At 44.7% G+C, this 54,546-nt stretch overlaps 1 long non-coding RNA gene across 6 annotated transcripts; it reads left to right on the top strand.

The window, feature by feature from the left end:
- The first annotated feature begins 6,676 nt into the window (after positions 1–6,676).
- LOC132487041 (uncharacterized) lies at positions 6,677–49,940 on the top strand. 6 transcript variants are annotated; one of them, XR_009531509.1, is made up of 9 exons: positions 6,677–6,820; positions 23,456–23,709; positions 26,542–26,624; positions 38,626–38,690; positions 42,267–42,415; positions 42,772–42,962; positions 47,044–47,234; positions 47,403–47,583; positions 47,988–49,940. It is a non-coding gene; the product is annotated as an uncharacterized LOC132487041 (long non-coding RNA). The 6 variants fall into 6 exon arrangements; XR_009531505.1 differs by lacking the exon at positions 23,456–23,709; XR_009531507.1 differs by lacking the exon at positions 23,456–23,709 and having other exon boundaries at positions 47,375–47,583.
- The last annotated feature ends 4,606 nt before the right edge of the window (positions 49,941–54,546 follow it).

The raw sequence follows: 54,546 nt of genomic DNA, 5'->3' as shown, positions 1-54,546 counted from the left end.
AATCTCTTGGTCCACCCATGTTGCTGCAAATGGCACTATTTCATTCTTTTTTATGGCTGAGTAATATTCCACTGAATATATGTACCACAACTTCTTTATCCATTCCTCTGTTGACAGACATTTAGGTTGCTTCCATGTTTTGGCTATTGTAAATAGTGCTGCAATGAACATTGGGGTGCATGTATCTTCTCTAATTATGGTTTTCTCAGGACATATGCCCAGGAGTGGGATTGCTGGAAGCCCCACTTTTTTTTTTTTTTTTTTTTTTTTTTTTTGCGGTACGCGGGCCTCTTGCTGTTGTGGCCTCTCCTGTTGCAGAGCACAGGCTCTGGACACGCAGGCTCAGCAGCCATGGCTCACTGGCCTAGCTGCTCCGCGGCATGTGGGATCTTCCCGGCCCGGGGCACGAACCCATGTCCCCTGCATTGGCAGGCAGACTCTCAACCACTGCGCCACCAGGGAAGCCCATGGAAGCCCCACATTTGAACTGTCCATGTAGCGATTTGGGCCATCCCATGGACCTAAGCTTAGAGGAAGGTGTGTCCATCCCAGAAGTGGATTTTTGGTCTCTGGGACCTGGAACTTCTGAAGAAATCCAGATGTATTAGTTAGCTACTGCTGCATAACAAAGTGCCCCCTAGTTTAGTGCCTTGAAATGAGAAACATCACCTCACACGAGTTCTAGTGGTCAGGAATCTGGAGGTGGCTTCACTGGTTCAATGCTGGGTCATTGGTGAACATTTATCCATGTTTCAGCCTTTCTTGTTTCCTTTTTTACAGGGATCATCTTCTGCCATCCAGAACTCAATTTAAAATCTCTTCTCAGTAAGGCTCCATCACTTTCTCTCTCTTGCTCCCCTAATCCTACTCACCACCCTGTGATTTTTTTGGTTTTATTTAATTCTTATTTTTCAATTTATTTTATTTTTGGCTGCGTCGGGTCTTAGTTGTGGCACTTGGGATCTTTTGTTGCGGCTCGCAGGCTCTTCGTCGCGGCACACAGGCTTCTCTTTAGTTGTGGCGCCCAGGCTCAGTAGTTGCAGAGCGCGGGCTTAGTTGCCTCATGGCATGTGGGATCTTAGTTCCCTGACCAGGGATCGAACCCGCATCCCCTGCATTGGAAGGCGGATTCTTAACCACTGGACCACCAGGGAAGTCCCTATTTAATTCTTTCTTGTCCGTCCTGGCCATGCATGGCTTAAAGGGTGGTTGGGTGGATGACTGTTGTGTTCATCCAAGTGCATTTTTGGGGGGCTTATTTCCCCCAGATGGCTGGGTCTCAGGTGGGGGTCCAAGATGGCCCCCCTCCCCAGGAAGCTCTGCGTCCTCTGACTCTTCCCCACCGGGGCTGGGCAGGGTGGTGGTATTGAGATTGTCTGTTTTTCTTTCTTTCTTTTTATTTGGCTGCGTTGGGTCTTAGTTGCGCATGAGGGATCTAGTTCCCTGACCAGGGATCAAACCCGTGCCCCCTGCACTGGGAGCGCAGAGTCTTAACAACTGGACCACCAGGGAAGTCCCCTGAGGTTGTCTTTTGATGGCCAAGCCCTGGCCCCCTTGTTACATCTGATATTGTCAGTTCATCCCAATTCATACTTTGCCCTGTAAAGACCCCTCCGCTGGGACTTGGTGAAGGGATGTGACCCAGGTGATGTCCCAACATCAACCCTCCCTGTCACGTGCTTAACTGACTTGCCCATCCAGCCCCCTGGTGTATATTTAGGGCTCAGCGGGACTACGGTTGGTTAAAACAGGCATTTTAGGCTGCTGAGGGCTTACGGGCAAACTCCCAGTTGGCCAGTTGTTTACTCCAATGGCATCATCTAAAGGAAGGTGGTGGCTTTAGCCCAGCGAGACCCCCACAGTGTAGAGAGGCTGCAGAACACCTTCCTGGGGGTCCAGCTCACTCCCTTTATGAGGTGGAAAGAGGGGAAGGTGGCTGTAGATCTCATACCCAAGGCATGTTCTGAGTTGAATTTGTGGTCTCTGGCGCCCTCTTCTGGGGGAACTTTATTACAGCTTCATTGACGTGTACAAAATGTGAGGTGACCTGTGTTTAAGCACAGGGTTCCATGATTTTTAGTAAATTTGTCCAGTTGTACAACAATCACCACAATCCAATTTGAGCAACTTTCCATCACCTCAGAAATGTCCCTTTTGTCCGTTTTGAGTGGATCCCTCCTTCCCTCGCATCCATAGCTTTCTGTCTCTCCGTTTCTAGAAACGTCATGTAAATGGAGTCATAAGATTGTAATCTTTTGTGTCTGGCTTCTTTCACTGAGCATATCTTCTTGAGGTTCATCTATGTTTTTGCATGTATCAGTACTTGCTTCCTTTTTATGGCCTAGTACTATTCTATCACCTGCTGATGGACATTTGGTTTGTTTCCAGTTTGGGGTGATCATGGGTAAAGCTGTTATGAATATCTGTGTACAGGTCTGTGCATTGGAATTTGCTTTCATCTCTCTCGGGTGGATGCCTATGAGATAGGTATGGTCTGATCAGGTGTCTTCTTAGCCTTTTCAGAAGCTGCCAGGCTGTTCCAAGGTAGCTGCCCCACCTTCCTTTGCCACCAGCTGTGCCTGAGGGCCCAGTTGCTTCACATCCTCCCAGTGGGAAAACTTTCACATTAGGGGATTCACGGTGGTAGGAACTTCTTCTTTCTCAGAAGGGATCTCCTAGTAGCCAGATGCCAGCTTGCCCTCATCAGCCTCTAGGCTGTCCACCTCCAGTCCTCATTTAGAGGCTCATTTCTGCCCATCCTCTGAGATGGGACGCCAGAATCAGAGTCAGATGGATCTGGGTCATTGTGGTGGGTGGAGCCCTGACCCTTCAGTTCCTCTGTTTATCCATCTTTCTATTATTTAACGTCTAGGATACTTTAAAATAACGTTCAACCAAAGAAGTACACGGACACGTTGCTTCTAAACATGAAATAAATCCATTCTTTGGTAATAACTTTTAATAGAGTGTAATCTGTAATAATACTGAATCACAATGCTGTACACCTGACGCTAATATATTGTAAAGCAACTAGATTTCAATGTAAAAAATATAAACACAAAATAAAATGAAGCAAATGGAACCCAAAGATCTCAAATGACAAGTGAACATCCCCTGCTGTGTCCTCGAGTGGGGTTCCTTGGAGTCTGCTGTTTGTTACTTTTCTTAGGTTATTTACCTTCATATTTTTGAGTCAATCATTAGTAACTTGTGTGTGAATAAGAACCCCTACTGGTGGGCGGGGCGAGCTTGAGAATTTGCATTTCTAGCCAGGCCCGGGGTGGGGGGTGGGGCGGTCGTGGGTAGCTGATGCAGTTGGTCTGGCCATCCCAGTGTGAGAACCTGTGCTCTCCCTGGACTTGCAGTGCTGGACGTGATGATTCCACGTGATGATGGAGAATTTCTCCTGTTACTGTCCCAATCTGTGTGTCTAGTTTATTATTTAAGGAAATACATGTGAGAATAAAATTCGGCATGAAAAACCAAAAAGAAAAAGCTTCCACGTGACTGAGGGAAGCAGCTTCATTTGGGACCCATTGTTTTCAACCACAAATAAGCTATTATAAAATTCCTTAAAAGGATGATCTTACCAGTTATATTCTTGGAAAACACAGCAATAAATCCAGGAAAAAGAATGAAAGCGAATGGTCGCGGACAATTAAAATAGATTACTCATGTTCTTTTATCACTGGTTGGCTATCTATATGCTTTCTAGTACAAACTAGGACATTACTTGGGGATAACTTTTTATTTTGATATAATTTCAAGCTTACAGAAAAGTTGCAAGATCAGACCAAGAACTCCTGCATATACCATTCATCCACTTTCCCCAATGTTAATGTATTGTCCCTTTTGCTTTTTCATTTTCTCTCTGTGTATATATACATACTTATATGTAAATTATTCATATTTCCCCCCTTAACTCTGGATGTAAATTGCATTCTGTGCCCCTGTAACCAAGCAGGACCCTTATGGGGCCTTTGCAGGACAAACCCGCCCACCATGTCCTCCACCTTCCTCTTGTCTGTAAAAAAACCTTTAGCTTCCTAGGCCTTCCTCGAGTTCCAAAGAATAAATTCAATCAGAGAAGGGAGAAAATGCAGAAAGAAAGTAAAACAGCCAAGCAAGACGAAATAGCAATGATTTAGCCATTAAAGTCAAGGACCTTCCGTTCCTCCTCAAGGGCTATAGATCATATTCTGAGCCGTGTCCTCTGAGCTGTTTTGCAGATACTGAGACCCCCACTAGGTGGATGAAGTAAACTGCATGATGCCCACAAGCACGTAGACCCCAGACCAATTGGAACCAGAAGGTTTATGATGTTGACGCCTGATTACCTCACCACCAACCAATCAGGAGAACATCCACCAGCTGATCACGCACACACACCACCCCCTCCCTCACGCCGTCTTTAAAACCCTTTCCCTGAAAACTATTGGGGAGTGAGTCTGGGGCTTTTGGGCACTAGCTGCTTGGACTCCTGGCTTGGCGCCTGCGATAAACACTGCCGTTTCCTTCACCACAACCCGGGTCAGTAAACTGGCTTTACTGCCCGCAGGTGAGCAGACCCAGTTTGGTTCGGTAACATCCTCTTTATCCTGAAATACTTCAGGGGCTGTTCCGAAACAGCCAACTAGGAGGTTTTGCTAGTGAAAGGGCGCCCTCTTGTGGTCACTATTTTTCTCCACCGAACGCTTTCTTTGTATATTGTGGATACAATTACTTTGTCAGTGTCTATTTCACAAATATCTTCTTGTTGTGGCTTGCCTGCTTGCTTTCTTCATAGTGACTTTCAATGAGCAAATGTTTAAAAGTTTAATGACCAACTTGATCTTTTCATTGTGTGTATTTCCACACTTTGTATCCTAGCTGAGAATTCTTTGCCTAACCCAAGGTCACAAAGATTTTTTTATTTTATTTTTTTTATTTTTTTATTTTTTTTATTTTTTTTTGCGGTATGCGGGCCTCTCACCGTTGTGGCCTCCCCCGTTGCGGAGCACAGGCTCCGGACGCGCAGGCTCCGGACGCGCAGGCTCAGCGGCCATGGCTCACGGGCCCAGCCGCTCCGCGGCATATGGGATCCTCCCAGACCGGGGCACGAACCCGTATCCCCTGCATCGGCAGGCGGACTCCCAACCACTTGCGCCACCAGGGAGGCCCTACAAAGATTTTTTTAAAAATATTTATTTATTTATTTGGTTGTGCTGGGTCTTAGTTGCGGATGGGCTCCTTAGTTGTGGCATGTGAACTCTTAGTTGTGGCATGCATGTGGGATCTAGTTCCCTGACCAGGGATGGAACCTGGACCCCTGCATTGGGAGTGTGGAGTCCCAACCACTGCGCCACCAGGGAAGTCCCAAGATTTTTCTCCTGTGTTTCTTCCAGATGTTTTAGTGTTTTATCTCTTACATTCAGTTCCATGATTCATTCTGAACTGACTTGTGTACACTATATTATGATGAAGTTATCGTTTCTGAATCGACAGACATGCCCTTAAAAAAGGAGACCTATACGAATTTTCAATTCTCCCCAAATTGAGCCTGTTAATTTAATACAAATAAACCAGCTGCACCCCATCCTGGACACCATCCACTGCACATCTGAACTTCTCCAAACGCCTGAGATGACAGTTCACAGCCAGGAACTGCTCGCAGAGTCCCCAGGCCTGCCCCAGCCTAACCTCAGTCACCCTGGCAGCCCTCCCTGTACCAGAAGCATCCTGCCTAGAACCTGGAAAAAGGCTGGGGATGGGTCCCTAAAAGGGGAGAGGGGGCGGTTAGGGCAGGGTAGAGGCTTCTCTGTGTGTGATTGGAACGAAACATCTGTGCAGGTCCCTGGGGAGGCAGCAGAAGCAGCAGGTGCTCACAGCCACTCCCCTGTCCACATTGGGATACATCATATTATATATGCTCTTTATATGGTTAATTTTTGTCCCTCCCCACTGGAATCTAAGAAGGATGAGGGCAAGGATTTTTGTGTTCGTTTACTGCTGTCTTCCCCCGTGCAGACAATAGAGTCTGGAATACAGAGATGCTTATAGAGCATTTTTTTTGAGGAGTCCCCATGTATTTTTCCCATCACCCAATACAAATACATATATAGGTACAAAAGTGAAAACATGAGGTAGGTCGCCATCCAGTGGCCACTATGGGATATCACAAGGCATATATTATTAACAAAAGCAACACGTAGAGAAATGAATAAAATATGACCCCATTTCCCCAAGAAATAAAAGACTTTCAGGGGAGAAACATTCCAACAATGGGAATGTCTTTTTACACGGGTGTGTTAGCATGAGGAACGTGTTCGGAGAAATAAGCATTTATTGCTTATGCGAGCGGCAATTGCTTATCAGAGTAACCTGGGCGCTCAGGGATTAGCGGGAGGCCACACCCCCAGCAGCATCCCTGGGCCTCGTTAGGCGATAACCACGCCCACGTAGGCGGATCCCTGCTTAACCACGCCCACAACTTAATTTCGGTTTCAGGAATGACCTAGAGGGGAGAGGCCGGACATTGGGTCCAATCGCGTCCCGCAGGGGGGCGGGGGAAATCGCCTTTCTCTGCTTGGTGATTGGAGGATGCCGTTGGCCCGCCCATCCTCGGGGCTCCACCAGTCCCAAGCCGAAGGCTTGCCCCCTTTTCCGCTCCCAGCAGCCCTGGAGCCGGAAGCGGAAGCGGCGGTCGGGGAGCGGGCGCAGGGGGCTGCGGTTGTCTTCGTGTGCCAGCCTGCTTCTCCAGAGGGAGGTTTTTCCTGTGTCCACCGCAGGTCCTGGCCCCGCGTCTGCTCGTCGGCCGAGGCTGGAGGAGTGGCGGGCGGCGGTAGGAATGGGTCAGAGGGCGGGGCACAGTTCCAGGAGTAGGGGGCGGGGTCATTAAAAGCGCGAATTCCCGGGTCCCGCCCGAGTGAAGGCCGGTGGGATGGGACTGAGCCCCGCAGGTTTTGGTTGGCGCGGGACCTTCTGACCCCCTGGGCCTTAGGACCCGGGTCGGACTCACTGTAGGATTTTGGGGAAGGGTGGGTGTAGGTGAGATGTAAATGCAGCTGGTTTCCATTGGCTCAGAGCAAAACTGAGCTCCGTGCAGAGGGGTCAGCGTTGGGTCTGGACGGCGACGTGGACCCAGGCCCTGTTTCCTTGGGAACCTCGAAGATAAGATGCCTGTGCATTGTATGTCCGGAAACCCCTTATCTGAGCCCTGCACCTTGGTGGAGATGGAGACGGATTCTTGGTATCTAAGAGAATCAGGCCTGACAGGCAGGAGAGGGACGTTGTCTTCCTTCTGATAGGACTTCGGTCAGAAGCTGTGCTTTTAATGGACAGAGTATTCAGCGAGGTAGACGGGAATGGCTCAAAAGGGAGTTGTTTTGACACTTTATAGCTGTAGCGTGTTCTTGGAGGATACGTTTCCTGCTAATTTTGCAGCTGGCTTCATCCGCCCTCCCAGCATGATGAATGACAGGGCAGGTACTTTCTCAGCTGATTTTTACTATCTCAGTCGTGTCCCGTCAGACCTTCTGCTCAGCTGAGCTCCAGTCTTGGGCGCCAGTCGTGGCCCCAAGCCTTAATCAGATCTCCGGTGGTAGTAGGCAAGTTGCTAAGCCTCAGAGCCTGTTTCCAGCCTGTAAATCGAACGTACATAACAGTACGTGCATTTAGCAAGTGATGTTTGGGATGTAAAGTGTGGATTATTATTGGAATTCCCTGGCGGTCCAGTGGTTAGGACTCTGAGCTTTCACCGACGAGGGCCCGGGTTCAATACCTGATCGGGGAACTAAGATCCCGCATGCTAAGCGGTTTGGCCAAAATAAAATAAAATAAAATAAAAAGTTGATTATTGTTAGTGTCAGCTCATCATTGTGGTCGTCGTCCTCATATTAAAGTCTTAGACCCCTGAAATGCAGGCGGCAGAATGACAGCACTTACGACCTTGAACTTGGGAGAAAAGACTCTAGTATCAAATGAACGGTCTAGAGCAGTGATTTTTCAACCCTGGGATAGTTTTACCCCCAGGGACACTTGACAAGATCTGGAGACATTTTTGTACCACCTGCGGGGTGGAGGTGGGGTGCTACTGACATCTAGTGGGTGGAAGCCAGGGATGCTTCTCAACACCCTGCCCTGAATGGGGCCGAACTTACAACTAAGAATTATCCCCCAATGCTTAATAATGCAGATACGGAGAAACCCTGTTTACAGTGAGTGATGCATAATGTGGAGTAGACATTCATTAGCTACCATGATATCGTTATTATTCTGTTATTGGTGAGTTTTCACAGAGAAATGATTTTCTTCCAGATCCAAAGTAATTCCTTAATCTCAACGGAACACCATTTCCATATTTGCTTTTTAATGAAATAATTCAAAGAAATATACAGAAGTAATATACAAATTTTAACATTTAGCCATATTTGCTGCACACACTGGTAAAACAGTACAGATATTTGTCCACCTCCCTCCCCAGACGTAGCCATCTGTAATTTAACATATCACTTTCTAGTCTGTGTATGTAGGTTTTTTGTTTGTTTGCTTGTTTTTTAGAAGATGTTGGGGGTAGGAGTTTATTAATTAATTTATTTATTTTTCCTGTGTTGGGTCTTCGTTTCTGTGCGAGGGCTTTCTCTAGTTGTGGCAAGTGGGGGCCACTCTTCATCGCGGTGCGCGGGCCTATCACTATCGCGGCCTCTCGTTGCGGAGCACAGGCTCCAGACGCGCAGGCTCAGTAGCTGTGGCTCGGGGGCCTAGTTGCTCCGCGGCATGTGGTGTCCTCCCAGACCAGGGCTCGAACCCGTGTCTCCTGCATTAGCAGGCAGAGTCTCAACCACTGCGCTACCAGGGAAGCCCTGTTTGTTTGTTTGTTTGATTGGTTGGTTGGTTGTGTGTGTGTGTGTGTGTGTGTGTGTGTGTGTGTGTGTGTGTTTAAAAACTGCCATAATGGGGGCTTCCCTGGTGGCGCAGTGGTTGAGAATCCGCCTGCTAATGCAGGGGACATGGGTTCAAGCCCTGGTCTGGGAGGATCCCACATGCCGCAGAGAAACTAGGCCCGTGAGCCACAACTACTGAGCCTGCACGTCTGGAGCCTGTGCTCTGTAACCACAACTAGAGAAAGCCCTTGCACAGAAATGAAGACCCAACACAGCAAAAATAAATAAATAAATTAATAAACTCCTTAAAAAAAAAAAAAAAAAACCTGCCATAATGGAATACTACTGTGTGTAATCATTGCCTGCTTTCCCCGCCCCCCCTCACATTATTTTTGGCATTTAGTTTTTATACCCCAGGGTTTCTCAAATTTAGCACTGTTGACATTCAGTACCAGATAGTTCTTTTTTGGGGGGCTGTCCTGTGCACTGTAGGGTGTTGAGCAGCATCCCTGGCCTCCAGTCACCAGATGCCAGTGACAGCTCCTCCCCAATAAGTCGTGACGTTCAAAACTGTCTCCAGACACTGCCAAGGTCCCACCAGGGGGCAACATTGCCCCTGGTAGAGGACCAGTATATATGTTAAGGTGTAATTAGTTCCTGACATCTCCTTTGTATGTGGTATTTTTTTCCTCAGTGTTTTACTTTTGTTACCCACTTGGCTGCTTGGACTCTTTAATCAATAGAAATTGATAGGAAGCCAGATCAGGAATTCAGGCAGGGTTTTACTGGGACTCGTGCTGTGAGGGAGAGGAAACAAGTATCAGGGGCCCTTGCTCGCTCCCTGAGGCGGGGGAGCTGGTCCTTTAAATGGAATGGGGGGCAGGTCCATGGGTCCCCCCAGAGGGGTGGCGTAGGTGGCCTCACGCCCTTGGTGATGCTGTGTGTAGGTATCATGCGCAGTACCCTGCTTTTCCCCCAGCACCTCAGAAGTAGCAACTGGGGTTTTGGTCATTTTGTATCTTGTTCAGAATTCGCCACAACTGTGCTTGGATGCAGTTATTTTCAGTCCCTTATAGTTTCTTTGTATTCTCTTGCGGAGATTCTGGTGCTCCAGGAGATGTTCGTCCAGGTGCAAGTACTGCAGCAAAGGGTCCCAGGTCCCAGCCTATCTCAATTTGTGTAGTTAAGTGAACAAATTCTCCTTGTGAAAAACTGGGCAATGTATGGTACCAAATGGTATACTGTGAAAAAGAGGTCTCCCACGCCAGTCCTCATGTCACTTGGTTGAGCCCCTTGAAAGCCATCAACATTTCCAGTTGCTTTTGTGAGTTTTTAGATCTCTGCATGTACCGACGTGTGTTCGTTAAGCCCAAGAAGACAACTGATGGATACATTTTCGATTGTAATAGAAAATGCCACAGTGTCCTCGGAGTGGCTCCCCGGGGTGTGAAACGAGCTCCCCCCCTCCCCAAATTCTGGCCAGTACGTGAATGCACACAGCTCTCAAGTTCATGGTGAGGTGGAAGGGTTGAGTCAGCTCTCACTTGTGTGGCTGTGTTCACCTTACTCACCTAAGCTAGCTTTGCATCTCTTTGAAGTTTTGTTCTATGACAAGATTCCCTGGCCAGGTTTTGCAGAGCTTTCTTTTGCTAAGAAGATTTGATTCTTCTGTCAATTTTAGTCCACAGTTGTTTTTTTTTTTCTACCACGTCTGATTTCTCAGAGTAAATACTTGCAGTTTTCGGTGTCCTGCAAGCTCTTGATTTTTCTGGTGTTTTTCTTTCACGGAGGCATGTGCAGACCAGTACGATAGCCAGTAGCCACAAATCTTGTTTTTGTTTAAAGAGCTTAGTGTGTATTTTTTTTTCAAAAAGCTTCATTGAAATATAACTCACGTACCATACCATTCACCATTTGAAGTGTACACTTTAATGGCTTTTCGTATTCACAGAGTTGGACAACCATCATCACAGTCATTTTTTAAAATAAATTTATTTATTTATATTTATTTTTAGCTGCATTGGGTCTTCGTTGCTGGGTGTGGGCTTTCTCTAGTTGTGGTGAGCTCGGGCTTCTCATTATGGTGGCTTCTCGTTGCAGAACACGAGCTCTAGCTGCGCGGGCTCAGTAGTTGTGGCTCGTGGGCTCTAGAGCGCAGGCTCAGTAGTTGTGGCGCACAGTCTTAGTTGCTCCATGGCATGTGGGATCTTCCCGGACCAGGGATCGAACCCGTGTCCCCTGCATTGGTAGGCAGATTCTTAACCACTGCACCACCAGGGAACTCCCGTCACAGTCATTTTGAGAATATCTTCACTACCTCAAAAAGAAACCCTGTACCCTTTACCTGTCACCCCCTATCTCCCCAACCCCTACCCCAGCCCTAAGCAGCCACCAGTCTACTTCTGTCTTATTAGATTTCCCTCTTCGGGATATTTCATATAAATAGAATCATACAATATGTGGTCTTTTGTGATTGGCTTCATTTATAATGTTTTCATGGTTCATCCATGTTGTAGCATATGTCAGAATTTCCTTTTTAAGGCTGAATAATATTCCCGTGTAAGGATGGACCCCATGTTTATCCATTCATCTGCTGATGGACACTTGGGTGGCTAACACCTTTTGGCGTTGTGAACAAATGTTGTGAACATTTGTGTACAAGTATGTGTTTGAAGCTGTTCTCAACTCTTTTGCTAGATCCCTAGGAGTGGAATTGCTGGGTCATGTGGTAACTGTATGTTTACTCATTTGAGGAACTGCCAGACCTTCTTCCACAGCAGCTACACCATTTTACATTCCCACGAGCAGTGAATGAGGATTCTGATTTCTCCACATGTCACCAAGACTCGCTGTTATCTGACTTTTTGATCCCAGCTGCCCCAGTGCATGTGAGTGATGCCTCGTCGTGGTTTGCGTTTGCACTTGCTTGGTGGCTCATGCTGTTGAGCGTCTTTTCATGTGTTTATTGGCTCCTTGTGTATCTTTCTTGGAGAAATGTCTCTTTAGCTCCTTTGCCCACTTTTACTGGATAACTTATCTTTTTATTCTTGAGTTGTAGGAGTGTTTAAAAATCCATTCTAGATACAATTCCCTTATCACATATATGATTTCCAGTTATTTCCTCCTATTCTGTGGATTGGCTTTTCACTTACTAGATCATGTGAACACATCCCCAGCCTTGCCCCAACCCCTGTTCAGTCACCCTGGGTGAGCCCTCCAGCACCAGAAGCATTCCTTCTAGAACCTGGAAAAGGTTGGGGCTGGCTCTCTGGGGAGGTGGGGTGTGGGCGAGGTGGGGGTCAGGGCAGAGCAGAGGCTTCCCTGTGTGTGATAGGAATCAAACAGCTGTGCTGGGCCTGAGAGAGGCAGCAGAGGGACAGGTGCTCACAGACACTCCCCTGTTCCTTACCTGTGTACTGTGCCCTTAACATGTGCCCCCATACTAGGATATATTATATTTATTATATATGCTATTTGTTAATATGGTTATTTCTTTATTTTTAATTGAAGTATAGTTGATTTACAATATTGTGCCAGTCTCTGCTGTATAGCAGAGTGACTCAGTTATACAAATACGTACACATATATGTACATTCTTTTTTTATAATTCTTTTCCATTATGGTTTTTCAGGATATTGAATATAGTTCCCTGTGCTATACATTAGGACCTTGTTGCTTATCCATTCTAAATGTAATAGTTTGCATCTATCAACCCCAAAATCCCAGTCCATCCCTCCCCCCAACCCCCTCCCCCTTGGTAACCACAAGTCTGATCTCTATGTCTGTCAGTCTGTTTCTGTTTTGTAGATGGGTTCACTTATGCCATATTTTAGATTCCACATATAAGTGATATTATTTGGTATTTGTCTCTCTTTCTGACTTACTTAGTATGATAATCTCTAGTTGCCACCATTGTTTATTTTTTTATTTTTTTATTTTTTTGGCCTTGCCCAGAGGCTTGTGCGATCTTAGTTCCTCCACCCCCACCAAAGATTGAACCCGGGCCCCTGGCAGTGGAAGCATGGAGTCCTAACCACTGGATGGCCAGGGAATTCCCAATATGGTTATTTCTTGTCCCTCCTCACTGGAATCTAAGAAGGATAAGGGATTTTTGCGGTCATTTACCACCATATTGTCCAGTGCAGAGACAGGTCCGGGACATAGGAGATGCTTAATGAGTATTTATTAGAGGAATCAGCCGCATTTTTGTTTGTGCACACACAGAAAGTCTTTGAAACGTTACACAAAATGCTGGTGACAATGTTTGTCTTTGGGGAGAGCGCTGGGGGACAGGGTGTTGGGACTGAGAGGATCTTTTTATTGACAATGGATTGCCACAAAAAGTCCTTATCCTTCAAAGAGACCCTATGCTTTGGTTTGGGCAGATAATCATTGTATTAGTTTTTTTTTTTTTTAAACTAGTTGCATATAAATGTGTATGAAACGGTCCCATTTTTGTAAAGAAATTAAGAGAAAATCCTGAATATGGGCATATCGTTTGATAGCCTTATAAACATGCAGAAAAATAAAACTTCCTCGAGCACGCGGGGGTGGGGGAGAAAAACAAAAACAAAAACCACAGCGCAGAGGTGGAGACAAATAGAAACCACACCCCCGAGGAAGCGTCATCTGTTAGGTACGCCCCCAGAAGGGCGGGGACAGGTACAGCCACGCCCACGGGGCGGTCTCAGCCTCAAAACACGCCCTAGGTGCACGGTTTCTGTCCTAGAGCCCAATTGCGTTGCAGTGGGCGGGAACTCCAGTGCTTCCGCCCATGATCTGTGGATGCTGCTCGCCCCTCCCACCCCAGAGGTTCCGCCAATTCCAGGAACGTCCCATCTTTTCTGGCCTCGGAGTGGTGGTGGTAGCTGCCGCCACCGCTGGGCGCGGCCCCAGTTCTCCGAGGCCAGCGGGGCTCAGCGAGGGGTGGGGCGGTCACAGGCCGAGGCGGACCTCTATGGGCAGCGGTTAGGGTCGTTTGGACACATCTCCTGCCCCATGGAGGTAGCTCCGAAAGCCGGTGGACCTCGGGGACCTAGGTAGGGGCTTCCGACGTTTTCACCCCGGGAGTCCGGGACCCCCGATGGTCTCGCCGCCAGACTCCCCTGCCGGCGCCGGTCTGGGGTCCCACTGCCATGGTGGGCGAATTGCGCCCCCTCCCAGTGCCTCAGTTTCCCTACTTATTTATTTATTTGATTTTTGGCTGCGTTGGGTTTTCATTGTTGCACGCAGGCTTTCTCTAGTTGCGGTGAGCGGGGGCTACTCTTCGTTGTGGTGCGCGGGCTTCTCATTGCCCTGGCTTCTCTTTGTTGCAGAGCATGGGCTCTAGGCGTGTGGGCTTCAGTAGTTGTGGCACGCAGGCTCAGTTGTGGCTCGCGGGCTCTAGAACGCAGGCTCAGTAGTTGTGGTGCACGGGCTTAGTTGCTCCATGGCATGTGGGATCTTCCCGGACCAGGGCTCGAACTCGTGTGCCCTGCATTGGCAGGCGGATTCTTAACTACCGTGCCACCAGGGAAGCCCAAGCCTGGATCTCTTTAAGCCTTCCTCAATATCACCAAACCTAGTTTCTTGCTTTCTTTTTCTTTTTTTTTTTTGCCCCCCACCTCCGCTTGCGGGATCTTAGTTCCCCAACCAGGGATGGAACCTGTGCCCCCAGCAGTGAAAGCACCAAACCCTAACCACTGGCCGCCAGGGAATTCCCTCAGTATCACCGCATCTAAGCCAAATCACTGTCTAAGAGCAACACCATGATTCCTTATGCTGTGTGTTCTTCCTGGCTGCAGGGAGTGATAAACCCACTCTGTTCAACCACAGGCATGTGCCTGGTGGTCTTTGCCTGGGGAGGCCCTGATGGGCTAACACAGAAGCATTTCCAGCAGTGTCGGCACCTGGCAAGTATTGTATTAGTGCAGCTGAGATTTTTATCATCATCCATCACACATGCAAAAGGGTGCAGACCAATTTCTGACAAACGGCACATCCTCATTACTATTCAACTTCATCACAAATTACTTTCAAAAGTCAATTCTTGAATCTTGTGTTCGGGCATTTAAAACATTTCCTTCCATCTGCATTTTATTTCTTGTTGAGTGTGAAACAGTTCAAACAAAGGAAAGTTCAGAGACCAATAAAACAAATCCCTCGCATATTTGCCACCCAGGTTTAATAAAATTCAAGAGTGTGGCATTTTGACTGCATAAAAATATAAAACATGTATTTGAAGCTCCCTTTGAAGCCCCTTCCACTCTCCCCAGAGGTAAGCAGGATTTAGCATCTGTGAGTCTTTCTGTTTATGTTGTCACACTTTTACTACCTGAGTGAGCATCCTTGAACAGTGTGTGGAATTCTTCTGTGGCTTTGGAAAGTTTACATAAATGTAAATGGTATTGTATTTCTCATAGCTATTTTTTTTGAAAGACTATGAACCAGTCATTAAAATTGTATTTTATATTATCTGATGACAGAGGAGAGTGTTCAATATATATTACTAAATGAAAATTACAAAGCAGTATGTATAATATAATTTTTTAAAATTTTTGTTGAAATATAGTTGATTTACAATGTTGTGTAGTTTCAGGTGTATGGCAAAGCGATTCAGTTATACATATACATATATATCTATTCTTTTTAAGATTATTTTCCATTATAGATTATTACAAGATATTGAGTATAATTCCCTGTGCTCTACAGTAGGACCTTATTGGTTATCTATTTTTTTTTTTTTTTTTTCTTTTTGCGGTATGCGGGCCTCTCACTGTCGTGGCCTCTCCCGTTGCGGAGCACAGGCTCCGGACGCGCAGGCCCAGCGGCCATGGCTCACGGGCCCAGCCGCTCCGCGGCATGTGGGATCCTCCCAGACCGGGGCACGAACCCGTATCCCCTGCATCGGCAGGCGGACTCTTAACCACTGCGCCACCAGGGAGGCCCCTGGTTATCTATTTTATATACAGTACTGTGTATATTTTAATCACAAACTCCTAATTTATCCCTCCCCACCTTCCCCTTTGGTAACCGTAAGTTTGTTTTCTATGTCTGTGAGTCTGTTTTGTAAGTAAGTTCATTTGTATCTCTTTTTTCTCTTTAGATTCCACATATAAGCGATATCATATGATACTTGTCTTTCTCTGTCTGACTTCCTTCACTTAGCATGATAATCTCTAGGTCCATCCATGTTGCTGCAAATGCCAATATTTCATTCTTTTTTATGGCTGAGTAGTATTCCATTGTATATACGTACTGCATCTTCTTTATCCATTCATGTGTAGAGGGACGCTTAGGTTGCTTCCATGTCTTGGCTATTGTAAATAGTGCTGCTGTGAACATTGGGGTATGTGTATCTTTTCAAATTATGGTTTTGTCTGGATATATACCCAGGAGCAGGATTGCTGGATCACATGGTAACTCTATTTTTACTTTTTAAAGGACCCTCCATACTGTTTTCCATAGTGGCTGCACCAATTTATATTCCTACCAACAACGTAAGAGGGTTCCCTTTTCTCCACACCCTCTCTAGCATTTATTATTGGTAGACTTTTTGATGATGGCCATTCTGACTGGTGTGAAGTGATATCTCATTGTAGTTTTGATTTGCATTTCTCTAATAATTAGTGATGTTGAGCATCTTTTCATGTGCTTTTTGGCCATCTGTACATCTTCTTTGGAGAAATGTCTCTTTAGATCTTGTGCCCATTTTTTAATTTTTTTATATATAGAGCTGTATGAGCCATTTGGATATTTTGGAAATTAATCCCTTCTGGGTCACATCATTTGCAAATATTTTCTCCCATTCTGTAGGTTGTCTTTTCATTTTATTCATGATTTCCTTTGCTGAGCAAAAGCTTTTGAGTTTAATTAGGCCCCATTTGTTTGTTTTTATTTCTATTACTCAAGGACAGAGATCCAAAAAAATATTGTTGCGATTTATGTCAAAGAGTGTTCTGCCTGTTTTCCTCTAGGAGTTTTATAGTATCCGGTCTTACATTTAGGTCTTTAATCCATTTTGAGTTTATTTTGTACATGGTGTTAGAGAATGTTCTAATTCGATTCTTTTATGTGTAGATGTCCAGTTTTCCCAGCACCACTTGTTGAAGGGACTGTCTTTTCTCCATTGTATATTCTTGCCTCCTTTGTTGTAGATTAATTGACCATAGTGCATGGGTTTATTTCTGGGCTTTCTATCCTGTTCCATTGATTTAATGTTTCTGTCTTTGTGCCCTTGCCATACTGTTTTGATGACTGTAGCTTTGTAGTGTGGTCTGAAGTCAGGGAACCTGATTCCTCCAGCTCTGTTTTTCTTTTTCAAGATCGCTTTGGCTTTTTGGGATCCTTTGTGTTTCCATACAAATTTTAAAATTTTTGTTCTAGTTCTGTGAAAAATGTCATTGGTAATTTGATAGGGATTGCATTGAACCTATAGATTGCCTTGGGTAGTATGGTCATTCTAACAATATTGATTCTTCCAATCCAAGAACATGATATATCTCTCCATCTGTTTCTGTCCTCTTTGATTTCTTTCATCGGTATCTTATAGTTTTCAGAGTACAAATCTTTTGCTTCCTTAGGTAGGTTTATTCCTAGGTATTTTATTCTTTTTGATGCAGTGGTAAATGGGATTGTTTCCTTAATTTCTCTTTCTGCTATTTCATTGTTAGTGTATAGAAATGCAATTTCTATATATTAATTTTGTATCTCACAACTTTACCTAATTCATTAATGAGTTCTAGTAATTCTCTGGTGGCAGTCTTTAGGATTTTGTACACACAGTATCATGTAGTCTGCAAACAGTGACAGTTTTACTTCTACTTCTTTTCTAATTTGCACTACTTTTATTACTTTGTCTTCTCTGATTGCTGTGGCTAGGAATTCCAAAACTATGTCGAATAAAAGTGGTGAGAGTGGGCATCCTTGTCTTGTTCCTTATTTAGAGGAAATGCTTTCAGCTTTTCACCATTGAGTATGATGTTAGCTATGGGTTTGTCATATATGGCCTTTATTATATTGAGATATAGTCCCTCTGTGCCCACTTTCTGGAGAGTTTTTATCATAAATGGATGTTGAATTTTATGAAGAGCTTTTTCTGCACCTCTTGAGGTGATCATATGGTTTTTATTCTTCAGTTTGTTAATGTGGTGTATCACATTGATTGATTTGTGGATATTGAAGAATCTTTGCATCCCTGGGATAAATCCTACTTGATCATGGTATATGATCCTTTTCATGTATTGTTGGAGTTGGTTTGCTAGTATTTTGTTGAGGATTCTTGCATCTATTTTTCATCAGTGATACTGGCCTGTAGTTTTATTTTTTTGTGATATATATATAATCTTAATTGGTTAAATTTTTTTAAAATTAATAAACCTTATCTTTTAGAGCAGTATTAGGTTTGTAGAAAATTTGAGCAGAAGATACAGAAAGTTCCCACATTCCCTTTGCCCACCACACACACACACACACACACACACACACACACACACACACACACAGAGTTTCCCTGCCTTGCATTCATGTGGTACATTTGTTACAATTGATGAGCTGATATTGATACATTATTACTTTTAACATTTTTTTATTGAAGTATAGTTGATTTACAATGTTGTGCCAGTCTCTGCTGTACAGTAAAGTGGCTCAGTTATACATGTATAGACATTTTCTTTTAATATTCTTTTCCATTATGTTTTATCACAGGATATTGAATATAGTTCCTGTGCTATACAGTAGGACCTTGTTGTTTATCCAGATACATTATTATTAACTAAAGTTCTTAGTTGACATTAGGTTTCACCCTTGGCTTTGTACAGTTCGGTGGTTTTCGACACATGTATAATGGCATGTGTCCATCATTATTGTATTATACAGAATAGGGTCACTGCCCTAAAAATCCTCTGTGCTCCACCTCTTCCTCCCTCCCTCCCCCAACCCCTGGAAACCACTGATTTTTTTTTAAGTTTTTTTTTTTTTTTTTTTTAATTTTTGGCCGCATTGGGTCTTCGATGCTGCGCATGGGCTTTCTCTAGTTGTGGCGAGCAGGGGCTACTCTTCATTGCAGTGTGCAGGCTTCTCATTGAGGTAGCTTCTCTTGTTGCTGAGCACGGGCTCTAGTCATGTGGGCTTCAGTAGTTGTGGCATGTGGGCTCAGTAGTTGTGGCTCACAGGTTCTAGAGTGCAGGCTCCGTAGTTGTGGCACATGGGCCTAGTTGCTCCGCGGCATGTGGAATCTTCCTGGACCAGGGCTTGAACCCATGTCCCCTGCATTGGCAGGTGGATTCTTTTTTTTTTTTTTGTGGTACTCAGGCCTCTCACTATTGTGGCCTCTCCCGTTGCGGAGCACAGGCTCTGGACACGCAGGCTCAGCGGCCATGGCTCACGGGCCCAGCCGCTCCGCGGCATGTGGGATCTTCCCGGACCGGGGCACGAACCTATGTCCCCTGCATCGGCAGGCAGACTCCCAACCACTGCGCCACCAGGGAAGCCCAGGCAGGTGGATTCTTAACCACTGCGCCACCAGGGAAGTCCAACCACTGATCTTTTTATTGTCTCCATAGTTTTGCCTTTTTCAGAATGTCCTAGAGTTGGAATCATAGTGTGTAGCCTTTTGAGATTGGCTTCTTTAACTTAGTAATATGCATTTGAGGTTTCTCCGTGTCTTTTTGTGGCTTGATGGCTCATTTCTCTTTATCACTGAATAACATTTCATTGTCTGGATGTACCATACTTTATCCATTTACCTACTGAAGGATATCTTGGTTGCTCCCAGTTTTGGTCAGTTACAAATAAGGCTCTAAACATCCATGTGCAAATTTTTGTGTGGATACAGGTTTTCAACTCCTTTGGATAAATATCAGGGAGTGCCATTGCTGGATCATATGGTGAGAGTATGTTTAGTTTTGTAAGAAATCACCAACCTGTGAAATCGCCAACCTTCCAGAGTGGCTGGACCACTTTGCATTCCCACCAGCAATGGATGAGAGTTCCTGTAGCTCCACATCCTTGTCAGCACTTGGTGGTGTCAGTGTTCTGGATTTTGACCATGCTCATAGATGTGCAGTGGTTTCTCATTTTAATTTGCATTTCCCTGATGACACAGGATGTAGAGCATCTTTTCGTATGCTCATTGGTATCTTCTTTGCTGAGGTGTCTGTTTAGTTCTTCTGCCCATTTTTAGATTGGGTCATTTGTTTCCTTATTGTTGAGTTTGAAGCATGCTTTTTGTATTTTCAACACAAGTCCTGTATCAGATATGTGTTTTGCAGATTTTTTTTCTCCCAGTCTGTGGCTTGTCTTCTCATTCTCTTAGCAGTGCCTGTCACAGGGCAGGAAGTCCAGCTTGTCAAACCTTTTTCTAAAAAAATGTTTATGTACTTATTTGGTTGCGCTGGGTCTTAGTTGTGGCACGTGGGCTCCTTAGTTGCGGCTCACTGTCTCCTTAATTGTGGCATGCGAACTCTCTCATGTTGCGACATGCATGTGAGATCTAGTTCCCTGATCAGGGATTGAACCGGGGCCCCCTGCATTGGGAGCGTGGAGTCTTAACCACCGCGCCACCAGGGAAGTCCCTATCAATCCTTTCTTTCATGGATCGTGGGGGTGTTGAGGTTGCAGGTGGAAGTGCTGTGTCTCAGTCGCACGGGTGGGTACAGATCACATCTGGGAGAGCTCGGCTGGCGCCAGGGCCTTTCAGGTGGCCTGTGGGTGCCGGAAGAGAGACATAGCAGGAGGGAAGAGGGAGTCAGCTGAAAGTTTTAGTTTGAGATCAAAATGATCTGAGCGTGGGTGAGCGCTGAGGGGAAGGGCCCCTGGGCTGGGGCTGCCGTAACAAAGGACCACCAACTCAGATGGCATCAAACAAGAGGAGCTTATTAAGGTGTCGGCAGGTGTCTGAAGGCTCTGAAAGAGGATGCTTCCTGTCTCCTCCAGCTTCTGGTGGCCGGCAATCCCTTGGTGCTCCTTGGCTTGTAGACCATCACGCCAGTCTCTGCCAGCATCTTCATGTGGCCTTTTTTTTTTTTAATGTTTATTTTTTTATTTAGGCTGCACCGGGTCTTAGTTGTGGCATGTGGGATCTAGTTCCTGACCAGGGATCAAAGCTGGACCCCCTACATTGGGAGCGCAGAGTCTTATCCATTGGACCACCTGGGAAGTCCCTTCATATGGCCGTTTCCTTGTGTGTCTGTGTCGGGTTTCCCTCTTATAAGGTCACCAGTCATTAGATAAAGGCCCACCCTACTCCAGTATGACTTCATCTTAACTAATGAAATCTGCCATGACTTGTTTCCAAATAAAACCCACTTCTCAGGTGCCAGGGGTTGGGCTTTGAACATATCTTTTTGGAGGACACAATTTGACCTGCAGCAGAGGGGGGACCCTGGCAGGTGATGACAAGGCAGGAGCAGAGGCCATGGGAGTTGGGGGGAGGGTTAGGCGGTGAGGAGTCCAGGGTGTGGAGGACAGAGCGCTGGGAGTGTCCTTGTTGGGGACTTTGGGACCCTGAATGATGCAGATCTGAGGGTGCTAGGTAGCCCCAGAGGGAGAAGGGGAGTGAACGGGGGAGGGGGACATGATAGAGACCGGAGAGGAAGTTGGTGATGGCAATGGGGAGAGGATGACTTGGGGGGGGAGTGTGGGTAGCAGAAGTAGGCAGAAGAGCCTTTGGGAATGGACAAACTGTCCTGCTCACCAGGGGTGCCAGTCATTGTCCTGATTGCAAAGAGAGACTTAGGACCTAAGACAGAAGAGGCTGTGCAGTGGCAGCCAGGAGTGGGGCCCGAGGGAGCACTCTGTCCAGAGTTCTTTCAGTTCTGGGAACGTTCACCCCCTCTCTTCCCTTTGTTCTCCCACATGGCCAAATTTCCATGTCCATATGGAGTCTCACCTGTTTGCACCACTGCATAATTCCCTTGCATGGTCCTGATAAAGTTCATTCTACTCTCTGACACTTCAGTGCGGTATTTGGCCACTTTGAACTCTGTTGCTTTTATCATCCTTTTATATCCACGCTTAGTATCTGCTGTGGACTGAATGTGTCCCCCCAAGTTCATGCTGACTCCTACTCCCTCCCTTCTGTGGGATGGTGTTGGGAGATGGGGCCTTTGGGAGGTCATTAGTCATGAGGGTGGGGCCCCATGATGGGATTAGTGCCCAGTCTGTGGATTCTGTTATGGCAGCCTGAGCAGGCACTGAATTATTATGAAATTTACTGAACTCACCTGTGCTGAGTTTCCAGCCCATCTGGTGTGTCATCATTGCTCAGGGGTGGCATCTTTTATTATTAAAGATTGTGCCCTATCTTAAACTTGGGGTGGTTTTCATGGTAAGCCTCTTCCCCTGGGGTGGGGACCTGTTCGGGGCTGGCGTTAGTGACTGATGGCTCGGACAGGACCCAGAAACCACCATTCCCTGAGAGGCCACAGGGCCACGAAGGGGAACATTCTGGCATTGCTGCTGCTGAGCCCAGCAACAGTGGTATGGATGTTCTCACCAGACGGCAGCTTGCTGACTGGCACCCCGAGTGAGGTGAGTCCCTGGTCTTGGTGTGGGCACCTTCCCTCGGTGGGGATGCTGCATGGTCCTGCCAGAGGCTGGCCAGATGGAGGCCCAGGCAGCCAGCTGGCTGATGTCTGAGTTGGGCAGGGCATTTTCTGAGGGTGCAACTCCAGAAGCCCACTCGAAAGTTCATTTGCCCCCTTAAACAGCCGATCTCTCTGAGCTGGTCTCCTCCCATGCACATCGGGGATATTGTCACCCCTTCTGTGGGTTGTGCGGGTGGGCCCTGTGTGTGATGAGGCCACAGGTCTTTGGGGGTAGGAGTGTGGTGGCCTGGAGGACTTGGGGATGCGTGGGGTCACCTGGCCTCTGTCTCCCCAACTCCCTGCAGCCCTGCCCGCTCAGGATCTTGTCCTCTCCATGAGGGGAACCCAGTAGAAGATGGGATGTTTGCTGGGCTTCTGATGAGTTGGTTGTAAATGAATGAGTGGAAAATCCCTCCTCCTTCAGAAGGACTTTCCTTTTTCTTTTTTTAAGATTTTTTTCACATGGACCACTTTCTTTTAAAATAAATTTATTTATTTTTGGCTGTGTTGGGTCTTCGCTGCTGCGCATGGGCTTTCTCTAGTTGTGGCTCACGGGCTCTAGAGCGCCGGCTCAGCAGTTGTGGCGCATGGGCTTAGCTGCACCGCAGCATGTGGGATCTTCCCGGACCAGGGCTCGAACCCGTGTCCACTGCATTGGAAGGCGGATTCCCAGCCACTGCGCCACCGAGGAAGTCCTCACGTGGACCACTTTTAAAGTCTTTATTGAATTTGTTACACTATTGCTTCTGTTTTTATGTTTTTGTTTTTTGGCCGCGAGGCATGTGGGATCTTAGCTCCCAGACCAGGTATCGGACCCACACCCCCTGCACTGGAAGGCGCAGTCTTAACCACTGGACCTCCAGGGAAGTCCCAGGACTTTCCATTTTCTCAAGGGTGGACGCCTCTCCTTCCCAGCCTGGAGTCAGCAGCCATCCAAGGCTGGGCTCCGGTTTCCCTCAAGTCCCTGGGCCTCTTAGGGGCTGGAGGGGCTGCCCTGACACGCGGGGTCTCTCTCACACCTCTTTTTAGCCGACTAGTTGCTGCATGTCTTGAGGTCCTGTGGGGACACAGAAGGAGCTGTGAGGCCCCAACATCCCAAGAACTCGCGGTCCCCGTTGGGGGATGGTGACTTGTTCCCTGAGTGTTCACTCCGTGCCCTCAGTGGGCCTGGGCCTGTGTGGACCCGAGACAGGTCCGGGTGAGGTGGGACGAGCCCGTCTGACAGCAGAGCGCCACGTTCAGCCTCCAGACCTGCATCAGAGAGATTCTGGAACCTCCAGCTGGTAGGTGATCACCGTCAGGCACCCACAGTGCCGGCCAGGTTGGAGGGCGGGCTCAGAACAACGCTGCGTGTGCTGGTTCCCCTCCTCAGCCAGCTCCGTAAGCGTGTGGGGTGGCGTAGGACTCAGGAGTGTTTGAGGGTGTGGCCGTGAACTTCATCCCGAGGGGTGGGTGTTGCCGAATCCTTCCCAAAGGAATGTCCACGGAGAAATAATGCTGGAGACCTGGCCTTGCTTGGTAACACTGTCCATGCCTCCATGTTCCCTGGGCCAGGGCTCCCCGGCACTGCTGACATGGGGGCCATCCTGGGCGCTGTGGGGTTTGGAGTGGCATCCCTGGCCCCGCCCCCTTGATGCCGGGAGCCCCCCAGTGGTAACAATCTCAGAGGTCGCCAGACATGTCCGTGTGTCCAGGGGCAAGCTCACCTGGGTGAGAACAGGCAGGTTCACACCTTAAGGCAAGGTGTGTTTATTTGGCTTCTGCTCTTGCTGGAGTGTTCCCCGGATTCGGGAGCCGTGGCAACAGCACTGGGACCTGCCCTCAGTGAAGAGCCCTCCCCAGGCGGCCACGTTTCCCCAGCAGTGACTCGACCTCCTGTTTCCTGATCCCCTTGGCGTGCAGGGTGAGGGCGGCTGGGGGATCCGGTCCCATGAAAACCATCACCTGTGTCCACAGACATTTGGGTCCCTGTTGGCAGTTCTAGGGTCAGATTTGCCTATCCTCGGAGCCCTGGAGATGGCAGAATCGTCTCCAGTCTGAGGGAAGGATTTGTAGTTCGGGGTTGTGTCCTCCTACACCTTCCATCCCGCATCTTCCTGTGCGATCAGGAAGCCCCACAGACCTCCCAGGATCTCCCAGTGGGACCAAGAAGAGTCAGGGACTCTGGATGGAAAAATTCTCCAGGGCACCTGGAGAAAAAACTAAATTAAACTAAAAAAAAAAAAAAAGTATTTGTCATTTCTACCCTTTGTTACCAACATCAGCAGACCCCTTGGAGGTCAACACCAGCCCTGTTCTCTATCCAGTGGTGGATGCTGCTTCCCCACATTTCCCTTCACATTTTGGGGCCCATGTTTTAAGATATCTCTATGGGGTTTGCCTGGTTTTACTCACCTTTGTCCAGCCATTTCTTTCTTTCTTTCTAACATGTTAAAATTGAGATATAATTCACATACAATAAAAGTCACCATTTTAAACTGTCCAATTCACTTGTTTATAGTATATTCACAGGGTTGTGCAGCCATCACCACTATCTAGTTCAAGAACATTCTCATCACCCCCAAAACAAGACCCCCTGCCCATTAGTAGTCGGTCCCCACCCTCCTTCCCCAGCCCCTGACAACCACAGATGCACTCTCTGTAGATATGCCTGTTCTGGATGGGTTTTTTTTTTAATTTTTAAAAATTATTTTTATTTTATTATTATTATTTTTGGTTGTATTGGGTCTTCGTTGCTGCGCATGGGCTTTCCCTAGTTGTGGCAAGCAGGGGCTACTCTTCATTATGGTGCACGGACTGCTCATTGCAGTGGATTCTTTAGTTGTGGTGCACAGGCTCTAGGCGCGCAGGCTTCGGTAGTTGCAGCACGCAGGCTCAGTAGTTGTGGCATGTGGGCTCAGTGGTTGTGGTGCATGGGCTTAGTTGCTCCGCGGCATGTGGGATCTTCCCGGACCAGGGATCAAACCCATGTCCCCTGCGTTGGCAGGTGGAATCTTAACCACTGCGCCACTAGGGAAGTCTTTTCTGGATGTTTTACGTCAGTTGAATCACACTCTGTGTGTCCTCCTGTGTCTGGCTTCTCTCACTGAGCATCGTGTTCTCAAGGTCCATCCATGTTGTAGTGAGTGTCAGTGCTTTTCTCCTTTTCATGGCTGAGTTTGTATGCATGGACACATAGTGTTTATCTGTTCACCAACTGATGGACATTTGGGTTGTTTCTACTTTTTGGCTGTTGTGAATCATGCTGATGTGAACATTTGGGTACAAGTTTTTGTGTGGACATCTGTTTTCATTTCTCTTGTAACTCCATGTTTAACTTCTTGGGGAACTTCCAAACTTTTCCACAGTGGCTGCACAGTTTAACATTCCCACCAGCAGTGCATGAGGTCCACCTTCTCCACATCCTCGCCAACACTCTTTTGTATGAGTTTTTGTTTTCGGCCATGCTGTGCAGCATGGGATCAAATCTGCACCCCCTGCAGTGGAAGCATGGAGTCTTAACCACTGGATCACCAGGGAAGTCCCTGTATGAGTATTCTTTTTTTTTTTAATAAATAAATTAATTTATTTAGTTTTGGCTGCATTGGGTCTTTGTTGCTACGTGTGGGTTTTCTCTGGTTGCAGCGAGCGGGGGCTACTCTTCGTTGGTGGTGTGTGGGCTTCTTATTGAGGTGGCTTCGTTGTTGCCAAGCACAGGCTCTAGGCGCATGGGCTTCAGTAATTGCAGCTCGTGAGCTCTAGAGCACAGGGTCAGTAGTTTTGGCACACGGGCTTAGTTGCTCCGTGGCATGTGGGATCTTCCTGGACCAGGGATCAAACCTGTGTCCCCTGCATTGGCAGGCAGATTCTTAACCACTGAGCCACCAGGGAAGTCCCTGTATGAGTCTTCTTGATCCTACTTTGTGTGAAGTGGTATCATTGTCGTTTTGATTTACATTTCCCTGTTAAGTAGTGATGTTGAGCATCTTTTCATCTGCTTATTAGCCATTTATATGTCTTATTTGGAGAAATGTGTATTAAAATCCTCTGTCCATTTTTAATTGTTTTCTTTTTATTGTTCAGTGTCACTCTCTTTTTCTAAGACTTTAGTAATTTTTTTGTCCATTTTATTGTAGACTGGAGGACTCAGCTTACAACCAAGGAGTCAACTTCGAAACAGGATATTTTTGGAGAAAAGACATTTGAGGGCATAAAAATGGTAAGATTCTGGAGGGATAGCTACTGGTCCTTTGCTCTTGGTAAAGTCAGTTGGGATCAGGAGAGAAATGTGAGGCAAATGACTTTTATTCAAGACAAAATTGTATCTCTGGGGAAAGTCTTTGAAAAGTATGAATCAGGAGAAAACTAATGCAAACTTTTTCTGCCTAAAGCCAGTTGGCAAATGTTTTTGGTTTTGAGGTCCATGGGTTTTCTATGACAACACCTGGCCTCTGCTGTTCAGGCAATAAAGGAAGGAACGTGTCCGTGTTCCAGTAACCCCCTTTTTCCCTCCCAGTAATCCTTTATTTACATGGGGTTGGATTTGGCCGGCAGGCCAGAGTTTGCCGGCCCCACCCTAAACCTAACTCAAAAGTTTTTTTTCTGGAACATTCCCAGAAGTAAACATTTCCACAGATGTTCCTCAGTTGGAGTGAGTGTTTGAAGGAGAATTCAGAATTATTAAACAGGGATCCAAAACCCACTTCCTGTAATCTGCCTCAAGAGAGCCACAAATGTGATGGAGTCTCTGGCAATAAGTTCACCCTCCTCGCTTCACACACACTTACTAAGGACCCAGGCCCCTCTCACACTCGCTCACACTTGCCCAGAACCAGAGACTATGCGTCTGTGATCACGGCCGGGCTTGTGCTGGGGAAGGCCCTATGTGGCAGAAGAGCCTCCAGGAGGAGCCTGGATGTGATGCGGCACAAGCACCGGCAGGAAACTTGGGAAGTCTGTCATCCTTCCGGAAGCACGTGAGAACCCACCGGGGGAGGCCCTGCAAGGATGCCCAGTGCTCAGAGCCTTCAGCCCACACAAAACATATTAATAGTCCTACAGTGAGATGTAGAAAGAGTCATCCTAAGTGGGATAAATAATACTACAAAGCGGTGTACAAAAGTTGAGGTCAGATTTTCCCAAAAATTAATACAGAAATGATCTTCGTTACTGCAAAATGAGTTGCCAAAATTACACATTCAAAGACTTGTGGATTTTGGAATTGCAGATAAGGGTCTGGGGAGCTCTATAAAATTTCTAAACCTGTATGCACCTAATAACTTGGCCTCAAAATACTGTAAGAAAAAAAAAGACAGAATTAAAGGAGAAAGTGCAAAATTCACAGTCAAAATGGGAGATTTAGGGCTTCCCTGGTGGCGCAGTGGTTGAGAGTCCGTCTGCCGATGCAGGGGATGTGGGTTCGTGCCCTGGTCCGGGAAGATCCCACATGCCGTGGAGCAGCTGGGCCCATGAGCCATGGCCGCTGAGCCTGCGCATCCGGAGCCTGTGCTCTGCAACGGGAGAGGCCACCACAGTGAGAGGCCTGCATACCGCAAAAAAAAAAAAAAGAGAGAGATTTAGGCTCAACTCTCTGAGTAAGAGTAAGTTCCAGCAGTTAAAAATTAGTTTCCACAGTTGTTTTTCAGGTTTTCTCATAGCTTGATCTAATGCACTTACGTAAAACTATTAAACCAACAATTAGAAAATACACAATTGTAATGAACCCACATGGAGAGTTAACGTTAAAGTAACAACATATTGGACGCATCAGGGATTGCAAGCATCCTTAAAACAATGGCTTCAAGAGGGATCTATAGGGCTTCCTTGGTGGCACAGTGGTTGAGAATCTGCCTGCTAATGCAGGGGACACAGGTTCGAGCCCTGGTCTGGGAGGATCCCACATGCCGCAGAGCAACTAGGCCCGTGAGCCACAACTACTGATCCTGCACGTCTGGAGTCTGTGCTCCGCAACAAGAGAGGCTGCCATAGTGAGAGGCCCGCTCACCGCGATGAAGAGTGGCCCCTAGGGGCTTCCCTGGTGGCGCAGTAGTTGAGAGTCCGCCTGGTGATGCAGGGGACACAGGTTCGTGCCCTGGTCCGGGAAGATCCCACATGCCACGGAGCGGCTGGGCCCGTGAACCATGGCCGCTGAGCCTGAGCGTCCGGAGCCTGTGCTCTGCAACGGGAGAGGCCGCAACAGTGAGAGGCCCGTGTACCGCAAAAAAAAAAAAAAAAAAAAAAAAGAGTGGCCCCTGCTTGCCACAACTAGAGAAAGCCCTTGCATAGAAACGAAGACGCAACACAGCAAAAATAAATAAATTAATTAATAAACTCCTACCCCCGACATCTTCAAAAAAAAAAAAACCGTATCTATAGGGACTTCCCTGGTGGTCCAGTGTGTAAGACGCCAGGCTCCCAATGCAGGGGACCTGGGTTTGATCCCTGGTCGGAGAACTAGAACCCGCATGCATGCTGCAACTAAGAGTTCACATGCCATGATGAAGAAGTCCGCATGCTGCAACTAAGAGTACACATGCTGCTGCGAAGATCCCACGTGCTGCAATGAAGACCTGGCTCAGCCAAAATAGATAAATAAATAATTTTTTTTTTTTAAAAGAGGGATCTGTGTAGTGACGAACAGCAGTGTGGGGACTTCCGTGGTGGCACAGTGGTTAAGAGTCCACCTGCCAGTGCTGGGACATGGGTTCGAGCCCTGGTCTGGGAAGATCCCACATGCCACGAAGCACCTAAGCCCGTGCACCACAACTACTGAGCCCGCGCTCTAGAGCCCATGAGCTACAACTACTGAGCCCATGTGCCACAACTACTGAAGCCTGCACGCCTAAAGCCCAAGCTCCGCAACAAGAGAAACCAATACAGTGAGGAGCCCACGAACCACAACAAAGAGTAGCCCCCACTCACTGCAACTAGAGAAAGCCTGCGCGCAGCAACGAAGACCCAACACAACCAAATAAATAAATAAAAATTAAAAACAAACAAAAAACAGCAGTGTGACCTGATTTTGGTGGCAGGTGCAAGAACCTACACATGTGGTAAAATGGCACAGGACTCCACACACAAATGTGTGCATGTGAAACTGGCGAAATCTGAATAAGGCCTTTGTATTGTACCAAAGCCAATCTCTTGGTTTTGACACCACACTGTAGTTACATAAGATGTTACCGCTGGGGGAAGCTGCGGAAAAAACACACGAGAGGTCTCTGTACTATTACTGCATCTTCCATTGACAGATGAACAGATAAAGATATGGTACACATATACAATGGAATACTACTTGACCATAAAAAAGAATGAAATAATGCCATTTGCAGCAACATGGATGGACCTAGAGATTCTCATACTAAGTGAAGTAAGTCTGAAAGAGAAGGAAATACCCAATGATGTCACTCATATGTTGAGTCTAAAACAGGACAGAGATGTACTTACCTACGAACCAGAAACAGACTCGCAGACATAGAGAACAGACCTGTGGTTGCCAAGGGGGAGAGGGGATAGGGAAGGGCTGGACTGGGGGTTTGGGATTAGCAGATGCAGTCTATAATACATAGAATGGATAAACAACAGGTCTTACTATACAACACAGGGATCTATATTCAATGTACAGCAGTAACAATGTCCTGTGATAAACCATAATAGAAAAGAATAGGAAAAAGAATGTATATATACATTCCTTAACATGGGAAAGGAAATAGTCACCCAAGTCCAGGAAGCACAGAGTCCCATACAGGATAAACCCTAGGAAAAACACACCAAAGCACATATTATTCAAACTAACAAAAATTAAATTCAAAGAAAAAGTATTAAAAGCAGCGAGGGAAAAACAAAAAATAACATACAAAGGAATCCCCATAATGTTATCAGCTGATTTTTCAGCAGAAACTCTGCAGGCCAGAAGGGAGTGGCAGGATATACTTAAAGTGATGAAAGAGGAAAACCTACAACCAAGGTTACTCTACCAGCAAGGATCTCATTCAGATTCGATGGAGAAATCAAAAGCTTTTCAGACAAGCAAAAGCTAAGAGAATTCAGCACCACCAAACCAGCTTTACAACAAATGCTAAAGAAACTTCTCTAAGCAGGAAACACGAGAAGAAAAGGACCCACAAGAACATACCCAAAGGGACTTCCCTGGTGGCGCAATGGTTAAGAATCTGCCTGCCAATGCAGGGGACACAGGTTTGAGCCCTGGTCCGGGAAGATCCCACATGCCATGGAGCAACTAAGCCCGTGTGCCATAACTACTGAGCCTGTGCGCAACAACGACTGAAGTCTGCATGCCTAGAGCCTGTGCTCTGCAACAAGAGAAGCCACGACCATGAGAAGCCCATGTACCACAACGAAGAAGTTGCTGCAACTAGAGAAAGCCCGCACACAACAAAGAAGACCCAATGCAGCCAAAGATACATAAATTAAATAAATAAACAAACCCAAAACAATTAAGAAAATGGTAATAGGAACATACATATCGATAATAACCTTGAATGTAAATGGATTAAATGCCCCAAACAAAAAACACAGACTGGCTGAATGGATACAAAACAAGACCCATATATATGCTGTCTACAAAGAGACCCACTTCAGACCTAGGGACACATACAGACTGAAAGTGAAGGGATGGAAAAAGATATTCCATGCAAATGGAAATCAAAAGAAAGCTAGAGTAGCAATACTCGTATCAGATAAAGTAGACTTTAAAATAAAGACTGTTACAAGAGATAAGGAGGGACACTACATAATTATCAAAGGATCAAAGAAGAAGACATAAGAACTATAAATGTTTATGCACCCAATAAAGGAGCTCCTCAATACATAAGGCAAATGCTAACAACATGAAAGGAGAAATCGATAGTAACACATTAATAGTAGGGGACTTTAACACCCCACTTACACAAATAGATCATCCAAACAGAAAATAAACAAGGAAACACAAGCTTTAAATGACACAATAGACCAGATAGGTCTAATTGATATTTATAGAACATTCCACCCAAAAGTGGCAGAATACACTTTCTTCTCAAGGGCACACAGAACATTCTCCAGGATAGATCACATCTTGGGTCACAAATCAAGCCTTGGAAAATTTAAGAAAATTGAAATCATATCAAGCATCTTTTCTGACCACAACACTATGAGATTGGAAATCAATTACAGGAAAAAATACTGTAAAAAACACAAATACATGGAGGCTAAACAGTGTGCTACTAAATAACCAAGAGATCACTGAAGATATCAAAGAAAAAAATTTAAAAATACATAGAAACAAATGACAGTGAAAACATGATGACCCAGAACCTATGGGACGCAGCAAAAGCAGTTCTAAGAGGGAAGTTTATAGCAATTCAATCTCACCTCAAGAAACAAGAAAAATCTCAAACAATCTAACCCTACTCTTAAAACAACTAGAGAAAGAAGAACAAAGAAAACCCAAAGTCAGCAGAAGGAAAGCAATCATAAAGATCAGAGCAGAAATAAATGAAATGAAGAAAACAATAGCAAAGATCAATAAAACTAAAAGCTGGTTCTTTGAGAAAAACAAAATTGATAAACCCTTAGCTAGACTCATCAAGATAAAAAGGGTGAGGATGCAAATCAATAAAATCAGAACTGAAAAAGGAGAAATCACAACTGACACTGCAGAAATACAAAGGATTATAAGAGACTATTACAAACAACTATATGCCAATAAAATGGACAACCACGAAGAAATGGACAAATTCTTGGAAAGGTACAATTTTCCAAGACTGAACCAGGAAAGAATTAGAAAATATAAACAGACCTATCACAAGTAGTGAAATTGAGGCCATAATTAGAAACCTTCCAACAAACAAAAACCCAGGACCAGATGGCTTCACAGGCAAATTCTATCAAACATTTAGAGATGAGCTAACACCGATCCTTCTCAAACTCTTCCAAAAACTTGCAGAGGGAGAAACACTCTCAAATTCATTCTACAAAGCCACCATCACCCTGATACCAAAACCAAAAAAAGATATCACAAAAAAAGAAAATTATAGACCAGTATCACTGATGAACGTAGATGCAAAAATGCTGAACAAAATACTAGCGAACAGAATCCAACAGCACATCAAAAGGATCATACACCATGATCAACTGGGGTTTGTCCCAGGGATGCAAGGATTCTTCAATATGTGCAAATCAACCCATGTGATACATCACATTAACAAATTAAGGAATAAAAACCATATGATCATTTCAACAGATGCAGAAAAAGCTTTTGACAAAATACAACACCCATTTATGATAAAAACTCTCCAGAAAATGGGCATAGAGGGAACCTACCTCAACATAATAAAGGCCATATATGATAAACCCACAGCAAGCATCATACTCAATGGTGAGAAACTGAAAGCATTTCCACTAAGATCAGGAACAAGAAAAGGATGTCCACTCTTGCCACTCTTATTCAACATAGTTTTGGAAGTCCTAGCCACAGCAGTCAGAGAAGAAAAAGAAATAAAAGGAATACAAATTGGAAAAGAAGAAGTAAAACTGTCACTGTTTGCTGATGACATGATAGTGTACATAGAAAATCATAGAGATGCCACCAGAAAACTACTAGAACTAATGAATTTGGTAAGGTTGCAGGATACAAAATGCACAGAAATCTCTGGCATTCCTATACACCAACAATGAAAAATCAGAAAGAGAAATCAAGGAAACACTCCCATTTACCATTGCAAGAAAAAGAATAAAATACCTAGGAATAAACCTGCCTAAGGAGGTGAAAGAAATCAAAGATGACATAAGCAAATGGAGAAATATACCATGTTTTTGGATTGGAAGAATCAATATTGTGAAAATGACTGTAGTACCCAAAGCAATCTATAGATTCAGTGTAATTCCTATCAAACTACCAATGGCATTTTTAACAGAATTAGAACAAAAATCTTACAATTCGTATGGCAACACAAAAGACCCTGAATAGCCAAAGCAATCTTGAGAAAGAAAAACGGAGTTGGAGGAATCAGGCTCCCTGACCTCAAACTATACCACAAAGCTACAGTAATTAAGACAGTATGGTACTGGCTCAAAAACAGAAATATAGATCAATGGTACAGGATAGAATGCCAGAGATAGACCCATGCACATATGGGCACCTAATTTATGACAAAGGAGTCAAGAACATACAATGGAGAAAAGACAGCCTCTTCAATAAGTGCTGCTGGGGAAACTGAACAGCTACATGTAAAAGAATGAGATTAGAACACTACCTAACACCATACACAAAAATAAACTCCAAATGGATTAAAGACTTAAATGTAAGACCAGACACTATAAAACTCTTAGAGGAAAACATAGGAAAAACACTCTTTGACATAAACCACAGCAAGATCTTTTTTGACCCACCTCCTAGAATAATGGAAATAAAAACAAAAATAAACAAATGGGACTTAAAACCTTTTGCACAGCAAAGGAAGCCATAAACAAGACAAAAAGACAACCCTCAGAATGGGAGAAAATATTTGCAAATGAAACAACAGACAAAGGAGTAATTTCCAAAATATACAAACAGCTCATGGAGCTCAATATCAAAAAAATCCAGTTAAAAAATTGGGGGAAGACCTAAATAGACATTTCACCAAGAAAGACATACAGATGGCCAAGAGGCACATGAAAAGATGCTCAAGATCACTTATTACTAGAGAAATGCAAATCAAAACTACGATGAGGTATCACCTCACACTGGTTAGAATGGCTATTATCCAAAAATCTCAAAATAGTAAATGCTGGAAAGGGTGTGGTGAGAAGGGAACCCTCTTGCACTGTTGGTGGGAATGTAAATTGATACAGCCACTATGGAGAATAGTATGGAGGTTCCTTAAAAAACTAAAAATAGGGGCTTCCCTGGTGGCGCAGTGGTTGAGAGTCTGCCTGCTGATGCAGGGGACACAGGTTTGTGCCCTGGTCTGGGAAGATCCCACATGCCGCGGAGCGGCTGGGCCCGTGAGCCATGGCTGCTGAGCCTGCATGTCCGGAGCCTGTGCTCCGCAGCCGGAGAGGCCATGGCAGTGAGAGGCCCACGTACCACAAAAACAACAACAACAACAACAAAAGACTAAAAATAGAACTACCATGTGATCCAGCAATCCCACTGCTGGGCATATATGCTGAGAAGACCATAATTCAGAAAGCAACATGTACCACAATGTTCATTGCAGCACTATTTACAATAGCCAGGACGTGGAACCAACCTGAATGTCCATCAACAGATGCATGGATAAAGAGGATGTGGCACATATATACAATGAAATATTACTTAGCCATAAAAAGAAATGAAATTTAGTCATTTGTAGTGAGCTGGATGGACCTAGAGTGTCATACAGAGTGAAGTAAGTCAGAGAAAAACAAATACCGTATGCTAACGCATATATATGGAATCCAGGGAGAAAAAGTTGGAACTGATGTACCTAGTGACATGGCAGGAATAAAGAGGTAGACATAGAGAATGGACTTGAGGACATGGGGTGGGAGGGCAAAGCTGGGGCGAAGTGAGAGTAGCATCAACATATATACACTACTGAATGTAAAATAGATAGCTAGTGGGAAGCAGCCGCATAGCACAGGGAGATCGGCTCTGTGCTTTGCGATGATCTAGAGGGGTGGGATAGGGAGGATGGCACGGAAGCTCAAGAGGGAGGGGATGTGGGGACATGTGTATGCATATGGCTGATTTGCTTTGTTGTGCAACAGAAACTAACACAGTATTGTGAAGCAATTATACTCCAGTAAAGATCTATTAAAACAAAAAGATACATGTACCCCTATGTTCATAGCAGCACTATTTACATTATAGCAGCACTATTTACAGTAGCCAAGACATGGAAGCAACCTGCGTGTCCATCAACAGATGAATGGATAAAGAAATGCTACATATATAAAATGGACTACTACTCAGCCATAAAAAAGAATGAAATAATGCCATTTGCAGCAACATGGATGGACCTAGAGATGATCATACTAAGTAAGCCAGAAATGAACTTATTTACAAAACAGGAACAGACTCACAGACATAGAAAACAAACATGGTTATCAGAGGGGAAGGTGGGGAGAGATTAATTAGGAGTTTGGGATTAACAGATACTACTATATATAAAATAAAAAGTCCTACTGTATAGCACAGGGAACTATATTTAATATCTTGTAATACTCTATATGGAAAATAATCTGAAAAAGAATATATACATGTATAGATAGATAGATACATGTATAACTGAATCACTTTGCTGTACACCGGAAACTATCACAACATTGTAAACCAACTATACTTCAATAAATAAAAAGCTTTGTACTTCAGCACTTACATTTTGATCTATAATTCATCTCAAAATAATTTTTGTTTATAGTGTGAAATTGGATTAGAGTTTATTTTTATATGGATTTCCAGGTGTTGCAGAACGATTTCTACCTTGTATTGCCTTTTGGCAAAATTAATTGAACATATATGTAGGGTCTACCACTGGATTTTTAAATTCCATTTCATCCATCAATTCAACTATCTTAAAAAAATTTTTTTTAAATAAATTTATTTATTTTATTTATTTTTGGCTGCATTGGGTCTTCGTTGCTCTGCTTGGGCTTTCTCTAGTTGTGGCGAGCAGGGGGTACTCCTTGTTGCAGTGTGTGGTCTTTCCAGGTGGCTTCTCGTTGCAGAGCACGGGCTCTAGATGCGTGGGCTTCAGTAGTTGTGGGATGCGGGCTCAGTAGTTGTGGCTTGCAGGCTCTAGAGCGCAGGCTCAGTAGTTGTGGCGCCCGGGCTTAGCTGCTCCGCGGCATGTGGGATCTTCCCGGACCAGGGCTCGAACCCGTGTCCCCTGCATTGACAGGCAGATTCCCAACCACTGCGCCACCAGGGAAGCCCAATTCAACTATCTTTATGGCAATACAACACTGTCTTTTTTTTTTTTTTCTTTTCTTTTTGCGGTATGTGGGCCTCTCACTGTTGTGGCCTCTCCCGTTGCGGAGCACAGGCTCCGGATGCGCAGGCCCAGCGGCCATGGCTCACGGGCCCAGCCGCTCCGCGGCATATGGGATCCTCCCAGACCGGGGCACGAACCCGTATCCCCTGCATCGGCAGGCGGACTCTTAACCACTGCGCCACCAGGGAGGCCCTACAACACTGTCTTGATCACTAGATGTATTAGTTTGTTGGGGAAAACTAATTGGAAGTATTTAGGGATGTGACATTGCCTTCAATTTTGACTTAGATATAAATAGTAAATATGCACTGTCAATTGAGAAGGAATGCATGTACAACCTAAAAGTTGAGAATTACGCCTTTCAGATAGGTCTGAGGGACTGCTCCAAAGAGATAATGGAGGGGCCAGAATATATATGAGTTTGTTTTTTATTTTATTTTATGTAGTTTATTTATCTGGTTGCGCCGGGTCTTAGTTGCAGCAGACGGGCTCCTTAGTTGTGGCAGGCGGACTCTTAGTTGTAGCATGCATATGGGATCTAGTTCCCCGACCAGGGATGGAACCCTGGCCCCCTGTATTGGGAGGGCGGAGTCTTAACCACTGGACCACCAGGGAAGTCCCATATGAGTTTTTGCAAAACAAAAAAACCCCCAGGTAGTCAGAACAGCTAATTAAAGGAAACCAGACATCTTTTAAGTTAGTGAATTTAGCGCTTTTCTTGGTAAGGGGAGATGCGGAGTCTGGGCTTATTTTTATTTTCTGAACTTTATTAATTTAAGTATAGCTGATTTACAGTGTTGTGTTAGTTTCAGGTATACAGCAAAGTGATACAGTTATACATATATATCTATGTCTATATTCTTTTTCAGATTCTTTTCCATTATAGGTTATTACAAGATATTTAGTATAGTTCTGTGCTATAGAGTAGGTCCCTGTTATTTTATTCTTTTTTTTTAATATGCTATGCTAGTTTTGCAATACTGTACTTGTTGTGTGTGTGTGTGTGCGCGTCCATGTGCGTGTTTTAATTTTGGCTGTGCCGGGTCTTCACTGAGGCATGCGAACTCTTAGTTGCGGCACGTGGGATCTAGTTCCCCGACCAGGGATGGAACCCTGGCCCCCTGCCTTGGGAGCGTGGAGTCTTACCCACTGGACCACCAGGGAAGTCCCTCTATTCTGTTTTAGTCTGGGCGGATTGAAATAATTCCTTTCCTATGCACCTTAACCATCTAGGGCCAGTATCCTGCTTTTCTCCATCCTGAATCGCCCCAGGGTGCACTGCTGAGGGCGGCTGCAGGGGCTGCTGGTTGGCCAGCCCCAACATCCTTTGTTTACTGATGGGGCAGGCAACATTCTTAGTCCAGGACAGGCACTGTCAGGGCTGCCTGAACACCTGCGTTTTGAGCACAGATGGGTTGCAAGATGACTTCCATATAAGGGAGTGAATTGAGCATAACATGAATTTCACATTTGTTTGGGTGCAGTTTTCTCCGAGTGAAACACTAGGTGAGCTTAAGAAACTGTACACAGGGACTTCCCTGGTGGCGCAGTGGTTGAGACTCTGCCTGCCAATGCAGGGGACACAGGTTCGAGCCCTGGTCCGGGAAGATCCCACATGCCACGGAGCAGCTAAGCCCGGGCGCCACAACTACTGAAGCCCGCGCGCCACAACTACTGAGCCGGCGCGCCACAACTACTGAAGCCCGTGCGTCTACAGCCCGTGCTCCGCAACAAGAGAAGCCACCGCAATGAGAAGCCTGTGCACCACAAGGAACAGTAGCCCCCGGCTTGCTGCAACTAGAGAAAACCTGGGCGCAGCTACGAAGACCCAACACAGCCAAAAATAAAATTAATTAATTAATTTTAAAAAAAAAAGAAAAGAAACTGCACACACTCAGTTGAACAGAGCCTGGTAAGAACACATAGACACATACACACCACAGGAAAGGCTTTTCAGGGTAATTCCAGGAATAGTTTCTGAAATTTCAAAGGCAGCAGAATTACACCCAACCCTGCTTAGTAATAAATAATAGATGATACAAGTTATGAAGAATTACCACAAAATTCAGGGTGGTGGTGACCGCTGGGGGCTGGGGGTGTAGCAGTCAGAGTGGGGCACCCTCAAAAGACCAGGAGTTGCCTCAGTCTGTTCATAAGTGTGGGTGCCCAGTCTACGGTGCCCGTTTATTATTTATTCCTTAAGCTTAGCGACTGAAAAAAAATGCACAACCTAAATGTTGAGAATTATGTTTTATTTGGCAGATGTTCTGAGGACTCAAGCCCAGAAGACAGCTTCTCAGATTGCTCTGAGGAACCGCTCCAAAGAGGTAAGGGAGGAACCAGGGTACAGAGAAGTTTTGCAACAAAACCCAAGTAGTTGGAACAGCAAAAAGATTACTGTTAATTAAAGAAAACCAGGGAGTTCCCTGGTGGCCTAGTGGTTAGGATTTGGACTTTTCACTGCAAAGGCCTGGGTTCGATCCCTGGTCTGGGAAGCATCCCACATGCCACTCGGTGTAGCCAAATATAAAAAAACACATTAAAAGGGGAAAAAAAAAAAGAAATCCAGACATCTCAAATTAATGAATTTAGCACTTTTCTGGTTATGTGAAGATGCAAGAGTCTGGGCTCATTGAAATCATTCCTTTGCTGTGCACCTTGACTGTCTAGGACCTGTATCTTTTTTTTTTTTTTTTTTTTTGTGGTACGCGGGCCTCTCGCTGTTGTGGCCTCTCCAGTTGGGGAGCACAGGCTCTGGACGCACAGGCTCAGCGGCCATGGCTCACGGGCCCAGCCGCTCCACGGCATGTGGGATTTTCCCGGACCGGGGCACGAACCCGTGTCCCCTGCATCGGCAGGCGGACTCCCAACCACTGCGCCACCAGGGAAGCCCCTAGGACCAGTATCTTGTTCTTTCTTATCCTGAGTCCCACCCCCGCCCCCCGCCCCCAGGGTGCACCATTTTTGGGGGTGGCTGCAGTGACCGAGGACTTGGCGGGCAGCAGCCCCTTGTCTCCATCCTGAGTTCCCTCCTGGCTCACTGTTGGGGCTCGGGGGCGGCGGGGTAGGGCTGGTAGTGGCTGATGGCTTTACGGCCACAGCACCCTTTGTTTGCTGATATGGCAGGCAACATTTTTCATTCACAATCTGAACACGATTTTTTTAACTTAAAATGATTAAACGTAGCGTACAACATTTAGTGCTTTCTTTTCTGAGTGCCACGTATTGTACTTCTCCATAATATTTCAAAGGCGATTTTAAGCATGAAACAATATCCAGTTTTCCAATATTTTCTTCACCATATTAGGTCACCCCCTCCCAGTTTTTTTTGTTGGTTTTTTTTTGCGGTACGCGGGCCTCTCACTGTTGTGGCCTCTCCCGTTGCGGAGCACAGGCTCCGTCCCTCCCAGTTTTGATTCCAGTCTTGGTTTGGAAGAGCTTCTGAAATCTTTAATTCTGGTCCCTTGAAACTTAACCATTGGTTTTTTTGTTTGTTTGTTTGTTTTTCTACAGATGTAAGGGCAAATCAAATTGAGAACAAGAGCCCTAACTCTCCCTGTTGAAAATAAGGAAAGAGATTTATCCCTCCTCCTTTTGGTAGAGCATTTTCTTTAGAGAACGTGTGGTGGGATAAATTTCTTTCTCTATCCTTTGAAATGTGAATAAACCTTTTTAAAAACTAAATAAGGCTCTTGCCAGCTTTACCACCCGGGAGGCTTTCGGGAGGACCTGAGAGCCTTCTCCCTGAAATGCAGTTGTCAGGGGAGCCCGTGCCTCTCTGTGCAAAACTCCCTCCTGTCCTAAAGGTAAAAGTGGGTTTTGCCTTGGAATAAAGTCAGTTAATTAACACGGAGGTCACCCAATTACCAGGAGGAGTGAATTTGAACTAAGCGTGACCGATGCTGTCGGGGTCTCTCACCTGAGGACTGGTTATGGCTTATCTTGAGAACAGGTATTCATGAGTTGCATCAATTTAGCTCCAAAAGGGGACGAAATGTTTTTCTGTTTTTGCAACCTCTTAGCGGATTGCCTGCGATGTGCCTCACATTTTGGCTTAGTGCTGTCAATAATAAAAGTTTTTAAAAAAAATTTTTTATTGGAGAATAGTTGATTCACAGTGCTGTGTTAGTTTCTGCTGTACAGCAAAGTGAATAAGTTATACATATATCCACTCTTTTTTAGATTCTTTTTCCATGTAGGTCATTACAGAATATTGAGCAGAGTTCCCTGTGCTATACAGTAGGTCCTTATTAGTTACCTGTTTTATATATAATAGTGTGTGTATGTCAATCCCAATCTCCCAAATGATCCCTCCCCCCTTTTCCCCGCTGGTAACCATAAGTTTGTTTTCTACACCTATGGCTCTATATCTGTTTTCTTTCTTTTCTACATTTGTGAGAGGTTTTCTGGGTTGGCAGGAGGTCTTGTTTTCAACTCGTTGTGAATTAAAAATGCTACTTGCTGGGAATTCCCTGGTGGTCCAGTGGTTAGGACTCAGTGCTTTCACTGCTGGGGGGCCGGGGTTCAATCCCTGTTCGGGGAACTAAGATCCCAAAGCCCTGCGGGGCAGCCAAAAAATAAAAATAAAAATAAAAATAAAAAAAATAAAAATGCTGCCTGCCCTATCAGTAAACAAAGGACGTGCAGCCATCACATGACAGCCACCCCCGAAGGTGAGCCCCGAGGGAACTCAAGGTGGAGACAGGATGTCCCCCAGCAAGCTGTCAGCCTCTGCAGCCACCCCCCACCCTCCAATGATGCACCCTGAGGAGACTCAGGATGAGAAAGCCCGGGATACTGGCCCCAGATAGCTGAGGTGTATATTGGAATTTAAAAAGCCACTAGCCTTAACTCTGTCTCTCCCTCTTTTATCTGAAATGCCTGATCCCAAGGGTCTCTCTCTCTCTCTCTCATTCTCTCTCTCCCCCCCCCCCCCCATCAACCTCGCCTCCTGCTGCTTCCCCTTTCCCAGCAAAGGAAGACAGAAAATCAGAAGCAATCATAGCTCCCTTTATGGAGAAACCTGTTACAGGGAGAGGTGAACTGTCCTTGGTGCTTAGGTGCACACCCTTGGCCCAGAGCAGAACTCACAGCTTTAGCTAAGGAATTTCCTAAACCTAGTCAAGATCCACCGGGATTTGCTAAGGAGTTTGAGTTAACCATCCGAACCTATGAGCCCAGCTTTGCAGGTCTATATCAATTAATATAGCTGTTAGTTTCTGAAAGTAAAGCACAGGAGTGGATAGAGAAAGCAAGCTGAAAGACGCCTTTAGGGAATTTCCATCTACGTAGCCCGCAGACTGGAGCTGAATGCAGGCAGTTGGCTGGTAAATTACTCAGACTTATCCCAGGGCTTTTCCCCAAAGCTTTAGACTGGTCAAAGATTCAGCAATGTAGACAAAGACCAGAGGAATCAATTGCAGATTACTATGAGGGCTTCGAGAAAACTTCGAAACAATATTCAGGCGTGACACCTGACTCATTCTCTAACCACCAAAATGATCCTCCACTTAACTCTGCCTTTTTAGAAGGCACAGATGGTGAATTGGCTACTCTATTTTATTATTATTATTATTATTTTTTTAATTGAAGTAGAGTTGTTAATTTCTGCTGTACAGCAAAGTGATTCGGTTATAAGTATATATATACTCTTCTTCATATTCTTTTCCATTATGGTTTATCACAGGATATTGAATATAGTTCCCTGTGCTAGACAGTAGGACCTTGTTTATACATCCTATATATAATAGTTTGCATCTGCTAACCCCAACTTCCACTCCTTCCCACCTCCACCCCCTTCCCTTGGCAACCACAGTCTGTTCTTTATGTCTGTGAGTCTGTTTCTGTTTCGTAGGTAAGTTCATTTGTGTTGTATTTTACTTTATTTTATTTTTTTATTTTAGGCTGCACCGCAAGGCTTGTGGGATCTTAGTTCTCTGACCAGGGATTGAACCCGGGTCCTCGGCAGTGAGAGCATGGAATCCTAACCACTGGAGCGCCAGGGAATTCCCTGTGTCGTATTTTAGATTCCACATATAAGTGATATCATATGGTATTTGTCTTTCTCTTTCTGGCTTACTTCACTTAGTATGATAACCTCTAGGGCCATCCATGTTGCTGCAAATCGCATTATTTCATTCTTTTTTATGGCTGAGTAATATTCCATTGTATGTATATACCACATCTTCTTTATCTAGTCATCTGTCGATAGACATTTAGGTTGTTTCCATGCCTTGGCTATTGTAAATAGTGCTGCTATGAACATAGGGGTGCGTGTATCTTTTTGAATTACAGTTTTGTCTAGATATATGACCACGAGTTGGATTGCTGGCTTATATGGCAACTCTATTTTTTTTTTTTTTTTTGCGGTATGCGGGCCTCTCACTGTTGTGGCCTCTCACGTTGCAGAGCACAGTCTCCGGACGCGCAGGCTCAGTGGCCATGGCTCACGGGCCCAGCCACTCTGCGGCATGTGGGATCTTCCCGGACCGGGGCACGAACCCATGTCCCCTGCATCGGCAGGTGGACTCTCAACCACTGGGCCACTAGGGAAGTCCCCGAGCAGTGTTTTATTTGATTTTGCTTCTGCTGAATTTGCGGTAAGTGAATATGAGCAGTGCTACACCAGTGTCATCACATGGAAGGCTTCTGTGTGGCTCTCAGTTGCAGTCTGTTTCACACATGCTGCAGTCAGAGGAAAGGGGTCCCCCGGTTAACTCCTCCATCCAGTCCTTGTGGATTTTGCTCATGGTTGTCTCATGTTAATTTATTTATTTATTATTTTTTAAATTTAGAAATTTTTTGTTTTGGCCTGCAAGGCTCTTCGATGCGGCACGCAGGCTTCTCTAGTTGTGGGGCGCAGGCTTAATTGCCCCCAGGCATGTGGGATCTTAGTTTGGGATATTAGTTCCCCCACCAGGGATCAAACCCTTGTCCCCTGCATTGGAAGGCGGATTCTTAACCCCTGCGCCACCTGGGAAGTCCTGTCTCATGTTAATTTTTGATCTGTCACCAATGCTGTTACACTCCTTTTTGTCTCCTGGGTCAAATGTATCACAAATTTTTTACTTGTGGGCAAAAATTGCCAGGTTGTAGATTATGGATGTTTTTAAAATACTAGGAAGTGTGGATGTTGGGTTGGAGTCGAGTGTTTATTCCACGCCATTTCCAGCACTTGGAGAATCCACCTTAATTTTGTCCATCTCAAGTGTCTGAAACGGGATCTCCTTGTGATGGTATATTGGTTTTTACTGATAACCCACTGGTGTTCAGCATTTCTTTTTTAAAATTTTCATTTTATATTGGAGTATAGTTGATTTACAATGTTGTATTAATTTCAGGTGTACAGCAAAGTGATTCAGTTATACATATATATATATTTTTTTTTTCAGATTCTTTTCTCATTTAGGTTATTACAGAAAATTGAGTAGAGTTCCCTGTGCTATACAGTAGGTCCTTGTTGATTATCTGTTTTATATATAGTAGTGTGTATCTGTTAATCCCCAACTCCTAATTTATCCCTCCCCCCACCTTTCCCCCTTGGTAACCATAAATTTGTTTTCTAAGTCTGTGAATCTGTTTCTGTTTTGTAAATAAGTTCACTTGTATCATTTTTTTTAGTTTCCACATATAAGTGATATCATATGATATTAGTCTGTCTCTGTCTGACTTACTTCACGTAGTATGCTAATCTCTAGGTCCATTCGTGTTGCTGCAAATTGTATTATTTCATTCTTTTTTATGGCTGAGTAGTATACGTGTGTGTGTGTGTGTGTGTGTGTATCTTTTTATGCATTCATCTGTCAATGGACATCTGGGTTGCTTCTATGTCCTGGCTATCGTAAATAGTGCTGCAATGAACATTGGGGTGCATGTATCTTTTTAAATTATGGTTTTCTCCAGATATATGCCCAGGAGTGGGATTGCTGGATCATAACGGTAGCTCTATTTTCAGTTTTTTAAGGAACCTCTGTACTATTCTCCATAGTGACTGCACCAATTTACATTCGCATCAACAGTGTAGGAGGGTTCCCTTTTGTCCAAACCCTCTCCACCATTTGTTATTTGTAGACTTTTTAACGATGGCCATTCTGACCAGCGTGAGGTGGTACCTCATTGTAGTTTTGATTTGCATTTCTCTAATAATTAGCAAAGTTGAGCATCTCGAAAGAAAATTAGTTTTAATACCAAGTAGGATTTTTTTTGCCTGCGCTATGCGGCTTGCGGGATCTTAGTTCCTTGACCAGGGGTCGAAGCTGTGCCCCCTGCAGTGGAAGCACAGAGTCCTAATCACTGGACCATCAGGGAATTCCCCCAAGTAGTTTTAAAAGTCTATGTTTATAAAATTTTAAACATTTACTTTTCAACTGCTTGTTTCTAATGATCAGAGTACACTGAGATTTATATTTATGAGTTTGCATTCTGGAAATGTACTAAAAATCTGATTCTGTGATTATCTTTTTTTTTAACATCTTTATTGGAGTATAATTGCTTTACAATGGTGTTTTTTAGTTTCTGCTTTATAACAAAGTGAATCAGCTATACATATACATATATCCCCATATCTCTTCCCTCTTGCATCTCCCTCCCATCTGTGATTATCTTAATATTCTTTTTGGGTAGACACAGACAGTCATTTGAGCTATGAATAAAGGCACATGTTTTATCTTGTTACAACTATTGCACTTTGCAAATACTTTGATTTTTACAGATTGCAGGTATGTAGCAACCCTGCATCCAGAGTCTTTGGGTGCCATTTTTTCCCAAGAGCATTTGCTTGCTAATGGCTAAACTAATTGTTTAGCAGTAAACTCTTTTAAAAAATTAAGGTACAGACAAGGTTTTAGTCACAATGCTCTTGCACACTTAGTAGACTACCCTATAGTGTGAACATGACTTTATGCACCAGGAAACAAAAAAAATTGTGTAACTCCCTTAATTTTGATATTCACTTTATCTGGGTGTTCTGGAGTAAAAACTGATGTCTCTGAGGTCTGCCTGTATTTTTTTCCTGGTAAAACCACATCATTGATCTTCTATTAATGATTTTAAAAAATCAAGCATGTTCTACTGATCACCATTAGAGAGCTTTCTATATCTATTATTACCAAGAGCTCAGGATGAGAAATACATTTGGATATTTGAAAAGACTCTCTGAGCAGAAACAAGACTTGAAGTGTGGTTTTATGATAAACCACTCAGAAAACCTCAGTCACCCAAGAAGAGAAGATAAACAGCCATTTACCAAGCTGCTTGTCTCCAGCACGTGACACGTGACATATTAAGACATCTTTTGCTCCCATCCCTGTATATAGAGCAGAAAAACACGTTTTAAATAGAAACCAGCACTTCTCAAATGCATTGGGCAGATTTTTTTTTTTTTTTTTTTTTTTTTTTTTGTGGTACACGGGCCTCTCACTGTTGTGGCCTCTCCCGTTGCAGAGCACAGGCTCTGGACGCGCAGGCTCAGCGGCCATGGCTCACGGGCCCAGCTGCTCCGCGGCATGTGAGATCTTCCCGGACCAGGTCACGAACCCATGTCCCCTGCATCGGCAGGCAGATTCTCGACCACTGCGCCACCAGAGAAGCCCATTGGGCAGATTTTTTAAAATATATTTTCTAGTTCTACATACCCTGAAAGCTCTCATGGTCAATCGTCAATCACATCTTGACCCAAAGCAGCCCAGCGGTGTACACAGATATCTATTCACTAAAGAGGAGCAGTTCCCTGTTGAATAATAGGAAGGAACTACAAAGCAGATGATGTATAGATTCCCAAGGCTGGTATTTCAGTTGCTGGCAAGCAGTTTTGCCTTGTGGAGACATGCACATGCTTAATAATTGGTTTGTTAATATCTCCTTAACCGGCTGGATCTCTGAAACATCTGTAATTTTGCTCCTTATGCAATTCACATTGTCTTTTATGTGCCCAAGTTCTGTGGTTTTTGTTTGTTTCTTTGTTTGTTTTTATTCTGCTCATTATCTTTTAATTTTTAAAAAAATCTTTGTTGGAGTATAGTTGATTTACAATGTTATGTTAGTTTCAGGTGTACAGCAAAGTGAATCAGTTATACATATACATATATGCATCCTTTAAAAAAATTTTTTTAAATAAATTTATTTATTTTTGGCTGTACTGGGTCTTTGTTGCTGCGTGCAGGCTTTTGCAAGTTGCGGTGAGTGGGGGCTACTCTTTGTTGCGGTGCGTGGGCTTCTCATTGTGGCAGCTTCAGTAGTTGTGTCATGTGGGCTCAGTAGTTGTGGTTCACAGGCTCTAGAGCACAGGCTCAGTAGCTGTGGTGCACGGGCTTAGTTGCTCCGCGGCATGTGGGATCTTCACGGACCAGGGATCAGACCCGTGTCCCCTGCATTGGAAGGCGGATTCTTAACCACTGCGCCACCAGGAAAATCCCTGTCTATTAGCTTTCATGTTGGTGTTTGCTTTCGCCTCTCTCAAGTAGATAGATACCTAGGGTGAAATTGGTGACTCAGTGTTCATCATTTTGAGGAACTACCAGACTGTCTTCCAAAGTGGCTTCACCATCTTACCTTCCCTCCAGCACTGGGTGAGGGTTCCAAGTTCCTCGTGTCCTCGCCAGCACTTGTTTCTCTGTCTTTATATCCGTCTTGGTGGGTGTGAAGACATGTCAGCTTGTAGCTTTTTTTTTTTTTTTTTTGCAGTACACAGGCCTCTCACTGTTGTGGCCTCTCCCGCTGCGGAGCACAGGCTCCAGACGCGCAGTCTCAGCGGCCATGGCTCACGGGCCCAGCCGCTCCACAGCATGTGGGATCTTCCCGGACCAGGGCAAGAACCCGTGTCCCCTGCATCGGCAGGCGGACTGTCAACCACTGCGCCACCAGGGAAGCCCTATGTATGTATTTCTTATAAACCACAATGTTGCACATGACCATCCTTCCTTATAAAGTTAGTTTTACATTTTTGAATCAGTCTGTGGAAAGACATCTACATATGGTCTCTTTTCTTTCCTTTCCCCACCATTTCTTCCCCAAGGATTTAGTTATGCTACCAATTGTTGCAGGTTCTTGCCCTCAAGTTAAAACCAGTGGATCAAGTCCTCAGTGGGATATTTTGGAGAATGAACTATGCAGTGAAGAGAAAATAGTAAGATTCAGAAGAAATGATTCCTAGTCTGTTTTTGGAGAAAACTGGGCATTTCATAACATGCGAGATCAGCATGTAACCCAGGAGAGGCATTTGAGGTGAGTGGCATTCCCACGGGGGTGGTGGTGGGGCGGGTGTCATCAGAGTGTTAGACTCACTTGAAATTGAATAGAAACGTAGTTAAACAATTGTGTATTCAGAGTATTTTCACAAGACAGTACTTTCATAAATGTGATGTCGATATTAAGCATCTGAAACATAATTCAGTAGGAAACAATAGTCAGGAAACCTCATCTGGAAAATACTGAAAGTTACAGTTCTATTTGAGCCCTCAGCTAGAGTATTAAATTTGTTGCACTTTGTAACAGTTGAAAAGCGTGCTGGAAACATGCCAATTGCAAACACTTAGTCAACACAAATACTAACAATCATCGGTAAATCATTAATTAGTAAATTACTGATAAGTATTAATCCCTAATAGTGTGCTTCCCATTTTGAACAGAAATCTTTTGGTGGAGAGTCTGTGTGAAGGTAAAGAAGATAATCAATGTGGAGAAACCCTGAACCAGATTACAAATCTTACTGTGCATAAGGGTTATCCCACTGCAGTTCAGCCCTATAAGCAGTTCAGCCCTATAAATGCACTAAGTGTGGAAAAACCTTCAGGGATCGTTCTTTCCAGAGGAATCAGCAAAGATCTCACCCTGGACACAAACCTTATCCATGTGAAGGATGTGGGCAAGCCTGCAGCTCTGTCTCGTGCCTAAATCTTCCTGGGGAAACACATTGTAGAGAAACGTGATAAACATCAGGATGCTGGGAGAGCATCTAAGAGGTGCGTGAAGAGTGGCAGTAGTAAACAGCCTTTAGAGCATAAGAAATCTGGAAAAGCTCTCACTTGCCTGCCATCTTTTCAGCGACGTAATAGAGGTCATTATGGACGGAAATCCACGTGTGTGAAGTACGTGGGAAATCCTTCAGTTATTATTCCCAGATTGCACGGCATGTGAAAACTCACACTGGAGAGAAACCCTATGAATGTAAAGAATGTGGGAAAGCCTTCACTCGCAGCACACAGTTTTGAGAACGTGTGAGGATGCACACTGGAGAGAAACCCTATGAATGTAAGCAGTGTGGGAAAGCCTTCCCATATTGCAAATCCCTGCAAGGACACATGGGAATGCACACTAGGGAGAAGCCTTCTCGTGTGTGTAATGAATGTGGAAAAGCCTTCCATTGTCCCAGGTACATTAGAGGCACATAAAAAGACACAGTGGAATAAAACCCTATGAATGTACAGAATGTGGGAAAGCGTTCATTACTCCCTCATCCCTTCGAGAACATATGAGAACACACGGTGAAGAGAAGCCCTATCAGTGTCAGCATTGTGGAGAAGTCTTCAGGCTTCAGAGATCTCTGCGAGGACACATGATTACTCACAGTGATGACAAACCCCATCAGTGTCAGCAGTGTGGGAAAGCCTTCAAATATCCCATATCTCTGAGAGGGCACATGAAAACACACAGTAAAAAGAAACCGTGTGAATGTCAGCAGTGTGATAAAGCCTACTGCTATCTCATATCCCTGCAAAGACACATGAAGACACACACTGTGGGAAAACTTGAATCCAAGAATAGTGGGAAAGTCGTAATTCTTTCTTAAAACTTAGAAGTGGGAGCAAAACAGTGTCAAGAAATTTTTTTTTTACACCACATGGCTTGTGGGATCTTAGTTCCTCAACCAGGGATCGAACTCAGGCCCCCTGCAGTGGAAGCACAGAGTCCTAAGCACTGGACCACCAGGGAATTGCTGAGCAACCTTATGAATGGAAAAAATGTTGGAAAATTTTTTTTTCTTTGTAAGTGTCTTATCCTCAATACTGATCTCAGTATATTAATTTGTACTTAATGTTGCTGATCTGAACACGTAAGTATCCCTCCATGTTCATCTCTACCACTTACATTTTGTTATCTCTGAGTTCATATCATTGCACAATCATATAAAACTTGTCTCATTTCCATTAGAATGTCTTTGATATCAGGGGTGCTAAGTGGCTTTTGGTTTGTGATTTTTTTCATGTGCAACTTGTGATTTCTTTCATTTTTGATGAACAGATTTTTGATTCTTACTTTCCATTATGTTCCATTATGTACCTAATATGTGATCATAATATGAGGCTGGCATTAATTAAATATCTTTCCTTGTCCACTGTTAAGAGATACTGGAATCTCCTGAATCAATATTGACCCTCTCCTTGAGTCTTCATTACTGAAAGGTGTGTCTTCCAAGTTGTTTGTTGCTAGCAGATACCGTATATGTGTTCCTCCCAGAAATTAGTAATTGTGGAAGGTCATGGAAGATGACGGGCTTATCTGATTATGTTCATAATCTGACCTCTGTTCATGTCCACGATCTTGGTTGCAAATTGAACACAATACATTGAGTTAAGAAGAGCGACCTGGGCCTCCCTGGTGGCGCAAGTGGTTGAGAGTCCGCCTGCCGATGCAGGGGATACGGGTTCGTGCCCCGGTCTGGGAGGATCCCATATGCCGCAGAGCAGCTGGGCCCGTGAGCCATGGCCGCTGAGCCTGCGCGTCCGGAGCCTGCGCGTCCGGAGCCTGTGCTCCACAACGGGGGAGGCCACAACAGTGAGAGGCCCGCATACCGCAAAAAAAAAAAAAAAAAAAAAGAAGAGCGACCTGAGGAACTTCCCTGGCGGTCCAATGGTTAAGACTCCGAGCTTCCAATGCAGGGGGTGCGGGTTCGGTCCCTGGTCGGGGAACTAGGATTCCACATGCTGTGGCCACCACCTGCCCCGCCCCCTCCTAAAAAAAGTAAAAAAAAAAAAAAAAAGAGCGACCTGGTGGTGTGAAGATGAAAGCTCCTGTCCAGATTGTTCTACTGAACTGTGTTGTCATCTTGGGTAAGGTGGGAAACTATATCCAGAGTCCTTCTGTTAGTGGTTCTGAGTTGAAGTTCTTGAGAAGAGGAAGATGCATGAGGTCTGGAAAGCAGAAGTGAGGAAGCCATGATTCTGTTTTTAAATTTTATTATTGTTTTGGCCAAAAAGTTCGTTCGGTTTTAAGTAAAAATAGAAAGTATCGCATTTTTCATTTTCACCAAGAATTTTATTGAACAATGTATTTACTAACTGAACGAACATTTTGGCCAAACCAATATCATTATTATTATTTTTTTGGCTGCACCACTTGGCATACAGGATCTTAGTTCCCTGACCAGGGATTGAACACTTGCCCCCTTCAGTGGAAGCATGGAGTCTTAACCACTGGACCGCCAGGGAAGTCCCCAAGGAAGCCATGATTCTCGGGTCTTCTGTACTATCAGGAGACAGAGATGCATGGCAGCCTACTGGCCCTGAGTTCTAGCACAGTTTTCTGACTTCTGGCTCTGCCCATATGGAAGAGCTCCTACTACACATATATTTGATGAACAGTGTGAGTCCCCATAAAGCCTTGCCTGAATTTCTCGTCTGGCCTCGTTTCAATTTCTATTGATTAGAGAGTCCAAGGACCCAGGTCAATAACCATACTGACAGAAAAGCAGACGCATACATAAATGGAATTGAATAGAGAGCTCAGAAATAAATACAATGTAAGGTCAATTAATGTAGGAAAAAAGACGCAAGAATATACAATGGGGAAAAGACAGCCTCTTCAATAAATAGTGTTGGGAAAACTGGAACCTACATGTAAGAGAATCAAACTGGACTTTTTTCTCACGCCATACACACACACACACACACACACACACACGTAAAGACTTTGTACCACTCAATATGAACAAAAAAAAAACCCACTTAAAAAATGTGCACAAGACCAAAATAGACATTTTTTCAAAGAAGACATACAGATGGCCAACAGACACATGAAATCAGGGAGATGCACATCATAACCACAGTGAGATAACACCTGTCAATGACACCTGTCAGAATGGCTATTATCAAAAACACCACCAATAACAAGTGTTGTGAAGCATTTGGAGAAAAGTGTAATCTAGTGCACTGTTGCTGGGAATATCAGTTGCTGCAGCCATTATGGAAAACAACATGGAGTTTCTTAAAATAAAAATAGAACTGTACGATCCAGCAATCCCACTTCTGGGTATTTTTTGAAGAAAACAAAAACTAATTCAAAAATACATATGCACCCCTATGTTCATTGCAGCATTATTTACAATGGCCAAGGTACAGAGGCAATGTCTCAACAGAAGTGTGGATAAAGAAGATGGTGCATGTATGTACAATGGAATAGTACTCAGCCATAGAAAAGAATGAAATTTTAGCATTTGGGACAAAATATATGGCACTAGAGGGTATTCTAAGTGAAATAACTCAGGCAGAGAAAGGCAAATGCTGTGTGGTTTCACTCATGTGGAATGAAGAAAACAAAACATGGAGAGTCATAACAAAACAGAAATAGACTCGCAGATACAGAGAAACAAGTGGTCGTCAGAATGGAGGGTAGTAAGGAGAATGAGTGAAATAGGTGAGGGAGATGAAACAAACTTCCAGTCCTTTTAAAGTCAGTCAGTCACAGGGATGTGATATACAGCATTTATAGAGTCAGTCATATTGTATGGTGGGAATTCCCTGGCAGTCCAGTGGTCAGGACTCTGCACTTTCACTGCTGAGGGCCTGGGTTCTACCCGTAGTTGGGGAACTAAGATCCTGCAAGCTATGTGGTGTGGGTCACGGAAAAAAAAAGAGTGAAGATTTCTTCCCTGAACTAATTAATGCAATTTTTTTTAAAAGTGTGATATTGGTGGCTGTGAGCAGGGTGGGGCTTCTGACAGGGCACCAACCCAAGTGGGATGTCACATGTACATTGTCTGGTTTGTGATGTCATGGATGCTTAAATCATAATATTTCTGTCAAATGTATACTTTTTGCATTTTTCTTCATGTGTGTTTTAGTAAAATACTATGATGTCAATTAATATAACTCACCACAGTAGCACCATAACCCATATAAAAAAAACCCACTATCTCAAGTTTTCTCAATAGATGTGGAAAAACATTTTATACTAGTCAACATTTATGAATGACTAATTTCTTAATAATTTATGATGAAGGCAAGTTGTAATTATAAGGGAATAGTTCAGGCATACAAAAATGGGGTCAGGCAACTATCGAGGATCTGGTCTTGGATAGGTCCCTCCTCCACTGTTAACTTGAACTTTCTTTGAACATGACCAGACCCAAGAACACGACCAGTTTTATTCAGAACACAGTCCACCAATCTGAGACCTTATGTTCTCAAGGTCCCCCTTTGGAACTATGTAACAATTTCAGACCCCAACACATCCTTGCTTAACAAGCACCCTTACTTCTTGCCGGATCTAATTATAATTTTTGACAAACAACTTATGTAACTAAGTGTGGCCTTGCAGTTTTGCCTTTTAAAAAAAAAAGTATTTATTTATTTGGGTGTGCTGGGTCTTAGTTGCGGCTCACTGGGTCCTTAATTGTGGCATGCATGTGGCATCTAGTTCCCTGACCAGGGATCAAACCTGAGCCCCCAGCATTGGGAGTGCAGAGGCTTTAAAAAAAAAAAAAAAGTTTGTTTGTTTGTTTATGGCTGCGTTGTCTTCATTGCTACACGCGGGCTTTCTCTAGTTGCGGTGTGTGGGCTTCTCATTGCGGTGGCTTGTTGTGGAGCATGGCCTCTAGGTACACGGGTTTCAGTAGTTGTGGCATGCGGGCTCAGTAGTTGTAGCTCGTGGGCTCTAGAGTGCAGGCTCAGTAGTTGTGGCACACAGGCTTAGTTGCTCTGTGGCATGTAGGATCTTCCCAGACTAGGGCTTGAACCCATGTCCCCTGCATTGGCAGGTGGATGCTTAACCACTGCGCCACCAGGGAAGTCCTTCAAGCGCTTCTTGAATCTGCATCTCCCAGGCTGAAGTCCTAACAAATCCCAAATCAATGCCTCTGTATTTCAATCAGGCCTCTGTTTCTGAAATATTGGTTAGTAAGGAATAGATGAGAACTGTCAATTGGCAAAAGGTCACTTGTCTAATAAAATTATACACAAACCAAGAATACCCATAGTCCTGCCCCCATCAGCAGTCTACTGGATATCCTAGCCGGTGTCATGAGAAATAGGTACAAGAATTATAAAGCAAGAAAAAAGTAACTTATCTTGTTTCATAGCTGAAACAATTGTGTATATAGAACCTCAAAAGTATATAAGGGAACCATAGGGAAAAAAAAAGATTAACAGGTTTTCTGGATGCAAAATCAATATAAAAATAAACATCATGGGCTTCCCTGGTGGTGCAGTGGTTAAGAATCTGCCTGCCGATGCAAGGGACACGGGTTCAAGCCCTGGCCCAGGAAGATACCACATGCCACGGAGCAACTAAGCCCGTGCACCACAATTACTGAGCCTGAGCTCTAGAGCACATAAGCCACAACTACTGAGCCCACGTGCCACAACCACTGAAGCCCGCGTGCCTAGAGCCCGTGCTCTGCAACAAGAGAAGCCACCACAATGAGAAGCCCGTGCATCACAATGAAGAGTAGCCACTGCTCACCGCAACTAGAGAAAGCTCGCACAGCAACGAAGACCCAACACAGACCAAAAAAAAAAAAAAAAAAGTCGGGCTTCCCTGGTGGCGCAGTGGTTGAGAGTCCGCCTGCCGATGCAGGGGACGCGGGTTCGTGCCCCGGTCCGGGAGGATCCCACATGCCGCGGAGCGGCTGGGCCCATGAGCCATGGCCGCTGAGCCTGTGTTGTCTGGAGCCTGTGCTCCGCAATGGGAGAGGCCACAACAGTGAGAGGCCCACGTACAGAAAAAAAAAAAAGTCATTACATTTCTAATCACTATGGAAAAGAGGTTGAAGATTTAATTTAAAAGATAATGTGTCCAAAAGTAGAAATGACACTTGTGTCAAAATAAGTCTAATGAAAGATTGAACCTAATGTAAAAAATGTAGGATTATATTGAATGACATCAAACTAAATAAATGGAAAGGTAAAGCATGTTGTAAGAAAGGAGAGAGCAGTATCACCGTGATGTCAGTCCTCCACAAATGGCTATAGT

Source organism: Mesoplodon densirostris, chromosome 3, assembly GCF_025265405.1.
Source record: "Mesoplodon densirostris isolate mMesDen1 chromosome 3, mMesDen1 primary haplotype, whole genome shotgun sequence".
In the NCBI taxonomy this organism is placed as follows: Eukaryota; Metazoa; Chordata; class Mammalia; order Artiodactyla; family Ziphiidae; genus Mesoplodon; species Mesoplodon densirostris.
Note: the sequence above shows the minus strand (reverse complement) of the source record. Positions and strands in the feature narration are given on the sequence as shown.